The 60,948-nt window shown below is 39.4% G+C and overlaps 1 protein-coding gene across 11 annotated transcripts; it reads right to left on the bottom strand.

Annotated features, from left to right (window-relative positions):
• Positions 1–11,170: 11,170 nt before the first annotated feature.
• Positions 11,171–60,348, bottom strand: AKAP11 (A-kinase anchoring protein 11). Of its 11 annotated transcripts, none has more exons than XM_072760613.1 (13): positions 59,503–59,528; positions 57,385–57,603; positions 46,571–46,680; positions 41,444–41,560; positions 38,428–38,475; positions 36,788–36,922; positions 35,155–35,422; positions 30,103–34,603; positions 26,223–26,378; positions 20,935–21,018; positions 20,108–20,154; positions 17,561–17,721; positions 11,171–15,180 (listed from the first exon to the last, which is right to left on the bottom strand). In XM_072760613.1, the coding sequence occupies exons 3-13, from the start codon at positions 46,628–46,630 to the stop codon at positions 15,055–15,057; spliced, it is 5,703 nt and encodes a 1,900-aa protein (XP_072616714.1). In that variant the 5' UTR covers positions 46,631–46,680; positions 57,385–57,603; positions 59,503–59,528; the 3' UTR covers positions 11,171–15,054. The 11 variants fall into 11 exon arrangements, with proteins under 11 accessions (XP_072616714.1, XP_072616716.1, XP_025865392.2 ...); XM_072760615.1 differs by lacking the exon at positions 59,503–59,528 and adding an exon at positions 59,271–59,360; XM_026009607.2 differs by lacking the exons at positions 57,385–57,603; positions 59,503–59,528 and adding an exon at positions 59,883–60,348.
• Positions 60,349–60,948: the final 600 nt, after the last annotated feature.

The following is a 60,948-nucleotide window of genomic DNA, read 5'->3' on the forward strand; positions in this document are numbered from 1 at the left end:
GCCACATTCTGTATGATGGCAGGAAACTGAATCTTGATCCATTCTAAGGATTCTCAGGACATTTAGATTTGAAGATAGATGTTTTTCTTCCACTTACTTCCTAGATATCCAGCATCTTATTCCAGGTGGCATTTGCGGAAATTTCCAGGAATGGAGGGAAGGTATGGAATTGCTTGTGTGCACATGGAATTGGAGACAACTGTTACTTAGATGTAGTTGGATCTGTTTGCTGCTCAGCTCTCACCGGTTGTCCACATCGGCAGGTTCTGAGGTGTACACATTCCCACCCTGTCTCTAGCCAGTGTGGCCCATGCTGCTGTGCCGTCCCATTTGCTCTTCTTAGGAATGAACTTCTATATCCATGCTCACGACTCTCCATAGCAGCAGGAAACTCAGATTTTCTCAGTCCCATTCTGCCAAAACCCAAAACCACTATACCACCATCCCAAGTGGGCAGGTATTTAAAATATAATACAAAACGTGGGCAAAACTAAAAACAATAATACTAAGTTTGGGTGAAAATGGAAGTACAAGGGGATACTGTTGGCACATTTTTTCCTCTCCAACTCCTCTTCCCACTACACATACCATCTATCATATATATATTTCATGTTAGTTTTCTTACATCTCCCACAATTTGCATCACATAAAACACAGACATCTCCTTATCAAGAAAAAGATGTATGGGGCACCTGGGTGGCTCAGTCGGTTGAGCGTCTGCCTTCAGCTCAGGTCATGATCCCAGGGTCCTGGGATTGGCCCTGCATTGGGGCCCCTGCTCAGCAGGAAGCCTGCTTCTCCCTCTCCCTCTGCCTGCCGCTCCCCCTGCTTGTGCCCTCTCTCTGTGTGTAGCAAATGAATAAATAAAAAATAAAATCTTTAAAAAAAAATGAAAGAGGGTGTTATGCTATATGTTGGCAAATCGAAAATATATATATAAAAAAGAAGTATATATATATATATATATATATATATATATATATATATATACTTGGTAAATATGGAGTCTACCTGGCTCCAAGTTCTTGTCCCAAATAATTATTAAAGTTATTTGCTTTTTGTCTTAAAAAAAAATAAAAAGTATGTTTTCATCACAGGTATGCTCCCATTGCCTTACACGAGGGCTGGTAGAAAAAATATCACTACAAAAAGCACAAATTAGGGGTACCTGTGTGGCTCAGTGGTTGAGCATCTGCCTTCGGCTCAGGTTGTGATCCCGGGGCCCTGGGATCGAATCCCACATCAGGCTCCCCGCAGGGAGCTTGCTTCTCCCCTGCCTATGCCTCTGCCTCTCTCTCTGTGTCTCTCATGAATAAATAAATAAAATATTGTTTTTTTTAAAGAAGAAATTAGAGGTGATAACTTAAAGTATAGCCTCCCTAAGTGGACCTGTACTTTCAACTAGGAGCCTGTGCAGACCTCAAAGACAGTAGACATGCCTCGAACATAAATTGAATTTCAAAAAGGAAAAATTCAGCATCTACCTCTAAGTCTTTCATTCAGTTTCCCTAAATTCCCTAACTCATCTGCACTGGACAAACCCTTTGCCTCATTCTTCTAGGTTCCTGGGTCATCTGCGTCTCCTCTTCTGTTACGGCACCGTCTATGCCTTTGTTCTAACAAATCTGTCCAACTTCCCTGCTTATCACTTGGTTATATTTAATTTCTATGGTTTTTCACAATGAACTCACCTTGGGAAACAGCTTTCCTAGGATTCCCCTTCTCATGCTTAGAAGCAATCACCACCCAGACCATCTATTTCCAGTGGAACTCAGAAGTTATAAAATAATGATTTTTAAAATTGATAACATCTATCAGGCACTTATTACATGAGAGGAGCTATTAAGCACTTTGTATGAAATGATAAGGGGGCAAAGGGAAAAGGCACCGGCCAATTGCATAAAAGGGGCCTGGAGCTTGGAAAGGACATTTGTCCTTTCTATGGCTCTTTCTTCTCATCATGTTCTGAGGGACATGAAACCGTGCATGGAATAGCCTCTACTGCTGTCAGAGCTGATGGGTGGGTAACAGTGAAAGCAGGAGAGGCCCCTGCGTGGCTCAGTTGGTTAAGCATCTACCTCCGGCTCAGATCATGTTCCCAGGGTCCTGGGATCGAGTCCTGCGCTGGGCTCCCTGCTCAGCGGAGAGCCTGCTTCTCCCTCTGCCCCTGCCTATGCTCTTTCTCTCAAACAAATAAATAATCTTAAAAAAAAAAAAAAAAGAGTGAAGACAGAGAATGGGAAGATCAAATAGTCATGCGGAGATATCACATACTTTTGCATGCTTTCTGGAAGACTACCGGAGATCCTTTTTACATACTGTTCTTCTCAAAAGATCTACTTAAAATACTTACATTGTAAAGATTATATCAACTGTCTTAACTTTGGCTCAAAGCAGCATCACACAAGAGGAATGCAAAGAAAATACAACATTATATGTATCCATCAGACCAAAGAGCCTTGTTCAAGATATTTCCAGCCAAGAGCCTGGCAAGATTCATTGACCACCAAACTTGAAAATCCCGAAGGTGAATGTGGAATTAAAAAAAAAAAAAAAAGATTTTGGCAATTATTTATGAAATAAAAGAAATCCCAATTGTATAAAATATATGTATGAGAGGAAAACTGGAAGGAAATTTGCCAAGGTAAATAGTTGTTGGCTCTAGGTGTTGTTACAGGTAATTTTGTCACCTTCTTTTAAATATGGTGACACAGTGTAATGTAATGAGTAGAATGGAGCCCGGCCGACGTGGCGTTACTACTATGCCCACCGGGGAAGACACTTAACTTCTCTGAGCCTGACTTTTTCCACATGAAATATAGGAATAATAATGACAAGGTTGATACCTGGATTCAACGATGTGAAGTGCGTGCCATAAAAAGTAAGTAGAAATTATTTATTATAAGAACAGTACTGCATTTGGGTGGTTGTTCCTTTTTGCTTTCGTTTTTTTTTTTTTTTTTAATTTATGATAGTCACAGAGAGAGAGAGAGAGAGAGGCAGAGACACAGGCGGAGGGAGAAGCAGGCTCCATGCACCGGGAGCCCGACGTGGGATTCGATCCCAGGTCTCCAGGATCGCACCCTGGGCCAAAGGCAGGCGCCAAACCGCTGCGCCACCCAGGGATCCCTGCTTTCGTTTTTCTATTTTATTTTTTTTAATTTTTTTCCAGAGTTCTTAATTCTTTTTTTTATTTTTTTTAACTAATTTTTATTGGTGTTCAATTTACCAACATACAGAAAAACACCCAGTGCTCATCCCGTCAAGTGTCCCCCTCAGTGCCCGTCACCCATTCCCCTCCAACACCCGCCCTCCTCCCCTTCCACCACCCCTAGTTCGTTTCCCCGAGTTAGGAGTCTTTATGTTCTGTCTCCCTTCCTGATATTTCCCAACATTTCTTTTCCCTTCCTTTATATTCCCTTTCACTATTTTTTATATTCCCCAAATGAATGAGAACATACACTGTTTGTCCTTCTCCGATTGACTTATTTCACTCAGCATAATACCCTCCAGTTCCATCCACGTTGAAGCAAATGGTGGGTATTTGTCGTTTCTAATTGCTGAGTAATATTCCATTGTACACATAAACCACATCTTCTTTATCCATCATCTTTCGATGGACACCGAGGCTCCTTCCACAGTTTGGCTATTGTGGCCATTGCTGATAGAAACATCGGGGTGCAGGTGTCCCGACATTTCATTGCATCTGAATCTTTGGGGTAAATCCCCAACAGTGCAATTGCTGGGTCGTAGGGCAGGTCTATTTTTAACTCTTTGAGGAACCTCCACACAGTTTTCCAGAGTGGCTGCACCAGGTCACATTCCCACCAACAGTGTAAGAGGGTTCCTTTTTCTCCGCATCCTCTCCAACATTTGTTGTTTCCTGCCTTGTTAATTTTCCCCATTCTCACTGGGGTGAGGTGGTATCTCATTGTGGTTTTGATTTGTATTTCCCTGATGGCAAGTGATGCAGAGCATTTTCTCATGTGCATGTTGGCCATGTCTATGTCTTCCTCTGTGAGATTTCTCTTCATGTCTTTTGCCCATTTCATGATTGGATTGTTTGTTTCTTTGGTGTTGAGTTTAATAAGTTCTTTATAGATTTTGGAAACTAGCCCTTTATCTGATATGTCATTTGCAAATATCTTCTCCCATTCTGTAGGTTGTCTTTTAGTTTTGTTGACTGTATCCTTTGCTGTGCAAAAGCTTCTTATCTTGATGAAGTCCCAATAGTTCATTTTTTTTATAAATTTATTTTTTATTGGTGTTCAATTTGTCAACATATAGAATAACACCCAGTGCTCATCCCATCAAGTGCCCACCTCAGTGCCCTTTACCGAGTCACCCCCACCCCCCGCACACCTTCCCTTCCACCACCCCTAGTTCATTTCCCGGAGTTAGGAGTCTTTCATGTTCTGTCTCCCTCACTGATATTTTCCACTCCTTTTTTCTCCTTTGCCCTTTATTCCCTTTCACTATTTTTTATATTCCCCAAATGAGTGAGACCATGTAATGTTTGTCCTTCTCCGATTGACTTACTTCACTCAGCATAATACCCTCCAGTTCCATCCACGTCGAAGCAAATGGTGGGCATTTGTCGTTTCTAATGGCTGAGGAATATTCCATCGTATACATAGACCACAGCTTCTGTATCCATTCATCTTTCGATGGACACCGAGGCTCCTTCCACAGTTTGGCTATTGTGGACATTGCTGCTAGAAACATCGGGGTGCAGGTGTCCTGGTGTTTCACTGCATCTGTATCTTTGGGGTAAATCCCCAGCAGGGCAATTGCTGGGTCGTAGGGCAGGTCTATTTTTAACTCTTTGAGGACCCTCCACACAGTTTTCCAGAGTGGCTGCACCAGGTCACATTCCCACCAACAGTGCAAGAGGGTTCCCTTTTCTCCACATCCTCTCCAACATGTGTTGTTTCCTGTCTTGTTAGTTTTCCCCATTCTCACTGGGGTGAGGTGGGATCTCATTGTGGTTTTGATGTGTATTTCCCTGATGGCAAGTGATGCAGAGCATTTTCTCATGTGCTTGTTGGCCATGTCCATGTCTTCCTCTGTGAGATTTCTCTTCATGTCTTTTGCCCATTTCATGATTGGATTGTTTGTTTCTTTGGTGTTGAGTTTAATAAGTTCTTTATAGATCTTGGAAACTAGCCCTTTATCTGATACGTCATTTGCAAATATCTTCTCCCATTCTGTAGGTTGTCTTTGAGTTTTGTTGACCATTTCTTTTGCTGTGCAAAAGCTTCTTATCTTGATGAAGTCCCAATAGTTCATTTTTGCTTTTGTTTCCCTTGCCTTCCTAGATGTATCTTGCAAGAAGTTGCTGTGACCAAGTTCAAAAAGGGTGTTGCCTGTGTTCTCCTCTAGGATTTTGACGGAATCTTGTCTCACATTTAGATCTTTCATCCATTTTGAGTTTATCTTTGTGTCTGGTGAAAGAGAGTGGTCTAGTTTCATTCTTCTGCACGTGGATGTCCAATTTTCCCAGCACCATTTATTGAAGAGACTGTCTTTTTTCCAATGAATAGTCTTTCCTCCTTTATCAAATATTAGTTGACCAGAAAGTTGAGGGTCCACTTCTGGATTCTCTATTCTGTTCCATTGATCTGTGTGTCTGTTTTTGTGCCAGGACCACACTGTCTTGATGACCACAGCTTTGTAGTACAACCTGAAATCTGGCATTGTGATGCCCCCAGCTATGGTTTTCTTTTTTAAAATTCCCCTGGCTATTCGGGGTCTTTTCTGATTCCACACAAATCTTAATTTGTTCCAACACTCTGAAGAAAATCCATGGTATTTTGATAGGGATTGCATTAAACGTGTAAATTGCCCTGGGTAACACTGACATTTTCACAATATTAATTCTGCCAATCCATGAGCATGGAATATTTTTCCATCTTTTTGTGTCTTCCTCAATTTCTTTCAGAAGTGTCCTATAGTTTTTAGGGTATAGATCCTTTACGTCTTTGGTTAGGTTTATTCCTAGGTATCTTATGCTTTTGGGTGAAATTGTAAATGGGATTGACTCCTTAATTTCTCTTCCTTCAGTCTCATTGTTAGTGTATAGAAATCATTTTTCTATTTTAATTATTACTTGAAACACTGCTTCTTCACTGTTTCCATAGCATTCAATAACCTTCTTATGAAAGTGGTATATTTAGCAGTTTTTCTCAGCACACGAAGGTTAACTGTGAATTCTTTTGGTCCATTAGAAATTCCCTTAATTTTGTGTTCATTACTGAAAAATAGTTTAGAAGTATGTGAAATTCTAGATCTGACTTTAACCTGCACTTGAAGATATCATTTTATTAACCTTGGGCTTTTGTCAGAACTGTTGACTGCGGTGAATCAAATTGTTGTTTTGCAAGTAACCCATCTGTTCTCTCTGGGTGTTTTTGAGATGATCAATTCTGCAGTTGTGTTTTTGTTTTTATGTATTTTAATTATTACTATTTCTTTTTTGAGAAACAGCGTGTGCAAGTGGGGTGGGGGATGGGAGAGGGAAATGAAGGGAGAGAAACTTAAGCAGGTTCCCCTTCCAGCATGGAGCCCAAGGCAGGGCTTGCTCTAAGGACCCTGAGATCATGCCCTGAGCAGAAATCAAGAGTCAGATGCTTAATGGACTGAGCCACCCAGGCGTCTGTGCACTTGTTTTCTTAAAGTGTGTGTGTGTGTGTGTGTGTGTGTGTGTGTGTGTGTACGCACACACATGTTAAACAAAATGTATACACAGAATTGCACAAATCTATACAGTCTAACCACCATTCAAGGCAAGAAATAGAGTCTTACTGACACCACATTAGCCTCCTGTCAATCCCTCTGCCCCAGGAGTAACCACTAACTTGACTTTCACAGTAACCATTTCCTGTTTTTTGACACTTTCAAATTAACATCCGATGATGGGTTATAACAGCCAATCCAAGCTTTGAAGCATCCTATTTAGCACAACTGTTGCACAGCAGAAACCGTAAGGTGGTTGTTTCTGGGAGGGCCGCTTGGTGGCTGAAAAGCTCTAAGAAGGACTTGTCACTGTGTGTCCTTATACCTTTCGGGATTTAATATCATTTGTATTTATGACCCCTTCAAAAAAAAAAGACAAATAAAAATACAAAAATAAAAGGGATGTCAAGGGTCAAGCACATGGAGAACAGCAAAATAAATGAATAAATAAATAAATAAATAAATAAATAAATAAATAAATAAAAAAATAAATAAACAAACAAATATACTTCCATGTAAATTAAAATATTTTGAGTTGTTACCTGGGAGCAAAAATTGGATAAAATATCAAAACAGCCTCTTAAAAGCATCAAACAGCTCATAAGGATATTGAGGAATCAATGGGGTCACATCTAGTAAAAGCAAAGAACCCCAGCAAGGAAACTCGGCACCCAACACCACTCTTTTGTCCTAGGAATATTTGCCAAACTTGAAGAAAAAAATGTAAAAAAAAGAAAAAAGAAGAAAATGTGATACACAGAACTCTGGCAGCCTCGTGGGGCTTTAACAAGGCAGGAGTCCATTCCCGCTACCCTATCCAACAAAGCAATTCTCAAATACCACCCCCTTCTCTAAGGAGGAACCCTGATGGGCTGCACTGCTCGTACACAGGCCCTGGCCCAGGTCTGCAGCAGTTTCCAGCCCCCTGATTTATTCAGAAAACCTCAACGCTTGAATTTAAATTCAGGAGCTCCAAGACCACGTGTGCCCCCAGGCACCTGTCAGAAGCAAAGGAAATCCCCCGTGAAGGAAAATACCACCATCCCAGGCCTTTGCTCTAGATCCTATGATAGGTGGCAAGTGGCAGGGCTGTGATTTTATATCAAGTTCTTTGAACCCTAGAGCCTACGTTCTTCTTAAACTTCACTGAACTGCCATGGGAAAAATTAAGCAGTGGGAAAGCAGGTCACCTAATCCAAAGTTAGGAGCTGTTTGGATCCTCCCTCTGCCTATGTCTCTGCTTCTCTCTCTCATGAATAAATAAAATCTTTTTTAAAAAATGGCAAAAGTGGGCAACCCGGGTGGCTCAGCGGTTTAGCACCACCTTCAGCCCAGGTCGTGATCCTGGAGATCCGGGATGGAGTCCCACATGGGGCTCCCTGCATGGAGCCTGCTTCTCCCTCTGCCTGTGTCTCTGCCTCTCTCTTTCTCTGTCTCTCATAAATAAATAAATGACATCTTTAAAAAAAATTTAAAAATAATTTAAAAAATGGCAAAAGCGATGAGCCAGCACTGCAGACCCCTCTCCAAAGACAAGCACACTTTTTTCATGGAAAGGGTCTAGTCCTTTAATTTGGGGAGAGCTTTAATTTTGGGAGAACAAGCTGAAACCTGCTGCTAGTATCTACCCACTTACCTGGTCTTCTAGGTTCGCAAGTTCCAATCTATCTCCACTGACAGCCGTGTGTATGTTTAAAAACGGTTTTGAGGTCACACACACACCACACACCCCCTACTTTCCTTCTCTGGGCCAAGCAGCCTTTTGTCTTTCAGTGACAACTCAAAGGATTCCTTTTCAGTCCTCCCGCATTAGACAAGTCATGGGTGTGGATGGTTCACGCTCTCTGTCCTTGGTGAGATGGCATCTGGGACTAAACCTGATGGTCCAGGCATGGTTTAATAAGCACAGGGTCGGGACGCTTGGGTGGCTCAGCGGTTGAGCGTCTCCCTTCAGCTCAGGGCGTGATCCCAGGGTCCTGAGATCGAGTCCCCGACTGGGCTCCCCGGTGGGAGCCTGCTTCTCCCTCTGCCTACGTCCTTGTCTCTGTTTCTCACGAATAAATACAATCTTTAAAAATAAATAAAATAAAAAGCACAGGGTCAAGTGAGACTATCAACCCACCACGCCACAGACTTAAAACCCAACTTCTACAGTATAAAAAACCCTGCATTACAGCAGTACAACTAGGAACACTTTCTTGAGGAGGCATCTGGGTGAGAGCGGTCTATATTTTTCACTATGTGTCACAACTCCCCAGGCTCTAGCCAAACTGGTCTTTGGTTCTTCAAACAAGCCACAAGCCTTCTCTTCTCAGGGTGTTTGTTTGCTCTACTGAAAAAGCTCCCTGCCTCCCCCAACCCCCCTGACTCCCTCTGCCTGGTTGGTTCCCACCGAGCTGGAACCCAGCTGAAGCCTCAGCAGCACATCCTTAGGGAAGCCCCATTAGGCTCCTCTGTTTCAGGTTCCCACCACCCTTGAAACCGTAGTTAAATAGCTATTTCTCTAATTACTCATTTAATGACTCTTCTTCGCTAAATAATAAACTCCGTAAAGGCAGGGACTAATGTCATAGCTTTTTTTCCCCCCACATTCCACTCCCACAAGGGCCCTGGCTATGGCACACTTCCTCTCCCTGCAACCTCTCAGCACTCTGATAGAAGCCCTGAGGGTCTCTCCTCTCCCACTTCCCTGTACTTACCCAGACCACTACTCCCCTCCTGCCTTTCCAGAGCACTTAGCCCCTTGGGCCTCCGGAGGCCTCCGGTGATCGGGCTTCTTAAACATACTGTCCGTTATCTCCCTAGCTCTGTGTCTAACCAGAGACCCCTCCTGGAGGCCATGGCCTCTTAGGGTTCAATGCAGTAGAAAAGGTCAGCTGGCTTGCCAAATCTAGGCAGTTTAAGTTGGCCCAAAATGTGCCACGACGCACTTGAGGTGACTCAAAGACATAAGACTTGTTGGTTGGAAAAGCCCTTATCAGAACATTTTAGTCTCCCTGGAATCCATCCCCCTTGCCCCACAACTGCCCATATTCTGTTATAAACAGAAAAAGAGAGGAGGTTGATTTCAGATGTAATTCTGGCAGCTTTTTTTTTCCCGACAGCTTTGTTCTGACTCTGCACAAGTTCACATCATCGTAAGCCCCTACAGGATCTCTAAGCTTCAATTCCTTGGTTCACAGAATTTATGTAACTGGGAGAGAACTATGTGTATGTCTAGAAAGTCATAAAAATATGGTATTTGGAGGAAAATATCTGAGCTCAGAATATTCAATTTGTAAAAGTGTGTAAGCAAGAGAACCTTCCCATCTTTGGAAGAAAATGTCAAATCGTGGTTCAGTCACAAGGACAAAAAGGGAAAAAAAATAAAACAGACTCAGAAGTTCCTTGTCCAAGTTTATTGCAATTGTTTGAATATTGTCCTTCAAAATGGTTACCGTGCAATGCCCTGCAATGCTCTTCGACACCCCTGGTCAGTATATTCCAACACGATCTTCACCCAAGGCGGGTATAAAATGGCTATACAGCAGGTGGCCTTCGGTACATTAGGTGTTGACCCTCTAGGTCGACACTGACCTATTAAAACTACACGTCTTTGGGAACACATTCTCAGAAGCCAAGAAGCCACAACTGTTCATTCTTTTCTCCATACAAAATGCCTCGTTAAGATACAGGTACCAGGTCTCTGGGATCCTAATGCGCCAGTGGAACAATTCTATTGAAAAAGGAAATGCAGATCTCATAGAACCTGCTCTTGGTAAACCTGTGCTGTGTCTCCCTTCTTTCTTGTCTACGCACTTAAAAAATGGTGCTCTTAACAACTAGGATTTGTTTTTTGTTCAGGAGCAATAAAGTTAAGCCTCTAATTTCTAGAACCTTCCTCCCCTCTTTGAGCAACCCTGGAGAATGGAAGAATTGCTGGTATATCATTCAGATTTTTTTCTAGGCACGATACTGATCTTACCTGCTTTAGGTGAGAGGTTGCATGACAAGTAGCGATAGGGCCCCTGTCCCTAATTTCTGGGCTTTACCCACTGAGGACAAGTCATGGTCCATTAGCAACAATCAACATCTGACTTTTAAGCCCGATGCTACATGGCATAACAGGGGGTATGTATGCTCCCTATCGCCCGCGGAAGGAGTGCTGGATCCAGGCCAGAATTCCTGAACACGCAACCATAATATTCCACTCGGCACTCAAATGCAAAATAGGTTGGGCAGCCAGCCTTTCGAGTCACTTATGTCAGCATTCAGAGGCGTCTGAATATACAGCCAGAATCCAGGGTCTGATTAAAAATACCCTGCTTCTGTAGTTCTCAGAAACCATTTTAGAAGCATGGAGATTATGTGTCTTCTATCACGGCAGTTCAATTAACGCCTTTGTTGTTTAGTTCAGGACAGAGCAGTTAACCAGATAGTATAGAAGGAAACTGAGGCCAGGCATCTCTTACGTTTATTGGAGAATTCTTAGTTGGGAGAGGAAAGATCACAGACAATTCATAAAAGATAAAAGAACAATTAATTGCAAATTATTACAAAGGTGATTTCTGAAATGTTTATTTTGAGCCACTGCAAAAACAAAATTATAGTGCATCCTGAAGTTCGTATTTTGGTAAATGAACATATTAAAGGACAGAAAAGCTTAAAAAAAAGTTACTGTTATACGAGATCTTAATGTAGTAATTCTGCACAAATAAACAGCTACAATTACCCAAAGCTGCTTTTGCTATATATATATATTAAACAAGAATGTGAATTACTTTAAACACTGCACAAGTAACCAAAGTTAGCAAATCCAGCAATATTAAAACCTGATATTAAATAGTATTCAAACATTACAACAAAAATAAAATAATGAACTTCTAGAACTACAATTCTACCCATGTGAAAGGAATGTACATGGATGGTAAAACAAAAAAATAAATAAATAAAGTGACAAGAGTGACCAACACTGCATCTCCATCTTCAGAGCAGGGATACAGTAAGTGAGTAAACGCGTGTGGGGTCTTTTGCTAAAAATGGGAAAAAATGCATTTCACTTGAAGGGTAATCACATAATTCCCACTGAAGCTCTAACTGTCTTGTGCTGGTGACAGGTGGGCAGGGCTTTATATGGAAAAGTATTTTCCCTATACCCTGAGTGTGGATGCATTAATATATTTTTTTTTAACTGTGGGAAGTTTCCTTTGAGAAATATAAAATTTAAAGCAACATACTGATGGGAAACTGACAGTGAATTATGAAAGCATACTATTAACTAAATAATTAACTAAGAAGATATCTCGAGTCTGATTTCTGATGATCAGTCGGGGTTAAGTTTTGCTTCTGGGAAATGTGCACTGATGTCAAAGCCACGTAGATAAACGGTCTTTCACTTTATACATGGTACATTTAATAAGTAATTAAATTCTCCTACCAGCAACATAAAACCCTTATTTAAGCAAAATGCAAGTATTATGAGTTGAATTAATTCACATCAAATATCTGAAAGGGTAAGTGGAACATTTTTCAAAGTATAAAGATGTTATCGCATGTATTCACTAAGTGAATACTCTCAAAGGTCTTATTACTCCATTAAATTCTATCAACCAACCCAATTGATATTTTAATTTTCCTCCGTGACTTAATCATTCATTTTGTATAAATCAAGAAATATCTTCAAAACCAACATTAATAATATCCAAAATATAAATGTAATTTAAACTTGCCTTGGGAAAAGAAGGCTATGAAAGAATTGCTACATTTCAGTCAAAAACAATGTTCTTAAAAAAAAAAAAAAAACCCTTATCATAGGCCTCATGTCATTCACTTTCTTTCCACAGATCCTTCAAGGGTTCTGAAGTTGATAAACAGAATTCAACTCAATGCATATCACAATTTTAAGAGTTCTGAATAAGACATGGTAATTTCATGAGGGCCGAAATGCACAGAATGGCAAGATTACCATGTTACAATATAAATATGTCAAGTAGATTAGTAATAAAATGAGACGGTGGGGGAGGAGGGCGGGGTGGTCCTCTCAACAAACAGGGCTGTTCTGAAGACCGAGCAACCGAACAGACATAAGATGTCTTTGGAATAATCACAAAGTGCCTTTAACGAAAGTAAGTTTAGAATGTCCTTGATTAAAAGATACTTCTCTCCATATAAGGAGCTTTGCTCACACTTCTTTTCACATCTGCCAATACTTAATATCGTTCTCTACACCCCTGCACTGCTACAAGGGTAGAGAGTTCCATTAGGGTTCTTACCGCACATGCTAACACCTACAGACTGGTCTGTCCTTCCGTGGTGGCTAAGTAAAGGAACCCTGACTCCAGCACAGCTCCAAGCAAATGCAGAGACAACAAGGATAGGAGGAAAATCTACTTCAAAATGATTATTACCATAAGAGATATAAAGATAAACATTTCCAAGCACAGGAAGTTTTACAAAACGAATATATTTTCACTTTAAGTTTAAAAGAAAGGCAGAACTCAATTTGCTGTTAATCAAACCCGTACGTGTATCGAAGTTACTAAACACAACTTGATAGTCATATACGTGTAAAAATGCAATCTAATCTAATAATCAGTTAATCCCTGTTATGATTAACAACCCAGCTCCCAGCGTTCATAAACCCAGCCCAGTGCTGCTGCATCTCAAGTTTGGAGAAGCTAAAGACAGAAACAGTTCCGGCTATACAGATTTCCTGCATTTCTCCACCATAAAAAATACTTGAAGAAACTTTAGGTGAGTTTATTTATAAAGCTTGCTCTATTTCTTTATTTTAAGTTGAGAAAAATCAAAGTTCACACTGTAACCTCAAAATATTTAAGTAGCTTTGGGCATTTTTCTTGAGCGAACTTTACTCTCTCGTTATAAAATACATTTCTCTCATAATTATTAATTCAAATTAATGTAAGTGCCCTTATTCCTTGCCCCTTGGTGGGTGCTATGTCTTCTACACTTTGTGCAGCTTCCAGAACTGTCAGTGCTCTGGGAAAAAAGAAAATGAAATGGAGCAAAACCAAAAGCCCCCAACGAAAAGTGATTTATTCTAGATTACAAAACACTAATGGAAGAACCAAAAATTCACACATGCATATCCTCACATACAAAACCAAGACACAATCTTGGTCCTCTATTCAAGTCAAGTGGCAGTTTCTGAAGACAAAGTAGTAGAAAACATGGAGCCCAGAAAAATCATGTCAGACGACTTTACAAAATAATGCAATTACTATTTTATCGCGGGAGGGGGTTATGGGAGTGAGAAGGTGCTGGGAGTCCCTTCTTTTTCTGGAAAAGGCTTATCCTTGCTAGGCAGAGAGTTTTGTGGATTTTTTTTTTTTCAAAAATCTGACCATGAAAATCATTACTGGGCTTCTCTGGATGCATTTCCATATCAACATTAATTTTTAAAATTTTAACATGTTTTGTTATTTATTTTCATTTATAAGTTAGGGGCCCAAAGTTGCCAAAAAAAAAAAAAAAAAGAAAAGAAAGAAAGAAAGAAAAATTCTTACTGCACAACCTTTACAGACATTTTATTTTAAAGCATTTTTTAAATGTCAACAGAGGGTTTCTAACCAGGAAAACAGTAAAATAAAAAAAAAGGGCACAAACCCACTAGGCAAGGTTAAAGTCTCCCTTATCCACATACACACACACACAAACACATACTCATTTTCATGCCAGATGGATTGGCAACATTAGTAAATAATGTCATTCGATGAAAGGACGGGGAAACTATCATTTATGGTATTTATCGGAACCTAAAATACCAATGTTTCTAAGAAATTAAATAGTGCAAGGGATTCAAAAAGCTACCAAGAGCTGAGCTGTGGAAATAAAATTGACTTTTAAAAATAAGACAGAAATTCTATTGTGGGGGGGGGGGGGCGGGGACCATTAGCCTCAAAGCTCTTTTGTCAGATTAGTTCTCAATAGAACAGCATTTGTTTGTGAAGGAGCAAAACTCTTTGTCCCTGGACTCTGTCCTCAGCCACCTCAGTGTGGTTTGTAGCAGCACTATTCAGATGCAAGAAGACTGCTGTCGATGTCCCTGAAAACCTCATGGTCAGACTTTCCTTCAAATCAACGTTCTGAGGGTCTTAACACACTACGCATGTGCACAGAAGCATAATGAAGATAGTCTTTGACAGAAATTACAAAAGTATGAACTATATACAACGTGGGATGACTGAATGCGCTTAAAAAGCTTGATTTACTTCCCTCCCAGTTCACTGTAAATGTTAATATTCAAAGTTTACCCTATGCATCTTGATCTATTTCTTCCTCTCTCAAAACGATAAAATGTACTGGGGCTGGAAGTTTGTTCTACGCGTCTTCCAAGAGCCAATCAAACAGTGACTTGTGCCTCTCCTCCTGCACTTCATAGTACTGCAGCACAGCCTGCACGACGTCCCCCACCTTCCATCCCTTTTCTTGTAATCGTTTTGAGAGCTGGTAAGAAAGAAAGGCATGTCCAATGTTAGCCAAAGACAATCTCATAACAACAAAGTTTCCATTTTTATTTTTAGTATCAGATAACTATGAGATTCTTGCTGTCTGCAGTAAAATATTATCTCCCAGTTTTATAGCAAGGCCTCCTCTCCTAAATTACCACCCCTCTACACAAACTAAACATGCTTCCTTCCTGCCCTTGACAAATACATCTCCTCCAGGGAATGACACTTTGGGGCTGTTGGGAGACAGAACTCCACCAACCTCACCCACCAGATAGTCTGTGTGGGAGTGGAGTCGCCATCTCTACATGAAATTCTCGACCTAACTAAATACATCTGCCACACCCTTAATTAGGAACATAAAATAATAAAGATGTCAATCTTAGTAGAAGGATGTGGATTTTTCCTTCCACAACATGTAGTGTGGCTTTTTTCTGGAATACACACTCTGGCCTCAGTGGAAACATGGCTTTCTAAGTTAAGAAATGTTAATGTTTCAACAAAAAAACAACCAAAAAAAGTATATAAATATTGTGGTGATCATTTCACAATATAGACAAATATTGAATCATGCTGTACACCTGAAACTAATGTAATGTTATGCTTCAATAATACTTCATTTAAAAAAAAAAAAAGTAAATTTAAATACAGGTTTAAATAAATACATCGTCACCAGTATCAGAATATGTCTTCACTCATTTTGTTCTATTTAGTTCTGTAAAAACTACTTTAATTTTGTAATGTAAATATGCTTAGCCTTGTTAAATACAGCCTTATAGTGATATAGTTCACAGACCATATAATTCATCCATTTAAAGTGTACTTAGTCCATGGTTTTTAGTATAGTCACCGAGTTGGGTGCAACCATCACCACAATGACTGTTAGAACACGTTTGTCGCACCAAAAGGAAGCTCTACCCATTAGTGAACACTCCCCATGTCTCCCAAACAGAACTCTAGGCAAACGCTAATCTACTTCAGTCTCTACAGATGTGCCCATTTAGGCCATTTCGTGTAAATGTAATCATAAAATATATGATATGGTCTCTGGTGACCAGTTTCTTTCACTTAATGTGACTTGAAGTTTCCTCCATGGCGTAGCATGTATGCGCTTCCTTCCTTTTGGACAGATAATATTCCATTGCATAGATATACCACATTTTATTTATCCATTCTAGGATGTTTCCATTTCTGGCCTGGTAGGAATAATGGACATACATTTTCATTCCTCTTGGGTTTTGCTGGGTTATATGATAATGCCGGGTTTAACTTCTCGAGGAATTTTCAGAATGTCCTCCCTAGGTTACTTGGGGATGAGCGCCTAGCACCATCATGCTCACGCTCAGCTCTGCCCACGGTCTTCCTTAGCCCTCACTTTATTTAAGACTAAATGACTTGAAAATATCTGCTTCCCTCCAGTGGGTTCTCACACCTTTCCTATCTACTCCTTCTTGACAATTTATTTCCTGAGGATCGCTTTGTCTTATCTTCTCCTTCTGCCCCAAACCAGAAACCTAACCTAGAAAAATCCAAAAGTCCAAGAAAAAACAAACAATAAAATACCAACAAAAGGTCATTTTTACTGAATATCTCTTTCACACACTTCTTTAAACTATATCTTTGTAAATTCTGAACCAGGAATCAAGAGTAACTGGACTGCTCCCTTTTTGTTATAGATCAATTTGCACTGGTTATTCATTAAACTATTTTATACCCTATAAGAAGATTAAATCAAAATTCTGATAAGGAAGATTCTGGGACAAAAACCTTAAGACTATATAAAATAAAAATCTTGACTAACAACATGCTTGGCACACAGTTAAGTTCTTGATAAAAATACCCAATTAGTGTACTGAATCTGAACATTGCATTATTAAGAACCCCATGGCCCCTTATAAGATGTTTAAACCTTCACTGGCTTTTTGAAGCATGTTAGCTTCTCCCACTAATACAACTGGATTAACAGAGTAGGAGACATACTAATTGCCAGGCATAATTATGAATCAATTTAAAACAAAGAATAACTCAATCTTTTCATATGAATACATGGTTATTAATGGCACCTAACTCTGAGTGCTTAGGATGTGTCAGGCGCTAGAGCAAGCATATTTTTTTTTTTACAGTATTGTGTTTAATCCTCATAAACCTCTGTAAGGTAACCTCTCATTTTCATAGTGCGGATAAGGAAACCTCGAGCGTGCCCAAGGTTACACTACCAGAGAGGCAGGGCTAACATCTGGACCCACTATGCGACTCTAGCACACAAGCACGGACCCACTATGCAATCAAGGGGCGTCTGGCTAGGTCACCCATGGGATACAGAACACCGAAGATGGGTAAGCATGGCCTTACAACCACCCTGCACAGCAGGTGCTTACTTGTATGAACTCCTTCTTTGCAGAGTCATGAAGATAAAGTTCTGTCACTTCAGCCTCAGAAGCCACGAGCCACTGAAGAATAATCCTTAGCTGGGGATCCACTGTGCAAGGCTCCATGTCGATATTGGTAATGAGCAGAATCTTTCTGTCTGGCCCCAAACCTAGTATTTACATTTGAACGACATAAAGTGAAACTCATCAATTCAACTCTCAATACTCTGGTTCCCATGGGTAGAGAAATATTTTCCATTTCTTAAGATTCCAATGAATGCTAGGAAAAAAAAAATCTGTCTTCCCTCATCCTCAGCTTAACATCAACCAAAACATTTATTTCAAAGGGCAAAATAAAGCTACAACAAAGGAATAACGCTGATCATCTATCTACTGAGAGCACAAATACAAAACTCTATTTTGAGGCATTGAATTCAAGTACTATAAATGCCATAGATTTGTGTCAAAATACAATCTACAGGTAAAGAAAAGAGGAAACAAAACTATAAAGCTAAAACAAAACTATAAACCATCAAAATCGAAATCTCAAATAGAAATCTCATATAAAGAAATATATTGAATGGACTTTGAGAAAGCTTCTTGAATTAAGTAACAGAAGCAACACACACTTGTACAGGGCATATTGCATCCTAGGTAGCGTTCTAGTTCTTCCTATATACAAACTCCTGGAACCCTCACACCCATCTTACGAAGTGAGAACTACCATCTCCATCTTACAGGTGAGGAATGTGAGGCAGAGAGAGATCCGGAGTCTTACAATGGGGAAGTGGTTGAGCCAGAACATGAACATAACAGTCTGGCTCCATGCTCTCAACCACTTCATTTTTTAGGTAAAGGATGGGGGGAAATGTCACATGCAGCCACTTACATCCCAAAAGGCAGACCAGGGAATTTTCTGGCACACCTCTTTGTAAATAAGCTATTACTCACAAGTTTCTCTTTTTTATGAAAATTATGTTCTCAACATAAAGAAGGATGAATCGCTGTTGGCTATAAAACTAATGACCCCATAGACCCCTATCATCACTCCTGCTTAAAGAGGGCTGAGCTAAAAGCAGAGCTCACACAAGTAAGTGCCTTCCCACACTGAGGTGAACAGTGGGCATGCTGGCAGACGTCACGTCAGTTTGTGCCAGTCATGGAAATTTGTTGGTGACCGTCCCTGATTCTTTTTTAAAGTTTGCAGGGCATTCTAGACTACTAATAATCATTTTTAGGATTTGTGTTGGTCCTTAATGTTTTCACTTAGACAACAGATCTGTGTCATTCTCTTAAGATAAAAAAAAGTACTGCCTTTTTCCTCCTCTCCCCTCAATGACTCTCAATCAAAAATGGGTCTAGTACACCATGATATCATGATACCAGACATGACACAACTTTCCTAGACAAAGTCAACATATTTTTAAGTCAACAAAATAAAGCAAATATTACCTAGCCTATCTGTATCTCTAAAAATATTGACCTATCCGTATGTCATATCCAATGACAAAAACTTACTTCTAGAAGCCCTTTCTGAAGAATGTCTACTTAAAAACAGAATGTCTAACTTAGCAGAAGCACTGGGACTAAAAAATAATCACCTCAAGTCTGAGGATTTTAGCTCAAAAATGGGTACATGACTTCCCTAAATAAGAAAGGCGTAACTGGAGATAAAATTAACTGGACACTCAGGTGTTAATAAAGTACATTTCAAGAATTCATTTAGGCATTTTTCTCAGTTTGCCCTACTTCTAAGGAAATGATGAAAAAAAGCACTAGCTCAAAAACAAATATCTCAAACACTATAAATATTTTTAGGTGCTGCTCTATAGAAGACATTATTGGTATTTTCATAATTTAAAAAAATAAGCCATCGAAATAAACCAGCTAAATGAAAATTCAGCTTCAATATGGAAAGTTTCTACATTCACTCAGATACTCTAATATTGGAATTAAGGATTACAAATCATGGTCCAGAACTCTGTTACCAATGGCATCTGGTATTTAGATATTTGGAACTGTGTTCATCAAAGGAAGAACTGAATATTTTCTTCAAATATGTCTATTTGTGAATTCAGGAATAGGACTGAGAGAGGGAAGAATGTATTTTAAAATATCTCTTAATTTTTACCTTCTGATTTATGTAAGATCAACATTAAACACTAATTTAAGAAGTTACTAGTTTGGAAGGATAAAACTAGAGCATATGCCATAATTTTAATAAATTATATATTATAATGTAAGGGTTTTATGTTTTAAAAGATAATTACACAGAGAGAGATTATCATAAATTTCCCTCTCAAATAACTGAATAATTCTTTTTAAGTAATTCAGTTTTCACACCAATGGGTACACTTCATTAGTTTAGCAATCAAATGGTACAAATGGTTCAACAAAGGACCTGTCGCCAGATACATTAGTTCAGGACTGTTGTGATTTGCAAATACCCTAATTTGTAATAACCTGGAGGCCCATGGATGAAAACGCAAAGTGAAGACTCTTCTAGGAAACCTTATACAAAAAAACATGCAAACACTTTGAAAAACAGTCAATTACCTTCTCCATCATCCTCAGGATCTTCATCTTTATCATCTGGCTCATCACTTTTCAAATAAAAGAGCAGAAGCAGTTAAAAGAAAAAAAAAGCTTTAATTAATAATGGTACTAAAATCAATTCTTAAAACATGGAAAAGAATGTTACAATATGATATATGACATTTAAAAAGGTAAGAAATGACAATTTAAAAGGAAGCTTTGCTTCTCACACCATTTCACGTTAAAATCTGAATTGTAAACAAAGCCTAGACAGGTAGGTCATCAGTAACCAAGAAGGCCTACCTTACCGAGATACAGAACACCAAGTAATTTCATGATCAAATTTGATTTCAAATAATTTAAAGCTAAAATAGTCTACTAATTTGGTGTTGGATAACACAGCATTTGAATTATCATAGAATGCCATGAATATTTATTAATGCCTCTGCTGATGTCATGTACATATTTTTAACGGTAAATTTTTTTCCTATGCTTTCCTTAAATATGAAGTAAAATTACATACAAAAACAAATAAAACAACAGCAAAAACCAGAAATCCTGTAGGAAGCAAGCTCTTTTTAATGAAATAGTAATTGGTAGGATGAAAAATAGCAGGCGGAGCACTACATGCATAGATGTAACACATTTTGCAATTAGAGGTCAGTTGTATCTTAGCATAATTGAATTTTGTCATTAGATGTAAATTATCAAGCAGGATCACGTCCAAACACAGGAGGAAAAAGCAGGTTGATACATACTGGCATTGTAACCCACGATCTTTTCAGAGTATGACATCATGCATTAGTGTGAAAGACTCATCAGTTTTTAAGTTTCTGGACCGGACCAACCTGTCTGATGTTGGAAAGGATAAATTGTCCTCATACAAATCTCCTTCTAAACCAAGACTGCTCCAGCTACTGCTGTTACCATTACTGCCAGAAGAAGAAAAGAACAGAGCTGAACCAGAAAATGAATAGTAAAGACGACCTTGGTTTTCCTTGGAACAGCTTCTGTCAGCGGTAAGTGGGAGGTTCGGGTGGGAGCTGCCCCCGGGGAGGGGGGCATCTGTGGAGGCAGAAACCATCACGGCTCCCAGATGGATTCGGGCGTTTGGGAGTTTTCTTATTTGGCCTCCACACATCAGGAAAAATAGTCTAAATTTCTATTTATTTCACGTATGGACACAACAGAATGACTTTTAGGACAGTGGATGAATGCCTCAAGAAGTTTCATGATTAAATTCATGTTTAGGCAAATCTTAGGCTATAATTTGTAAGAAGCCAAAACTCTTCAGTTTGGGTAAAATTAAAAAAAAAAAAATCACAGGTTACTGTTAACATTCTCTCAGCTCTTTAGACAGATGGATTTAGGGGGTGGTACTGAAATAACAGGCACCAAAACATAATCCCAAATAGACCTTTTCTAACTACTTGGAAAAAAGATGTTTTCTGATTTCAAAATACCCTTATTATGTCAATTACCTTCATTTCATACATTATGTATAATTCAGTAGGTGGCAAATAACATCCATTTTCATCAGAATTTTGAGTAATCAAGGCTTAATCGAGCAATACACCTGTCTGGTGGGCCAGTCACTAATGCCACACAGACACCTTAAACTATCTAATCAAAAGAGGAAAGCAAACGATATCCTAACATTGCAGCAAAGCAATAAGAAACAATAAGCGACTGTGTTCAGAAACAATACTAAATTTAATTTTTCAGATTAAAACCTAAACATGCAACTTAAAATTCTAATCATTAAAATAATTAGTAAGCACATTAGTTCGCAGTGATAAGCAGCTTATGCTTCCCCACATTAGGCTAGGCAATTACAAAAATTAATATGTACACAAAACCAAAATTTTGGTTTTAAAAAGTGAATTAACACAAAATCATCTTCTGTGCATCAGTAAATGTTGACACAGTTACCAAAAAAGGGATGATTATTTAAAAATTCTAAAGAGTTTACAAGCAATTTCAATAATTTGCGTATCTGTATTTACTCTGACACCATCAAACGGTCACAAACCATACTGTATTAGAAAACTGAAGTTAAAACTGAGTAGTTTCTTTTCAACCTATGCTCAGACAAATATAACTCCATCATAAAACCCTGAAAGCAGCCAGAGTTTTGCCTATGTGGTCTGTCGTCAGACAAACCAAAGACGGAAAAACATGGAAATATAGAATGGAGAGGCAGCTGTGAGCCAAAGAGAAAGGGAAAACTGAAGATCTCAAACATTGCATTACCTCTAATATAGGAATGATTTTCTAAACAAAGGAAAATATTACAAAATTAAAATCCTTACCCATACTCTGACAACAATAATGATTCCTCCTTTTAATTAATCATCAAAATCCATCCCCTAAAGTTTAGGTGAACATGAAAAGAACGCCAAAAAAAATGTGAAGACTAAAAACTCAAACTCCCTCTATTTAACCTCATTCCCCCACCCCTCCTACCCCTCAAAGTGGGTCCGATTTAAAGTCAGTTATCTATGAAATGCCACCTTACTAGGGGGACTGTATAATTCTTCATCTAAGCAGGACACTTTGGGAAATGAAAGAAGTCACCATTAATAACTACACCAAAGCAACAGAAGCAAACCTGGCCTGTCCCGAGCAACCTAGGAGATACAATCATCTTCCATTAATCTGACATAAAACAACTGAATATCTTCACTTGACAGTGATATTTCATTTTTAAACACTGCCCTGCATCCATCATTTTCTTTTAAATCTTTTCCTATTTCCTATCTATTCCTATCTGTGTATTTTCCTTTCACATCTTTTCGTATTTCCTATGTCTAGAAGGGGTGTACCTCAAGCCAGTGGGGGCCAAAGGTTAAGATTCTTTTAATTTAAATTCAATTTGCCAACCTACAGTATAACACCCAGTGCTCATCCCATCAAGTGCCTGCCCTCCTCAGTGCCACTCAGTCACCCCAACCTCCCACCCTCCTCCCCTTCTGCAACCCTTTGTCTGTTTCCCAGAGTTAGGAGTCTCTCATGGTTTGTCTCCCTCTCTAATTGTTCCCCACTCAGTTTCCCTCCTTTTCCTTAATGGTCCCTTTCACTATTTCTTATGTTCTGCATATGAGTGAAACCAATTGGAGGCTCAGATTCTTTATTGTGGTTTTCAGCCACATGAAAACTACTGTCGATTTGGACATATCTCATAAATACTATCTCAAGAATTCCGCAAGCCCAGTCCCATCTCTTACCTAATCCACTACATAGCTTCTAAGAAATTCACAGCCCGTTTGCAGTACTTAAGAGACCCACATACACAAACCAAAGCCTCTTTCAGATCAAATAACTACACATTCCTCATAAGCACCTATGAAACTCTGAAATTATTATTTCTTTAACTGTTGCCCTCTACTAACCTTCCTACTTGGAGTAAAAAAGCACACGGAGTGTCTAAAACACTGAAGTCTTTTATCTCCTATCTGATCTCTGTACCAGAAAATTACAGTTCCTACAGATGTCATCAAAGACAAAACATGTGCAGCCATATCTTAAGTGTGGCCTCTGAAGCACCCGCAGTAAAATCATCTGAGATTCTTGGGACCTCCAATGACCTACTGAATCTTAATCTCTGGAAGGTGAGGCACTAGAAATTGTATGTTCAGCAATCACACTACCAACCCAGGATGAGCCCTACTTTTTCTTTGTGCTTGAACCTCGACAGCCACATAGCATAACTGTTCTTATTAAGACTGTAAACTACAGGTGTTTTTCAGACAAAATGCTATAAAGCCATGTTATTCCCCAGCCTGAATCCAGTTAATTTTCTGAACCAAATGCATTTACCATGTTAAACATAATTCTTTGAGTCTCAGCCTGATTCGGTCTTTTTGAAACTTGGTTCTGGTTAATGAGATGATCTTTTCATCTTTATTTTAAGTCATTCACAAGTAATGAGCACAGTATTCCCTTATCTGCAGAAAATGTGTTCCAAGGCTTGCAGTGGCTATCCATGAAACCATGGATAGTACTGAACCCTACACATACTATGTTTGCTTTACATACATACTGACATATGATGAAGTTTGTTTATTTATTTATTTATTTTAAAGATTTTATTTATTTAATCATGATAGATCCATAGGGAGAGAGGTAGAGAGGCACAGGCACAGGTAGAAGCAGGCTCTATGCAGGGAGTCCGATGCGGGACTCGATCCTGGGTCTCCAGGATCTGGCCCTGGGCTGAAGGCGGCGCTAAACCGCTGAGCCACCGGGCTGCCCTAAGATGACATTTAATTCATAAATTAGGCACAGTAAGAGGTTAACAACAAAAACTAAAAAGAGTAATTTTAACAGTATACTACAATAAAAATTACATGAATGTGGTCTGTCTCTCTCAAAACACCTTACTGCGTGTACTCACCAGCCTTGTGATGATGTGAGATGATAATCATCTGAGATGAGATGAGATGATGTGTGGTGAATGACACAGGACAATGACAATAGTGTTAGGCAATAAGTGGCCTTCTGACAACATATCAGGAGAATCATCTGCTTCTGGACCTCGACTGACCATGGGTAACTGAACCCACAGGAAAGCAAAACCACTGATGGCAATGGGCAGGATTCCTTATTTTCTATCATTAATAAAACGCTAAGAAGGACAGAACCAAGGACAGAGCCATCTAACCAGACAACATTCTGCACAAAGCTGTTCAGCTGGCTACAGAGGCCCTTGATGCCATGGGCCACTAACCCTAGTTCACCACTGCAACGCTAGGATTTCCTACGCAGCAATGTCGACCCTCACTGAAATCCTAGAAGCCTATGTTTCTCCAAGATGAGAGGAGAATTTCAGTCTTAACATTCTATTCCAGGTAGAGTTATGCAAAGGGCCAAATAATGTTTGGGATATGACCCCTACTTCCCACTACCAGTTTTAAAGGCTGCCTTCTTAGACCCAGATTTTTTTTTTAATATTTCATCTATTTATTCATGAGAGACACAGGGAGAGAGGCAGAGACATAGGCTGAGGGAAAAGCAGGCTCACTGTGGGGAACTGGATGCGGAACTCGATCCCAGGACCCCAGGATCATGCCCTGAGCTAAAGACAGGCGCTCAACCACTGAGCCACCCAGGCGTCCCTGACCCAGATTTTAAGATGTATTGGTGGTTTACATAGCATTTTAAGAAACTATGACAAAACAGATGTTTTATACAAATATTAATACTTACTGGTTAATCCAAGTATCAAACAAAATGCTCTGAGATGATGTGTTTTAGCAGGTGAGAAGCCATTTCCTTCCCTTCCTCCCCTCCTCCCACAGTCTTCTCACTTCCTCCTCTTTTTATGTCAATTCCAAGGGTTTTTGTTCAACTGAAGCCTCACAGGGTCCTTCTCACAGGCTGAAACTAGGACCTTTTCCTCTCCCTAGACTCAGCCCTGGATGGCATTTATTAATTCCAATTATCAATTAATGCAGATAAAAAAATTTATGGCATTTTATAGTTTAGTCAGGAATGCCTTTAGAGAGTCAAGAATGTAAGAAACAAATGTATCATAATTAATAAAATATGCTAAAGACTGTTACTACAGTCTTTAACTAAGACAAGTTATATACCAGGGAAATGCCTTCCGCTGTGCAATACCATATTTTTACAAGAAGTTTATGTATTTTCAAGTATAAATGCTCCCGGCCATTTTGTTCCTGGATAGCAGGGTAAATGAGGAATCCTCCCAAGAAAGATATTACTTTTACTAACAACAAGAAAATTACAGGGTCATTTAGATAACTTTTACAGATAACTGTCTTTTGTTTCAGCTTCTAAAGAAAAACATTTTTTGAAATGAGAAATACATTTTTTCCTCAAAAATCACGAAAGTCCAGGAAAATCCTAAGGGTATAAAATCAAACGAATGCAATATTTTTCACATCAGCTATTGTCACACCCAAAGAAAATTAGCTTAGCTAATCATGGTATCTAATAAATGTCAAAAACTATTAGAACTAAAAAAAAAAAAAAAACTATTAGAACTACATTATAGACCATAAAACACATTCTGAAAATAATGGCAAATTTCTAATTTTTAAACACCCCGTGTGAATATAATTCTGAGGTCTGAGGACCTAAACTATGCAATCACATGCACAAATTTAGTTACCTTTCACTTAGGTGATGAAAACTGCTACTTTCATCCTGGTGTTCATCTTCAAAACTTAAATTAGACCAGCTACCCGTGCTGTCATCACCAATACTGAGATTCATCTGCTGGCTGCCGAAAGACTCGGTTGACTGTAAGTCTTCTATTTCTTTTGGACTGAAAAACAGGAAGGAAGGAAGGAATGGGGGAGAAGGGAAAAAAATTTTCAATCCGAAATATTCAGATTCTGAGTTCTAAAGCTATCAATTTGATGATAAAGATGACAAAAACAAGAATCGATCTTTACAGCCACACCAGTGGCCCATTCAACCCTTTGTGTCTGCTAATAAAGAGACTCTGCAGGAAAGCAAAATACTTTCAAAATTAAATGAGCTATATCTATTATGGATCCATCCCAAATGCTCTGTTGATCTGAATTCTCTTTCAAGCAATTCATACTTTCAACTGGCACCACTGCAGAGGAGCGCACGTTCCTACATTGATCACCTACATTTTAAGACAGTACTTTGTACCGAGAGGAAGCTCTTTCTGGCTTGAAGAACAACAACAACAACAAAAATGTAGTTTGAGGAATTCTAGTACTGTCAATCGAGCCTCGAGTCAAACTAGCCAAATCTCTTTAAGATTCTGAGCACGGATCATAACAGTTCTCATTATTTTTTCCAATGAAAAGACATTTATATTTTTATCCCATCTCACGAGAAAGGCCACTGTTCAATTACTGCAATTGCCCCCTCTATATTTTATTCTCAACACAGCAGTTTAAAATGATATTTTTAAAGATGAAGAGGAAAAATGTTAGTCTTCTGATCAAAACCTTCTAACAGCTCCTCACCAATCAGAATGAGAGTCCAAATCCTTATAATACACTCGCTGGTATGACAGCCTCTCCTGGTCTCCATCTCTTCCCATCTATTAGTCTCCCAGCCCACTGACTTCAGGCACGTCTGCTTCTGTGCTGCTTCCCCAACATGCACAATCCTACCCCTTTGCCTGGAACCCTCTGCCCCAATTCCAGTGCGACTTATTCTCCCTTCACCTTTGGCTCTTTGCTCAAATGTTTATCAGTGTTGCTTCCCCCTCTGCCTATTCAAAACTGCAACCCGTGCCCACCTGCCACGCCACCCACCACCACCACCCTCGCCCCCATTCCCTTCCTTGGTTCAGTTTTCCTCCAAAGCACTTACCATTGTGTGATACACTTCGCTGTTTTACTTGTCTTATTCCACTGTAATGTAAGTTCTAGAGAACACATATTTTTTACTGGTTTTGCTTATTTTTGTATCCCCAGTGCCCAGAATAAATCCTGAACTGCCCCACTCTCCTCTGGGGCTATCCTTATTTTATATTTAAGATATAGCAACTGGAATTACATTGGACAGGCACGTTATAGTTTTGAGCCGTAACAGACCTCTACTTTCTTTTTTTAATTTTTTACATTTTTTTGGAATGTGCTGCAATCTAATGTTTTTTTTGGTTGAAATGACCCACTAAATGATGTCCAGAGAAGAGTTTTAATGACTACTGGGTTATTCTGGCTCAGAAATAATGGCTCACAATATAGTTTAGATGTTTGCTCTGCTAAAAATGCACTACCATGTAATTCCCCATTCGACACTCACATACCACCCACATACCACCCTTCTGTACATTTACAGCTTTGTGAAATATTTATGGTTATTTTCATGAATCAAACATTTACAAGAAAAGGGACACCAAATGACACCTTTAAAAATAATCCACTTGAATGAATCCCTCTAAAGTTTGAAAGGCAAACCATTTTAACTTCAGAAATAGAAAATGGGAAACAGTACATTGTACACACTAGAGTCAGCTTTTAATAATCAGCACTTATAGAACCCTATACAATTATTAAGAAGACAAAAGAGGAAAGAAATACAAAGTAATATTCTACTGGCCTTGATAAAAAGTTCGACTAGGGCAGCACTAGCTTCTAGGAATTAACTCGAGGGCTTACTTACTCACCCAAGGGAGCCAGAAGGGAAAGTAAAAATATTGAGCTATCGATAGCAATATTTTCCTCTCATCTAGGGTGGAGTCTCTTTTCCTACTAGAGCCTGGGGAGAGGCACAGGGAGAAACAGTTAAGATAGCCTGAGGTCAATCTTGTTTGAGGAGGGTTACTTCAGTTGTAGAAAAGCCTAGTCTACTACCTTATTCATTCACGTATTTATTAACCACTTACTATACGTCACCATATTAAAAACTGACAGGTAGTCATGAACAAAGGAAACGTGGGTCGAGGACAAAGGCTTGCAATTTTTACTGTAAAGGACCAAACAGGAAACACCCAACCATTGTTGGCCATCTCACTACTCCAACTATTCAACTCTGGCGTTAAAGCACAGAAGCAGCCACAGACAATACATAAATTAATGAGCCCAGCTGTGTTCCAGTATAACTTTATTTATGAACATTAAAATTTGAATTTCATCTAATTTTCACGTCACAAAATAGTATTATTTTATCAACCACGGAGGAAATGTAAAAACCATTCTTAGCTCACAGACAATTAAAAAAAAAAAAAGAAAAGAAAACAAGCAGTGGCCAGATTTGGCCTGAGAGTCAGTTTGCTAACCCCTGCTCTAGGAGAAAGGAAGCTGCCTGATTACAGAAAATAGAGACCTCCCTTCGTTCACCAGAAACATCACAACAAGATGCCACAGAACAACTGGATTCCAGGGTCCTGGCCAAACTGCATCTCCCTATTTTTTTTCCTTTTTTCTTTTTTTTGGGGGGGATGGGTATTTGTTTTTATTTAAGTTCAATTTGGCAACACATAGTGTAACACTCAGTGCTCATCCCATTAAGTGCCCTCCTAAGTGCCAGTCACCCGGTTACCCCAACCCTCCGCCCACCCCCACTTCCATAACCCTTTGTTTTTTCCCCCAGAGTTAGGAGTCTCTCATGATTTGTCTCCCTCTCTAATTTTTCCCACTTGGTTCCCCTTCTGTCCCTTATAACCTCTTTCACTATTTCTTATATTCCCTATATGTGCATCTCCCTATTTTAAGATGGCTAAGAAGAGAGGCAGTCCTTGCCATGGCTCTGACAAAAGCTACTAAAAATATATAAAAATTAAAAAAAAAAAATCTGAAGACTCATGTGATGCCATTAAATTCCACCTCAACTCTAGGAACTTTCTCTGTCCAGTGGGCCTAACAAAATCCTACAAACCAAGAACATAAGTTGGTCCTGATGCTTTCCAGGGAGGAAAAAAAGGCTAAAGGTGAAAAGTTTAATCACTATGGTGTTGGAATCACTGAGCACAAGGCACAGCTACTGAAGAACACAACATGCGAGGTCATCAGAAAGAGAACTGTCCCCTTAGACAGGCACCTACCCGGAGAAGTGAGAACAGTAACAGAAGTCTTCAGAGACTTCCAATTACTGCTTTTTAAAGCTTTCTTCCTTATAGCAGTTTCGTTAAATTATCCTCTTTATATGAAAACTTACCTTTGTGAGAGAAAGAAAACACTGCTTTAAAAAAAAAAAGAAATCTCGGAGACATTATCTATCACAGTGATACTCTGCATTTGTGGTCTACAACTCTCTGGCTTTTCTTCAATCCAGCTTTACCTACTTCACAGCTCTGTGAATGGGGGGTGGGGGGGTAAGGGGCAAGGTGACTATCCCTAAGCCTCCTCTTCTAGTTCAGGAAGTGATTAATACTTTCCCCCAAAGGGCGGTCAGGGGGATAATGAGACAACAGAGATGGAGAGTGACATACAGGATATGAAACACCACGCAAATGTAGTAGGGAAGATTTGTTAACTTAGGGTTCTGAACAGGACCTAAGACACATATGACTGAGTAACTTTTCATTTTATCATAAGACCCAAAGGAAATCTGAAACTCACCTGCTAACTGCGCGTCCAACATTCGTCATTGCCGATGTCATTATTTCTGTGGTCAGGCTCTCAACAAAGCTAATGCCATCTTGTCCGATTCCACTATCAGCCGCCAAGCTGGTATTGCTCAGCTCTCTCTCTGCATTTTCAATAGCTTCAGCAACTATCTTCTCAGCAAGCACTGTCTTCTTATCGAGACCAACATGAATTTGTGGGACATCAAGGTGAAAAATCCTAGACTCCTGACAGATGTTGCTAAGTTTCGAAACAGAAACCGGCTTACCGCTAGCAAGTGAATCCGGTCTAGAAATGTGCTGAGATGAATTCCCAGTACAATCGTGCAATTCTTTACGGTCACAGTATCTGCAAGCTTGACTTATGAGAGGTGACAACTTTTCCGCATAAGTGACCCTATCAGCTGCTTTCGTGGACTCAGACTCATGGAAAACTGCGGATCCTAAACTGAGCTCTAAAGTGTCATCCGCTACTTTTTTAGCATACTGCTCTATAGCTTGAACAACATTCTCTCCATGACCATATCCATTTAAGTTGCCTGTACTGTGATAAAATCTGTGATTTTGTGAGGGAGGCTGAAGAGACTGAAGAAATTCTGGCTCAATGTGAGACTTGGTATCTTCATCACATCCAGACTTTTCATAAAGGCAAGAATCTGTTAAGGATTTTGGCAAGCCAACCGCAGACGTTGTCAGCTCTTTTTTGACATCTCTTGTTATGCTGTGAGCTAAAGAGGTTGAATAATTATACAGTTCAGAGCACTCATTTTTATATGTATCCCGCGTCCATTCACAGGTTTGATTTTTACAAAGGTAACCTCCATTTCTTTTGCTTTGTCGTTCTTTATCTACTTCTTGGTGGTGTTCTTTATTTAGGAATATTAATAGTTCGTTCTTGGTTTTCACCTGTGAGCTTTGCAGGGGAAACATTTTTGAGCTGCACTTCATTTTGGTTGTCTTGGCAGCTTCTTGTAATCCTGATTTAACAGATCGATAAGCAAGTCTATTGGCATACTGGTCCATTATTAACTCACTATTGCCGCCTTCCTGTTTTAGCACTTGGATAATATGACCCGCATACTCGTCTGTGACGCTTTCACAGCTGGGATACTTATACGTCAGACCAGACATAAAAGGATTTGGTGGTAATGAAAGAATGAATGGATCTCCTTCTCGTGGGTATGCTACAGCCTCCATTTCCAACTTCTCTTCTGATCTATCATCTCGGCCACCATCAACGTAACAACTATTCTTCCTTTGCCTGAAAGGGATACAACTTCTAACTTTTGCTATTTTCTCAGCTTCTGTAATGACTTCTGCCGCCATATCACCTGCAAAATTGCGTAATGTTTGTAAATTTTCCTCTGAGCAATTTAAAACAGCAGGTGACACACTTCTTTGACTTTGTACATTTAAGCAAGGGCTTTTAACCCTGGGTTCTTGAATGACTTTATTATCTAAATGGGAAGCGGCCATTTCCGTTGCGAGAGAAATTATGTGGGTAGCTAATGATTCTGCAAATTGAACTTTTTTCCCTGGGTGCTCAGACTTTACATCCACTTCTGGGTGCTCTTCGTCTTCGCTACTTTCAACCTCTTCTGAAAGAGATCGCATGAGTTTCAACATGAACTCTTCTTTTTCTATAGTATTTTGTTCATTTTCAGACAAACTACCAACAGACGAGTTGTGAGGTGTAGAGGGTGGTGTAGCAGGTGCAAATTCTTTTGCTAATTCCCCCTTGAGCTTTTTGGTTAACTTCTTAATATCCCATTCAGAACTAGCCTGGGATGGCACTAGAGGAGTGGATGGAGGAGTGCCAGGTATTACATTTCCGTCTCTAATTTTCTGTTTATCTTCCACATGCAAACCATCTACACATGTAAGCACTGTGGAGGACAAAGTATGTGAATGAGGAAAAGGGTGTTCTTGCCCAAAAGCCAAGGGCTCAAGTGCTGTATTATTCAAATTATGTTTTTTCACAGATTTGTCCTTATTAGCAACTTCCTTCAAATCAGGTTTCTGACCTACAATTGTTGGACAAGGTGGTAGTGTCTCTAAAGAAAATCCGTGAGCTGATGAACCTTTACATTCTGGAACACAATTCTTTCCTACTGAAAGCAAACAGTGGGTTAAGTGATCTTGAGGATCAAGAAATCTGGGGCATTGTGACTCTTCTCTGGGAATAGGCAAGCCTTCCTTGTGTTCAGCACTTTTATCTACATTTGGAAGCACTGATTTGCTTTTATCTATGGAATGTTTAAGAATAGATTTAGATAACTGATCAGCAAACATGTCCTTATTGCTAGCTTCGCTCAGTTGCAGTGTTGCTTGGTCAGAGTGAAAAGCAAAGGGTTTTCCCTTTACTGCTGTAGTTACACAATCTGTGTGTTCATCAACTGTGTTCGTGCCTTTGAATGATGTCATTGACTCCAGCGTTTCATTTACAATCGTATGCACCATTGCTGTAGAAAAGTTGCTAATAATCACAGGATCACTTGGTAATTTTGAAGAGCTTTGCATTTCAATATCATCATTAGTTGGTTTAAAATCTTTCTGGCTACCTGGATTGTGGTCTGAGGGTAAACAAATATTTCTGAGACATGCTACTTCCTCTTCTTTGTTTTTTGTGGTAACATGTGTCTGGAGAGAATCACCATTCAAATTATTACCATCAGATGACTGAAGAGACTTTGCCTGATATGTATTAGATGAAATATGATATGGGAGAAGGGCATTTCCCGCCAAGGGCACTGGTATAGAAGTAACAACTCCAGAAGTACAAAACAAGGCCTGCTGTACTGTGTATTCCTTTTTATATTCCTGCATGGGTCTTGTTGCCATAACTGTCTGATTGTTAAAAGCAGGGGAAAACGTGGAGGTCTGTGTCAATGGCACTAAATTTTCTGTGCTCGCACACTTTAGGTTATCTGTAGAAACACTAACTGCTGCCTTGGTTGTGAATGTCACATCAACTTGTGAAAGCTCAATAAACGCTTCCTGTATTACAGACTCAGATAAGTCTTTTGCATATGACTTTACTACTCTGTCTTCACAGTCCAACGACCAACACTGTGGAGACGTGGGTGTTGGGGGATATGAAAACTGACACACTTCCATGATGCCTTCAAAAACAAGCTCTTCGGCAAGATCTGCAGCAAACCTAGCAACTGTGTTTGTGAATATCTGCTTCTTTACATACTGTAAATCCTGTAAAGCATTTGATAAAGCTTCGCTCACCAAAAAATTAGCCAGACTGCTAATGGCACGTTCTCTCAGTGAAAATGCACACTGCCTTCTCAGTTCATTAAATGCTATCTGAAAAATGGACGATGTCAATTTGATGGCTAAGTGGCACAACGCATTGGTACATGAAGAGACTCCTTTCTGTAAGTCTTTAAATGCACTGCCGAAACTTTTTTCCACAAGATCTGATGCAAATTTCTGAATACTATCTTTAATCATCAAGGATGTATTTTTAGATTTATTTTTTTGATCAAGGCTTCCATTCTTAAGAGCTATGGTTTTATTTTCTCCCTTTTTAATACTATGAATGTTTGAGGTTGCATGACTGTGCTGGGTATGAAGAACTGAGCCCAATACCTCACATGAAATGCTACTTGCATAATCCTCATAGGTGTAATAAACAGAATCATGATTTTCATGAATCTTATCTCCACCAGTATCTGTCTGGCAAAAACATTCAGCAGGAGTACAGCCTCCAAGAGGACTAAAGGCAGAAGATCGAATAGGGCTAAACAAACCACTGTCTTCCCCTGACGCCTTCACTGGGCGAGGTGAATCCGGGGCATCACACAGGTTACTATAAGGGGATTCTGGTTTACGAGGAGTTGGCTTTCTAACATTAGCTGGGAGAGCTGGACGATCAAACTTGAATTTTTGAGGATTCATAGTAGTGGTTACAGAGCAAGATTTTTCATGTTTGTGTCCTTTCTTTTGCGATGGCTTCCCTAGGACAGGATCTTTTGGAAATGGACAAGAAGCCTCTAAAGTTTGTTCTAGTTCATCAAACTGATCAAAACTATCAAAAAATTCACTTACTTCTGAGTCTGAATCCTCTATATCATCTTTCATCACAGGAATTTTAGGTAACTCAAGTTTTGCTTTTAAACTTTTCTGATAACCCTCTTCATCCAAGAAAATAACAGGACTTGGACTTGAGCATTCAGATTCAGAAGAGTAAGCAGGGGAAGAAGAAAATAATGTTTTCTGTGCATCACTACCTTTATCTGAAGCATTAGATGACCTATAGAAACTCTTTTGGATCCAAGGCTCAGAAATTAACGTGGTGACTGAAGTTTTCACAGAAGGTAGTTCTTTATGTCCCAGCACATTTATTAAGGAAGCTGAAGGGTTAGCCAATGACTTCTGCCTCCCAGAACTAACCAGAATCCTTAAATCATGGGTTTCTAAATGGTGACCAGAAGAAGTCTGTGAAGCAGCATCACACTGGCTCTTTATTGCAGTAATATTTATTCCTATAGGAAAATAAAATGAACAGAATCTTTTAAAAATTAGCTTATATCAATGGAAATAAATAGACTTCAAGCATGAAATATATATTCGTAGCTTAACTGTCTTCTACACTATGTGTTTACCAGATTCATCCCAAATCACACTTGAGAGCAAATACACCTTTTACTAAAATAATTTCATTTTACCTCGCATCTAGAAATACTTGGTCTACGAAATGCTTAGCTCCTTGTCACACGTGTTAGAAACACTAATATGATCCCTCTACCAGCTAACTCTTCTCAAATTTTAACCCAGGCATGGTCCAAACACTTAATGTAATGAAGTAAAACAGTGCTTGAACAGTACTACCCATAACAGATAGCAAATGGAAACAGCACAACTAAATGCACTTAGGAATCACAAGAAAATTTTTTGCAGAATCAAAAAGAAAGTTAGAATGTTTAAATTGTATCAAATATCAAGATGAATTTCAATTAATAAGTCAGCCCAAAAACTAGTAAAACTGAATGTTAAACTTTTATTTTTTCATGAAAAAGTCTAGTAAAGAACAAACCATCATTATATGGCTTTGAGGCCTCTTCTTCCTCTAAGTGCTCAAAAGCAGTGACAAAGTCATCCTCTATGGAAGACACAGACTGGTTGGTGTCATCATCATCGTCTTCCTTAGCAGTCTCAAGTTGGTGCTTCTGATGCAAATATGTGTCCAGGGTGTATCTTATACCAGTAGCGTATTTACTTAGGAGACTAAAGATAAAATCAATTCTGAGTCTTGGTAATGTAGGTGACACTCTCATGACGCAGAGCATTCCAGAATGCTGACTCTTGGGGAAGATGAAAGATGATAAAAATAATTTTATTTTCAAAATGTATTATACACACAAAGCATATTATCTGGAAGCGAAGCCTAGAAAAAACACAATCTCAGGGAAAAACAGAAATGTGTGTATCCTGAAAGGCTCCCCAATTTTGTATTGTTAACTCTTCCTTCTTTCTCTACAACATTTGTCACTTCTCAATCTTTCTTTCTCCCAATCTTTTTCTCATCGGTACTCAAATTCGACCCATTCTAGATCCTTAAATAACATTACAGAACTTTCTATCCATATCTTTGGCAATTACACTTTCCTATATTAGCATACATCGCCAAGAGTTTCCTTGTTCATTAACCTAGCTCACCAACCACGCTGTAAACTGGTAGAGGGCAGGAAGCAGGTTCTATTCTATTTTTACCCCATTTTCCAGTAGCTTCTAGCATGATACCACCTGCCCTCCTATTGTAAAAGAATCTTCCCCTCCTTTTACCTAAATTTCCCTAGTATTATAATACAATTTTATAATAATGTTTAAAGCTGGTTAAAAATATGAATCATCAGATTTTTTCCCTATACACATTATCTTAAAAAAATGCAAATATTGACAAATGACTTAGTCAAGAGCTGGAAATTAAATATAATAGCTAATCACCTCTTGTAATCCTAGTAAATAAATATAAATGAAGAACATAATTAAAGAAATGAGGCAACCAGTTCTACTTTTATCTGTACACCTCGTAATGAACATAGTAGTCTTTTATACTTGGAATAAGTAATCCAAACTTTAAACCTACTAACTCACTTTTTAGGAGGTAAAACATGCAAAGCATTTTTCTTTGATGCATTATCAACAAGGTAATACTTAAAGAACTAAATGCTATTATAAAACTAACTACCTGTCTGAAATGGTAACATTTTTATTTAAAAATAAAAAACATATCTTCAGATATCTTTATACTAAATTCTTTTAACAGAAAATGAGTTAAAGTAATTTCTCCAAAACACTGAACACAATATATAAATTTGGAATTGGCCGTAAAGGGGGGGAAAGTTCCTGTAGTATTTATAAAAAGACAGAAATCCAAGAAATCGAGAAATAAATTTTCAGAAAAAAAATGAATATGTACTTACATATCATTTGGGGAACTTCGCACATGAAAAATCTAATTTAAAGCTATGGCCAAAATTATCCTATCTTTCAGTGATTTCAAAGCCTCCTGAGTTATGTTTCTGACTAATCATATTTCCTTGAGATACCAGTAAAAAAAAAAAAAAGAAACTTCATCCAAGCATTTAAAAGTTTAATACTCTTCATCAAATGTCTTTATAAAATTTGCCCTGAAAAACACATTAGAAAGGATATATAAAAATTACCTGATTTAGAGGACCACCGTTTGTATCTGATGATTTACTTATATCCTTCATACAAATGATTTCATTTTCATTTAGACTGCAGAAGTGCAATGAATTCAGAAGATCTGGAAGTTCCACAGAAACTGCAGCTAAATCCTAATTTAAAACAGTAATACAAAAAAAAAAAACCAGTAATACAATAAATAACACTTTTGTTAAGATTCCTATAATGTGGGCCTTATCCAAAAACCGTAAGGTCTACTGTTTAATACATTTTCCAGTTCAAAAGAGTTAACATATGTAGTTTATCTTACACAATTTTTTAAACTCAAAAATAAAATGTACTAAAATATTTCTTTAAAAAATTAAAAAATATATATAAAAAATAAAAAAAATATTTTAATACCTATTTCTATAGCCTTTTAAATATTGACATCAAGTGCAAAAGCATTTTTACAGAGTACCTCATGCATCCATGACAATTAGGTTTTTAATAATTTTTAGCTACAAATGTCAACCTGCAATCTTCAGGTTAACCATGGAGTATTTCCTACATATAAGGATTCTTACCAATGGCCGGTGTTTCTTAGAGCTTAAGTTTTATGTTTGTTAAATACCAATCTATTTTTCTGGTATTGTAAAATACCAATCTATCTTTCTAGACTCTGAATAAAAATTTTATGAAGATATTAAGGAAAAGAAAAGAGATTTCCTTTTTTTTATCATTTGCCCTTTTTATGTAAATACTTTACCCAGGGAAAGAGTTATGAATGTCTTTGACCCCTCGTAGAATACATTCCTTTATAAACATGACTTTATCAGTAACTCTTAAAGAGGAAGTAGAGAAAAGAGAGAAATACTTTGAACACTTCTCTTTTCAGCCTTACATTCTCAGGAGTATGTCTTCTGTTGTGCTTTCTGTCTAAATAGTTTCCTTCAGGCAAGGGCATAAGGGAGACACACAGCAGACTATTCATTGATAGGCATTATTCATAAAAAAGTGAACAGTATTACTTGGTCCACTGGGAGACACTTTACCACAAAAGGAAACCCATGGCAATCACAAATATTAAGCAGCAGCACAAGGTGTAAAAACAAAACAAAACAAAGTATGCCTATCACATCTACACAAGCTTCAACCAATACATAGCTGTGAAGCTTTCCTTTGCTGATTATAATCTCAACTACCAGCCTCTCTGTAAACACCTGCATAGATCAGGCTAAAATTTTTGCACTGGTTAATCATTACTTTTTACAAATTTCACCTTTTAAATTTTATTCTAGCTCAATTAAAAACATAATAATCTGATAAAGTCAGATTAGAAAGACTATTCAAATTAAAATACAAGTCTCACTTTCTACGTTATGCTGCACAGAATGGAGGAAAAGTTAGCCTGCGGTTTGCAACTTTCTCAGATAAATTACTTTTGTGGTCTCCTAACTTTACTTTCTGTAACAAGAATATTCTGAAAATGCTAAAAGTGAAAATGCCCAAAGCACACTCAAAAGGTGATCTCAAAATGTCTTTTAGCTTTAAATAGGAATAACAACAGATGAATTTAAGTAAATTTTGGGCTCTTAAATAAGGCAAATTTCATGGCCTCAAAATTTGTCCCAAATAATCTCTCATGGTCTTTTCCAGTTCAATAAATTGACTATACCTGTATATGAGCAGCATCTGTTTCTTCATTAAAACCTAGAAATGTAACCTGAATAAAAAAGGAATAAAGCTCCATTAACTTGAGTTTTTAAGTCTTACTGCAATTAGATTGACAGAGCTGAGATATAAAAAAACACACAAAAAACATTAAAATGCTCAGTTATATACAAATGTTGAAGCATACCTGAAACCGCTATGTTCCATGTCAATTATATCTCACTTAAAAATAAATACATTTTTAAAATCCTGTCTTTGACAAAATGATAAGTTTTTTCAAAGATAATCACAAAGCTTTTTCACCAAAGATATGGTTCCATAATGTAGTTCTTCAACCTTCCCCACATCCACTGCATTAGCAAGTTCCATCAATTCTACTCCACAAATGTATCTCCCATACATGTTCCTCTCTCCACTTCCCCTGCCACCACTTCTCATCTGCACTACTACAGTCCTGTCCCACCTGGTCTTGATAATAATGTCACTCCCTTGGCAAACCTTTCCATGCTTCCCACTGCCAAGTCCTAACTGAGGCCCCCAGGCTCTGGGTTAGCTAGTGCTTTCAACCTTCCCACACTTTCATTCATATACATGGGCCCCCTTTCTGGGTCTAGAGCATACCCAGCATGTTCTTGCCTAAGAGCTATGCAATAACACCCCCTCAACGTGGATCTCTATTGGTTGGATGTTTCCATACCTTGCTCCTCCTTACTCTTCAAGATCCAACTTAAATGTTAACCCCTAAGAAAGGCCTTCCCTGGGGAGGTCCCCAAAACTCCTTATTGACTCCCTGTGATACTACCACTTATTCCTTCAAAACACTTACATAGTGATTTCTCTGCAGAAGTTTATATAAATTAAATTTCTAAAGAATATCTAATGGCAGGGCATCTGAGTGGCTCAGTTGGTGGGGCGTCTGCCTTTGACTCAGGTCATGATCCTGGAGTCCCAGGAATGAGCCCTGCATCAGGCTCCCTGTTCAGTAGACAGTCTGCTTCTCCCTCTCCCCTGGCTCATGCTCTCTTTCTCTCTCAAATAAATAAATAAAGTCTTTAAAAAGATATATCTAACGGCATGAGAAAAGGTCACATTACTAAGTAAAAAGGACAAGTTACAGAAAAAATGATACAAGGTATGCACCCAATTCCAAACTTATTTATTTTTAAAAACATACATGTGAAAAACAGTACTGGAAGGGAATACACCAAACTGTAAGTAGTGATTAATTCTAGATGGAATTATAAGTGATCTTATTTTTTTTTCTTTGTTCACCATGGTTTTTTCCCCCTAATTCATAAAATTAATGATAGGCATTTTCTTTTATATGCTTGTAGTATTTCTTAATTTTCTATAAGCATCATGTACTACTTTTATAATCCCAAAAAAGTATTTTTAAAAAATGTACATTCCCTTTATGCCTTTGATATCACAGAAAAGAAAAGAAAAATTCCATTTGAAGTCAGCATGGTAAACTGTCAACTAAGCAAGTACTGTGACTAAAAATATAAATACTCTAATGACAGCAATATGGACAATCAATTCTCAAGAATTAAGGGAAAGCAGCATAGTTACGACATAAAGCGACACTCAGTCTCTTTCTGATGACTCACAAACAAGTCAGAATATTGTATTACCCCAGGATCGTTATCCTGATTAATTATGGTTATCACTTCCCAAAAGTGCTACAGCCAATTTCCAGGTTTCTAGGTAAACTGTGAGGCTCTAGGAGCCAGGCTCCCCATCTGCAAAACTTAAGCCGTACAACTCCACTTCCACAGTCGTGAGGGTTAATCAGAAAACATGGAGGAAAGTGCCTTGCACATCACAGACATGCAATAACAAAGACACACAAAAATGAACTTCCTTCCTTTCTTGGAAAAAATACTTTGAGATACGCACACCCTCAAGTGAGACAGAATTCCTTCTATTCTTTCAAGTTTCCTTTTACTGAATACAAAAGAGAAAATAAGCTGACATGGGTTTTGAAGATGCCAGCAGTCTTATACTTCCCATTGATTGAGGAATGCCTCACCAAGGAATGTGGGCTCAGAAAGGCTCTACGTAAGCAGCTGGAGAGACACAGGCTGGAAAACTGTGTGAGGGCAGAAGGACACAGGAGACTTGCCACACTTGGCAACAACTGAGGAGATTAAGAGAAGCTCAGCTTGACTAAAGTAAAGCAGAAGGGATAACAGAGAAGATAAAGTCAAGAGCCCTGGAAATTAGCTGACACAGAAGGAAAAGGCTCAAGTCAGAGAACACAAGAGGCCTAAAAGGTATGCTCACCACCATCCTACGGAACTACTTCAAATATAGTTTCTCAAGGATGTTAAAGAAAATCCTTCCCCGAAATAAGAACAATCAAGACTTTTATATTAGATCCTTGGTTTCAAAACAAATTTTCTTTTTTAACTAATATACTTACCACTTCTGAACTTGAACAACCTAATACCTTACTTCTCTTATTTCAAGACATGAATGTGTTGCTAGACTGTTTATACTGCAGGAAAAAATTTACTTCTTTTCATAGTAGTAAGTCCAAACAAAGACTGGAAACATTGATGTAGCAAAAGCAGGTGAGCAAATAGTATATCCTGAGTAATAAATACATGAATTTCAAAACGAATTTATCACTACTGTTTCATTTTGTATCAAAGTACTGAACTTAAATAATCAGGAAGCTAACAATAACCAAAAAATAAATATGAGAATAGTATATATTTCATGTCCCAGAGCAGAAAATTTTAGCATTAAAGTATGAATTACTGCATATAGCAGGAATCAACTAATACTGTGCTGTATGTCCAGTGAGTGTTTAACAATGCCAATGCACGGAATTAAATATGCTCATTATAACACACTATGACAATTATGTCAGCTGATATATAAAACAGATACTTCTCACACATGAATTAATACGTAGAGATTTTAGGCAACTCAAAAATAGATGATGCAGCTTTACAAGGAAGCGTGAAAATACATTGTGTTTAAGAAAAGATACATAAAGTATTAGGTCAAACCTCAGTCAAATTGGCATGTTCATCCTGCTTTAAACAATCCTCTGCTGATATAGTGCATAGTTCCTTCTCACTCTGTAATAAAGACTTGACAGACTGGAACACATCTTCACTGAAGCTCTGAAAATAAAAGATATTCTTAACTTATTTAATTCTGAGACAGGGTAAAAGATCCTGCAGATATTCTATTTTTAAATGTAGGGTCACTAACTCTCCAATTAATATTCATTTGGCACCTGTGGATACATACGGACCTCACTGAACTGAGAGGAAGAACCAACAAAAGGCTTAATCAAGTAGAGTCCCACGTGCTCAAAACACATACCGTTGCCCAGCCATTCGATCTCCTGGAAGCTCATAAGGCCCCCATTCTGGGTTCACTCACTTGCACCCCACACTAAAACCCAACAGAGCGCATACCTGATTCCCAAGTCACTGGCAGAACAGAAGTGACAATTACATAAGGAGTAAGGTAATGTGGATGCTATAATAAGGCATGCAAACAAAAGTGATTACTCTCATAATGAAGCTGGAGATGGAAAAAAAGATAATAACTTGAGCTAAGGCTTTCAGGGGTCCTAAAGCATCCATGATAAAATGAGGGAGGGGGAGAGGTCACAAATACAAAGGAACAGAGGGAGGAAAAAATTACATAAAGAAAACAATAGGTATTATAGTCAGAGAGAGAAGGAACATTAATTTCATTCTACCTTATTCTCCTTCCGCTGATTTACTGATCTGCTCTTCTATTAAAAATGTCCTTACTCCCTAATCTTTCCCTGTAGAAATCCTACCCAGCCCAAGACCTGTGAAGATTTTCCCACCCCTTCATCAAAATAAATGTATTATCTGCACACTGAGAGCATTTAATCCATATCACAACATATTATCATGAGTGTTTTCATATTTAATGGTAGGAAATAAACCAAATTATTGAGGTCAGAGACTCTGTTTTACTCAATTTGTTTCCTCAGATTTCAGTACCTCACATACTATATGAACTCAATAAATATTTGCTAATTTTAATAAATAAGAAATTAGTGGAAATCTCTGGTTTAAAAGACAAGATCCATATGAAACCAAAGCAGTAAAGAAAAAAAATCTAATATCAAATATGAATATGAATGACCAATATTAACTCAGGATTCTTTAAACATATGTACTGCATTTTTCTACTAAAACATCACAGAAGCAATGACCCTCAGTAGTAATGAGCACACCCAGGACAAAGATATTGGTTTTTAAATATCACTTGCCAATAAAAAGAACTAGAGCTCTTGGGAAAATGGCTGGTTCCAGGCTAGAGGCAGAGAAAGTATGACATGCAGGGGGGGACATCTTAATTGTGACAGGAACCAAGTAGGTGCTCAGGGACTAAACAAGCTGTTTCAAAAGAACACAGAAGCAACAGGTGAATGGGATTAAGAGTACATTTACTGTGATGAGCACTGAGTAATGTAAAGAATTGTTGAATCACTATACTGTATGGCTGAAACTAATATAACACTGTTAACTATACTGGAATTAAAATTAAAAAAAAAAAAAGGAAAGGAAAAGGAAAAGGAAAAAAGGGAAGCAAAGCCAACCTGAAGGATTTCCACTAGTCAAATTTAGGAATCTTACAACTGGATTTTTTTTTTTTTTTAAATCTCTGAATCCATTACAAGGGACAGATAAAACAATAGGGGATGGGGGAAAAACACATAATTTACCTAAGAATGCTAGATGACAAATATGGACAGAATGACAAAATTTTTAAATGCTATTTGTAAATCCCAATGTAATTACTGATCTAGGGAAAGATTATCAATGTATCCTATCACAGGGTTAAAAGCTACTCACACTCTCAGCATCACCCTACAGATTACTTGTTAATTGTACCAGTTATAAAGGATACATATCTTTATATTGGAAATATCTGGTGATACTGGGGGGAAACCAAAGAGACACAACACCCAAATAAAGTGCAAATCTTGACTGGAACCTAGATGAAGAGCAAAGTAAAAAGTAAGATATTTGAGACAATTAGGGAAATTTGTATATGGACCGCATGCTAGATGAGGTCATTGAATTAATTTTTTCAGGGGTAGTAATGATGCTGATATTCTTAAGAAATGTCTGCAGCCTACTCTCACATGGTTTCAAAAGGGAAGTGTGGAGAGGGATGCGTGCACATGTGTGCACATGCACATGTGTGTTCTATATACACAGAATGGGTACTACAAAATGTTAATAGAGGGTGAACTTAAGTGAAGGGTATGTACAGTGTTCATTGTACTGGTTTCCTTCCTCAACTTTTCTGTGGGCTTAAAAATATTCTGAATTTTAAATGATTCTGTTTTCATTAGTGACTGGAAGTTTTTAAGCTAGGATACAAACAACTCAAAAAAAAAAAAAAAAAGAAAAGAAAAAAACATGAAATCTGAACCTAAACTACTGATGTAAACTCATGACACTGAAGGAGATATGGACACCAATCCTAGTACCCAGAGTACTTGGTTTCTAAAAACTAGAAAGGGTTCTTTGGAGAAATAGCCAATTCCAAGTCTGAGGAAAGGAAAGTAGAAGGTGAAACTGGGTTAATCTGTTATCCCAGGAAATAGGGAAACAACCAAAGAATTAAGAGCCTAACACAACAGGACATAGGCCCCAGCTTAGAGGGGACCATGTCTGAGACCCCTTGAGCAAATTAAATGAATATATGAATAAATGACCATAAATAAATAAAAGATTGTAAAATACAGAATTTTTAAAATCCATGAATCCAGAGCAATACAAATTGAATGAATGAATGGAAATAAGCTCATTTGCCTATTCCACCAAATCACTAACCTGAAAACTGGTAATTCAAGGGCATTTACCCTATCTTTATAGGAGATACTATAGTTCATTTAAGATTAATGGGGGAAAGCTTTTCTTTAAGAATTCTAGGTAATAAATATAAAAGAAATGATAACATTAGGAAAATCATCATTTTGCAGGTTCTAAGAAATAAAAGATTCAGGAAACAGTCATTAGGAATACCAAAAATATTAGATAAAAAGTTGTTGGGGAAAAAACAAGGTATTTGCACACCTCCAAGTATCATCTCATAGATAACTAGAAAATGGAAAATACACTTTTAAAATGGAGTGCAGGCAACATTACTACTTTCATCAACTGATCAATTTTTACATCACTGATCACAGGGAAACCTGAAATTCTGTCCTCACATCACCTACAACTATTCTTGCCAAAAATGTTTAACCCGAATCTAATCAAGCTCTGACATCTAACTTCTAGAGTCTATGAAACACAGAAGAGAGAGGAATAAGTTAAATACCATAGATCTAGTATGCAGGACATCATACAAGATACTAGCCTGATCTGCTCAGGTCATCAGTCTTGAGGGACACCTGGGTGGCTCAGTGGTTGAGCATTTGCCTTTGGTTTGGGTTGTGATCCCTGGGTCCTGGGATCAAGTCCCACATCAAGCTCTCCACAGGGAGCCTGCTTCTCCCTCTCTTGTGTCTCTGCCTCTCTCTCACTCGTTCTCTCTCTCTCTCTCTCTCTCTCATAAATAAATAAATAAAATCTTTTTTTTTAAAAAAAAGTCATTCATTAATTTTAATAAATAAATAAAAAAGGAGAAACTCTCAGACCAAAAATAACAAAAATAAGCCATAGGCATCAAGTGCAACTCAAGGCCTAGGAGCCTAGACTAAATCCAAAATGGGAGTGTGGCTGGGGGTAGGGAAGACTGCAAAAAGACATTTTAAGAGTAACAAAGGAAGTCTGAGTATGTCTGGGTATCAGACATTAGGGAATTGTACTTAATTTTCTTGAATATGATATGATTTCATTATTGTTATGTGGGAGGATATGATTATCCCTGGAAGAAGCATGCTCAACTATTCAAGGAGTGAAGAGATATTAAGACTGTAACTTTCAAGTACTTCTGCCAGAAAGTAAACATGTGTGCGTGCACACATGCACACACAGAGCAAATAAAATACAGTTGATCTTTGGACACCACAGATTAGAACTGCATGGGTACACTTCCATGTGGATCTTTTTTCAATAAACAGTTCACTTCTGTAAACGTATTTCTCTTCCTTATGATTTTATTAACATTACCTTTTCTCTAGAATTTATTGTTAAGAATACAGAATATAAGACATACACAAAATATGTGTCAGTTGGCTGTTTAAGTTATGGATAAGACTTCTGATCAACTGTAGGCTCTCAGTGGTAAAGTTCTGGGGGAGCCAAAACTTGTACATGGATCTTTGACTGCAGAGGGGGTTGGCACCCATAACCCCTATGTTGTTCAAGGGTCGATTGTATTAACAACTGTCAAGTATAGGTGGTCGGCATGCAAGTTTAGGTGTACTAAGGTTTTAGCTCTTCTGTATACTTGAAATTTTTCACAATAAAATGTTAGGAAAAAAGAGGTCAAGAAATGGAAGGGTAACCAAATTGTCTTAAGAGGAAGAGAGAGCGTTCTTCCTCAGACTAGAAAAAAAAAAATCAGGGAATCGTATTTAATTTGCTCACTACTGTTATCCAATACCTAATACAGGACCTAGCATACAATAAATACTCCAGTTTAGGGCACCGGGGTGGTTCAGTGGTTGAGTGTCTGCCTTCTGTTTAGGTCGTGATCCAGGCGTCCCGTGTTCAAGTCCCACATCGGGCTCCCCATGGGGAGCCTGCTTCTCCCTCTGCCTGTGTGTCTACCTCATTCTCTGTGTCTCTCATGAATAAATAAAAATTTTAAAATAAGTAAATATTCAAATTTATAGTTACTGAATTGAGTAAATGGTAATATTTTGGGGCAAAGGTACTTAAGAAAATTTATACCTGATGCTTATATTGCTAAAAGATGGAAGACCTTGAGAACACAGAAGGCAGAAAACTATCTGTTGAGAAGAAATGGGGAGGCATTGTGATCTTTGGGAAATAAGGCTGATTGACTTCCTATCTCTATATTCATATATGCCAATCTTTGTAAGATTTCAATATTACTAATTACAACACTGAGATTTACTTAAAACAAGAATACCATATAGCTGCTTAACAAGATTTTTAAAAATGGTCAACATTTTTATTTAAAACTATCATTTAAAGGAATCTATACAGTGAACTTACTTTTCTGACAGATGCTCGAGTCTTCATGTGACTGTTTCTCAAAGTCTGGAAGGTCGCCATAACTATATTGCTGTTGTATGTAATCAATGAAGAATTAATCCATATAACACCTAAAGAAAACATATTAAAGGAAAACAACTAATTTACTGATTTTAGTGATTCAGGCAAGCATTCTGTCCTAAAATACCTTCTTTAAATTCAGTCACTTAAAAAAAATAAAAACATAAATATCTGATATATAAAAAATTATGATAAAGCAGTTTGCCCTTATCTATTCAATCTCACTGCCTTTGTGTTTTGGTTTTTAGCAAATAAGAAAATATTTGAAAGTCTTAATAAGGAAAGTTTGGAATTTGGAAAACCTTTTAAAAATCTGAAATAGCGAAATATCACAAAAGAATCCCGGCCTTCTTGCCTCCCAAAAGTCAGTCTAACCCTACAGCCACTGTGGATATGTAAATGCTCTACTCCGTATTTCTTGGGCAGAAATATTTGATAATATACAAATGAGAATATGAAATAAAATCAAACAAAATATATATCAAATAAAATCCCATAAAAAAACTCCTTATTTAGGAATCTTAACAGCATGCCAATGAGTTCAAAAAACATCCAAGTTAAATGATTAAGAGTACCTACCACATGCACATGTACACACGTGTGCATGCATGCCTGCACACACATCTTGGAAGAAACTCTAAAACTAAGGACTTAAACTTTTTTCAATGTTTTAAGAAAGTACCTTTGAGAGCTTAAATCAACTTGGGCATTAAGTACTCAATATTCACATCTAATCACAGTACCTTGGTCCATCTAAAATCTACTTGTGCTCGATGCTATGGATACAGGGGAGAACAAAGTAATATAGCTCTCCTGGGTTCAGAGACTTGGAAGGGAAGTATTTTATTATAGTAAAGAATGAGAGAAGGAACTGAATTCTAAATCATAAATAATTTAAAAATTTGAATGAATAAAATTTAAGAAATGATTAGTTTCAAACTGGCTTTACCAAGAATTAACCCTATTGAGGTTTTAAGACATCTGATTAATATAAATTTACACTATAAGAGATATACATGCAAAACCAAATACCAACCTAGTTTCCATCAGAATGGCAAAGAAATTAAATGCTGGTGGAGTTCTAATTTTATATGCTTTCACTGTGAGAGAAAACCAAAGTGTGTATGCATGTGCGCACACACCTGCACCTCCCTCTAGAGATTTCTAGATTCTAATTTTTAAGAAAGAATTATGATGATATTATCTTCTTAACTAGAATTAATCCTAATGGTTTCCTTAACAATAGAATTTGATTAATGACTAGAATTGAAGCAGGATTGTGAGAAAGGCAAGGGAGGTCCCAAAAGCACAAGATAAAGAACAATATACCAGGACTCAGAGTACCATTTATGTCCCTATTCTACCTCTCATTAGCTTTTTTTCCTCTTTGTAAATTGCAATATCTCTGGATGTGCTTCCTTAATGTATATATTAATTTATTTTCTGGAGAAGTTTACCATAAGAATCAAATGGAAAATAATTTAAAGATGTACTTTGGAAACTATAAATCATAAGTAAAAGAAAAACTAAAATATTTACTTATGGACCAAAATGATCAAGAGGGCCTAATTCTCAAAACAAGGTATAAGTATAAAAGTCTATATGGTCAAAGCAAGACAATAATCCTTTTATTTTGCCCAGTTGCCCAGGCCAACTCACTCTCCTTTTTCCCCCCACAGAGCTCCCTTCAACTGCCAGAAACCAACCCTCAGTAGCAAAGGGATTTGCCTTAAACGCCACATAAAGCATATAAAATAGGAAGGCCTACGCACAGGTTCTAGAAAAACAAAATTCTCGAACTTGGCACCTGAGTCAAGTAGCACCTTTCCAGTGGGCAACTGTGTAATACACATCAAAACTCTGAAAATATTCCTATGCTATATATAAAACAATAATTCCTCTTCTGGGAAGTTATCATCAAAGAAAGCAATGATCCTGAAGCATCGAGGGTCCAAATGAGGGCTTACAATGCCCCCAAGCGCTTTGCTAAGAGATTCAGGTGAACATCTCATTTAATCCTTAGGACTGATAGAACAGTACTCCAGGTTTACCATGAGACAAACAGGCCAGGGGAAGTTAAGCGATTCATGCAGGCCCACACAGTAAGCAGCAGAGCTGAGGTTCAAATCTCAACCTTCAAACTCCAGACTCTGAACACTCCTCTAGACTGTGTAAAGGACTGAAAAGCTGTCCCTCGTTCATCACACTTTATGTTAGAGACAAAGAAGAAGTCCTTGAGATGCCAGAAACAGGAGAGTGACTGAATAACGCAGGTGTGTTCCCACATGATGCAACTGCACTAGAAACAATACCGAAGGACAGAGGAGCAGCACACAAAGCACCTTCACTCTCTAACTCCTGAAACTGGGGGGTAAGAGGCAGGCAACAGCAATCACCTTTGCAGCTACTAACCAAAGTCAACATAAGGAATGATTATACACTAAAGAAAAGTTTATACACTAAAGAAAAAAAGCTCACCAATTATCTAGATGAGCCGCTCACCGGAAGAAGATGCTGTGACAAGCCATACCTGAGGCACAAGAAACAGTGACAAGGAGGCTGGGGGAGGCCAGGGTGCTCTGAGACAACATCCTGCCTGGATTTGACACCTCTAGTTACCCCACTGCTCTACCTACAACACTCCTGAATAGCAGACCTAGATAGAACACTCTCTTCACAATTGAGCACTAAAGCAAATGGAATCTAACCTTCAAAGAGACCTATGAAGGAACACAAGATAAAAAAAAAAAAAAGAATAAAAAGAAATATATTAAAGAAAGAAAAAAAATCTAGACAAATATAACCATGCCACCCAAAACCCGTATTATCTATTTTCAGAATGGAACCTCAGAATTTATATAAATAAAAAGAAAACTACATTTAGTTCTGTATCTTCACTCATTTTCTGAACCCTATTCTTTAAAAAAAAAAAAAAAAAGATTTTACTTATTTATGAGAGGCACAGAGAGAGGCAGAGACACAGGCAGAGGGAGAAGCAGGCTCCCCACAAGGAGCCTGATGTGGGATTCGTTATTCAGATGTGTCCCATTCCTGGACACATTCGTTCTTCAGATGTGTCCCACATTCCGGGATCCAGAATCGATTCCGGATCCCAGGATCACGGCCCGAGCCAAAGGCAGCCACTCAACTGCTGAGCCACCCAGGCATCCCTCTGAACCTTATTCTATCACTTTGCATTTAACTTAACACATAAGTAAAATATTATCTCACAAAGGGAAAAATCTATCAGAGAATAATCTTTGCGACAGTCCATTCAAGTGAATCCAACACGAGATGGTATGACTCATACTTCTGGTAAAGCATATCTTTGGAAATGAAGCAAAGATAAATGGGAGAGAAAGAACAAGAGAGCAGGGTTTCTTCACCATCTTATGTAATTAGAATGTAGTTTTAGACATTTCATAAGAGGGACAAAACCACAGTATTTTCCCCTGAACACCTCTGGGTTTTGATAATAAACTTTCCACTGAATGTTTTTTTTTTATTTGTGCCCTATTATGGTAAATAAACAAGAGTACTAAGCAGGGAATAACTAAGTGTGTTTTTCTGCAGTCAAAGAAATTAAAGTGAATCAAGATCATTCTCTTGAAAGCACATCAGAGACAGAAAGTACAGACAGATGAAGCAAGCAACTGAAAAGCAAGCTGCTAGAGCTCAGTAAAGATACAGGATAGAAAAGCAATACCATGAAATAGGGGCACTTGAGTGGCTTGGTCAGTTAAGCACCTGCCTTTGGCTCGGGTCATGATCTCAGGGTCCTGGGATCCAGCCCCGCACTGTGCTCCCACTCAGCGGGCAATCTGCTTGTCCCTCTCCCTCTGCCCCCCCCCCCACCCTCCCACTGGTCCACGCACATGCTATCTCTCAAATAAGTAAATAAAATCTTTAAAAATGAATAATAAATTCAAAAATAAAAACAATACCATAAAATAAATGAAATCCCCTTAGAAGCAACCAAAAAGTGGAATGGATATTGCTATAAACACTGGAACGCCAACGGAGTCTTAAGAAACATCACAGAATAAAAACAGATGAAAGCATTAGAGAAACAATTATAGGGAGTAGAGAAAACAGACATATGGAACACTCTGAATAAATTACACTTATCTTGGATCCTGTGATTTCCTTTCTTAAAATTTATCCTACATACACACTTGCACAAAATTCATGAAGATATATGGAAAAGAATGTTCACTAAAACAAAAAAAAAAAACTAAAAATAATCTAGAAGTCTATCAATTCAAATAAATCATACTACATTTGTAGGACTGATTATTACCAGCTGCTGGAAAGTTAGATCAATACACACTGATGTGACATGACCATAAGATATTAAGGTAAAGAGCAAGTTGCAGAACAGTGTAAACAGTAGGTGCTATTTGTCATTAAAAAATAATTAACATACACATGCAACTCTGTGTGTATATATGCACATGTCTAGGATGTAATGGATATAGACTAAACTCATGACAGTCATCATTCATGACAACTGGGACTTTTTTAATGTTATGAAATGTCATATAACTATAATATGGGAAGATGATACGTTAAGTAAAAGACAAGTTTGCACATGTTCACAGTATCTCATTTTTTGTGTAAAATCTGTATGACTGCACAGATATATATGCAATGTGAAAAAGAACATCTACTAAATGGGTATAAACTTTTTCACCTGGGTGGATACAATTATGTGTTTTCTTTTTCTGGATGTGCATAAGTTCTTTCATAATCAGAAAACAGGTATTTCCAAGTCTTTCCTCCTCTCCTCCAGCCTAAGAAATTTTAAAGTTGACATCTATTTCCTGACCTTTTTACAGCGTGAGTTACCTAGCTAAGGAGTCTCTCAAACACCTTCTTTGTCTCTGTCCTATCTTGACTCTCTTCCTATAGCACCGGTTCTCAAACTTCAGTGCACATGTGGATCAGCTTATTTCTAACACCCGCCCTCACCCCTGAAGATCAAGACTCAGATCTACATGGGACCCTGAAATCTGTATCTTTAACAAGTACCCTCTGTAACTTCTGAGAAACAGTTCTCCATCTCTCTGGCCACTACACTAGTCTCCTTCCCTAAATTTTTTCGCCACTTGTTACTCAAATGCTAACATTTCTAATCTCCATCCTTGTCCTTTATGGTACTCATTCTATCTAGTTTTCCAAGGATATTTAACCACTACCTTTGGTTTTAACTATGCAAATAACTCCCTAATGTCTTATCTCCAGTTCAGCTCCCGCACCTGAGTTTCAGTTCCTTGGTTCAATTTTCTATTAGATACTTCTGACTAAATATCCCAGTTACTCCAATACAGGTATGTCAAAATTTGAATAAAACTTTCTCTCTAAACAATCTTTTTCTGTATTCCATTAGCAAGAGCCAGTAAACCAAAAGAGCCAGCAGGCCAAACTAGAAACTTCCCTCAATCCCTACACAGTACTACATCTAATCAATCACCAAATCCTGACCTGGCTCCCTTCTAAACTTCCCGCCAGTCTACTCTCACCAGCTGAACTACTACTCCCTCTTTAGGCATCGGTTCAAGGACCTTCCTGCTTGAGGAAGATCTGGCTTATCTCATCTGCCCCCCTTTGCCCAAAAAGTAGCCACCTCCTTCATGTTCCCGAAGTGATTTGTCCTTTATTCCTCTGGTGCCAATATTTGCATGCTTCCTTCCTTTTGTGAATTCCTCGAGGATAAAAATGTTTTACTATATCTGTATTCTAACATCTGCTGGGTTAATAAATAAAAAGTCTTTAAAAAGGAAAGTATACCTTTAAATGTTTGTATGGGTACTTCTACACTTAATGAAAATATTAAAGTACCCAATAATTTCTAATTTTATAATATTTGGTAATACATTTATAATAAATGCTCCAAAAACGTGTTGGCCAAGTTCCGAATGGCCAAGTGTTAAAAATTAATGTTCTGTTAAATATAAATACAACAAAGCAGGGCAGAACGTATGAAACCTGAGTTTTAAGACATTAGACAACAGGTAACCCAGGCCTATGACCGCTGAAAGAAGGGAAACACAAGTTGCCTGCTATCTCTAGGTCACAGCATGGAGAGAAGAAAGCTAAGCAGTCTCGCAGTCTCACCAAGTTGCAGAGACAGAGATGAGAGTCTGGGAAGGCCAAGGTGGCTAGAATTTGCAGGGTAGTGTACTGGAGAGACAGCTCACAAAGAATGAAAGCATCAGAGTTGCAGATGGGTTCTTTTAGGGTCCTTGGTCAACTACTGATCTGTGCCGAGTATCAGAGGTAGGGGAAAGAACTACCTACTAAAGAGCAGCAGGCCAAACAATATCTACAGTCAGGCAGAGTAGATATGTCAGGCAATGGATGGCCTCCTGAGAAGAAAATTATCTCAGTTGGGGAACTAAGTCAGCGCCAGACCAGAGGCTGACCTGTAGTCACCCTAATAAAGCTTAAAAGCAAGCCTCAAAACAATCCAACAGATTCCAAATAACCTGTGAACCCCAACTGAATCCAACAACTCTTAAAAAAAAAAATCAAGCAAGCAACAGCATAAAACTCAATGGCTAGCACACAGTCAAAAATTACCAGTGGAAGAGAAAAATGTGACCTATAACTGGGAAGAAAAAAGTCATTAAGTACAGATCCAGAAATGACAAAGATGATATGATGAACATAAAAGATGTTAAAATTATATTACAAATATGTTCCATATATTCAAAAAAGGAGAGGAAAACATGGTCACAAGGAGAGAAACAGAAAATATAAGAGATCCAAACCAAACTTCTAGAGATAAAAACAAGTCTAAAATAAAAAGCATGCTGGGTACAATCAACAGCTGATTAGAGAACCGCAAGAGAACGTGAATTTAAAGACACAGCAATAGAAGCTTCAAAATGAAGCACAGAAAGCAGAAATCCACACACACAAAGCAGCATAAGTGATTTACTGTAAAAGGTCACCTGAATCACCAAGAACGTGGGGGACAGGATCAGTATAGGAAGACAAAATGGCTCAAAATTTCCAAAAGTTGATGAAAACCATAAACTGAGAGATGCAAGGGAAATCAACAAACCCTAAGAAAAATAAACAAAAAGAAAACCACACCAAGGCACATCATAATCCAGCTTCTGAAAACTGGTGATAGAAAAATCTGAAAAGCAATGAGAGAAAAGTATGTATTACATTCAGGGGAACAAAGAAAGACGGCAGACTTTTTGTCAGAAACTATGCTGAGCCATAAATATGACAACTGAGCAACATCTAAAAAAAAATGTGAACTGATGGGGTGCCTGGGTGGCTCAGTCAGTTGAAGGTTTAGCTCTTGATTTCAGCTCAGGTCATGATCTCAGGATCCTAAGATTGAGTCCCACATTGGGCTCTGTGCTCAGCAGGGAATGTGCTTTAGAATCTCTCTCTCCATCTTCCACTGCCCCTCCCTATGCTCACATACATGTTCTGTCTCAAATAAACAAATACATCTTTTAAAAAAATTGTCAACTGACATATCCATACCCAATGTAAGTATCTTCCAAAAATTAAAGCAGAATAAGTTTATTTGAAGGGAAAAAACATTGTGAGAATTCATCACCAGCCAACCATTACTAGAATAACAGGCAAAAGAAAAACAGTACCAGATGGAAGTTTGCATCTAAACAGGAATTCAGAATGCCTGAAAGGGTAAATATGAGGGCAATATAAAAGATATTTTATAGAGATACTTTCTCCTTGTTTAATCTTTTTAAAAAATAACTATTTAAGCTAAAAGTAATAACAATGTGTAATGGGGTATACAACAGACACAAGTAAAATGCATGACAAAATAAAATACACAATGTGGTGGGCTAGAGTTAAAAAAATACTGCTTGTACAGTATACAAAAAGTGATACTGATAAGTTTTAGTTATCTTGAAAACCTTGGAGCAACCATTAAAAACAAAGGTGAGGCTATCTCCCCTTTTTGCAAAATCAGGAAGCTAAGGCTCATCTTCCCAACTGCTAAAAGAATGCAATTATATAACATATGCAAAAACAGTATATGATACAGCAGGAATTGATATAGTAGGAATTCAAACATTTGCTTCTTCCTTAAGAACAGACTTGCTGTTGGACTTATAAAATCTAAAAATACCACAGCTGTCAGTTACTACTTTGTTTTCTCTTTCAAAACAATAATCAATCATAAAAAAGACCCAATGTGTGTATGACCTAAATGACTATCTATCTGTTAAGATCCTGGCTTCTCTAGTTTCCTGTATATCAATATAAACATACCATTAAAAAAAGAAAAAAAAAAAAACTTAAAATCTTCAGGCTGTGCTTCCAAAGTGAATACGGGGCTTAGAAGTTTCTTAATCTTCTACATAACCCTCATCTACCTAAGACAGATATAACCGATACATAACCCTAAGATTATTTTAACAAAAAATAAGTTCAAAATTTTAGCCCAAGAAACATTTCTATCAGTGACATCTATGTTGCCATGACTCAAAGAATATATTGCTGAAAATACATTTAGGTAGCTCTTTCACATAGTAATAAGGCTGTACTCTAACCTGCCAACAGCAGGAATGAGTAAATAGATTTCCTTGCCAATGGCCCAGTGCTTTGTACATATGAGGCATCCCAACAGCCTGGGCAAAACCTATTAACTGACAGGATATATTTAGGGCATAAAGAAAAAAAGAGAGCATGAAAGATAATTTTAAGGTTTCAAGCTTGGGGAGCTGGAAGGAAAGTGGAGCCTTTGCCAGTTATAGGGTAACTGGAAGATAATGTTTTATGTCAATATAATATCTAAAAGGCATCTAAAATATATACATTTAGTTGGATAGCCTGACTACAGACATCATTCTAGGCATCATCTATATATACAGAACTTGAGAGCTGATCCTACAGACTAGGAAAGAACCGAAGATCAAGAAATAATCTATGGGGACAACCATGATTAAGGGTTTCCAGGCAGGTAAACAAAGAACCACAAATAAGGGGCAGTTGCAAAAGCAGGTGAAGTAGAGATTTAGAAGAATTTAGCGTCACTGGAGTCAAGAAATAGTTTTAAGTCTGGAGTGGTCAGCGTTCAACTCCTAAACTCCTGAAGGAAGAAACTATATTCTTTCACCTACGAAGGCCGCATTACAGTAGGCGGTCAGGAGCAAGGATAGGACATCCTTATCCTGTGCCAGTCAGGCACTGCTTGACTGCTGTTAAACAGAATTCACATTTCTCACAACACAAAGTGTTGTTTTCATACCCAGCTCACATAAAGAGACTGAGGCACAAAACACTAATATAATTTGCCGTAACTTACAAACCTACAAGACTCGGTCCTGAAGGAGACCATTACTGAGAACAAGTTCAGTGCAGACCTAGGGGGGAAACTCCAACTGCAGGATGTTAAAGTACACCAGAGGTATCCATCGTCTCCTCCCTGTCCATCCCCTCTTTATTAGAAACCTACAGTACACCCAGTTTAAAAAAGTACAAACTGAGATACACCTAAGTCTCCACACACACACACCCCCACTCCTTTTCCTATTCCCATCTTCCCTGTCCTCAGCCAAACGGACCAGGAGTAGATAGTTGGCCCACAGGACTATCTTCCAGAAATTCAGAATTAAAATATACAGACACCTGTTGAGGACCATGCTGCAAAAGCAGAGCGACCTGGCACCACGGCAAACCCAAGTTTCATGCAAACCGAAGCCAGAGGGAAGCAGAAACCAAGAGCTTTAAAGAGAGCCAACTTAAAAGAAGTTAGAACACATATAACAGAGTCCAGAGTGGCAGAGACAAGACCACGTGTTCCCAGAGAAAAACTCAAAAGTAACTAATTGCCTGGAGATTTTCTAGTTCCCAGGATGCTGAGTTGGACTTCATGCAAGGGACCTCAGAGGCAGTCCTCCAACTGTTATGACAAATGCCTTTTTAAACTAAGTTCATTCAAATGGGTTTTTGACTCTCGCAGCCAAATAATCAAGCCATTAAAAGGGGTCAAAGGAAAAACACTGAATAAGCAGCTACTATATGCTTCAAAATATCTATGAGGTATCTTGACTCTCACCACCGGGGATGAGGAAATGGAGGCTCGTCTATATTAATAGATCTGCATGACTCCAAAGCCCAAACTCTATATTTTGCTTCATTTCCATTCAAGTTGCATCCAATCTATTCCAGACCACCAGGCCATTTATCTTATTTTTTTTTTCACGAAAAAAATCTCAGATTAATCCAAAAATGTTAATGTTTCTCCTTTTAACCTGTTGAGTCTCTCTACACTTCCAACCCTTTCTCTAGTATTCAACAATAAAATGAACTTTTATATGCAAAGACGAGTAGAATAAAGACCTTCGGATCTTCTGGTCTGTTTCAAAACTGATAATAGTATTTTTCTTTCCTTTGCCTACTTTACCAGTTGATACATCCTCAAGTCAAGCTCAAACTAAGTGTGGATCTCTTCCTGGCCTGTCCCACCCTCCTTCCAAGTGGGTGACTTTATTATTAAAATGCAGACCACCTGACAGAAAGAGAACAAATTCAGCTTGCCAAAAAAAATTATCCTACCCTAAACGACTTCATTATTTTGGGAGATTTTATTTTTTAAGTAATTTCTACACCCAATGTGGGACTCAAACTTACAATCCCAAAATCAAGAGTCACATGCTCTAAAGACTGAGCCAGCCAGGTGCCCCCCTTCAGTTACTTTTCAAAGGCAAGACAAATCAACAAATATCCACATGCTAAAAGCTTGAAACCCTTACCAAAAGGTTATAAAGACTAGCACAGAGTTCGATTTTTCTGTCCTTGAAAATCAGTCCGCCACGATGGAATGGGAGGGAGCTTTTTAAAATCCAGACCTGTCTCTTTTGCCCATTCTCAAAAAAGACATTTCTTAAGTTTTTCATATTTTCCTTAAGTATTTAGGAGACTCCACTGCCTATTTATAAGCGGAAATTTCCCTATTTCCAGACAGTACGTTCCTGGAATTAAAAATAAAAAAAAAATAATAATAATAAATGTACTATCTTTCTTCTAGCCTCTACAGATAAAGGAGGATTTCTTTGGCTTCTAGATTTATCCCAGGAATTTAGAAGCTGAAGAAGCTCCCTTACTGTGGTGCAGGGTCTTTAGCAAGTTCCCTATCACTAGCCTGGGAGTCTATCTCTAGGACCTTAGTTAGCAACAGTGCAATTACATAGGTACATTTATTAATCACTGGTCACCAGTTTAGCCTGGGAACCCATTTTTTCTGACCGCCTTACGTTCTTTGATCTCTCAAAAAGTGCCCTGTTACTCACAGCCACAGCTAACAGCGAAATCCATCCTCAACCCTGGGGTCGCTTTGCCAGAAGGAACATAAGAAAGTAAGAAAATCCGTGGTACTACTTGCAAAAAAAAAAAAAAAGGTGACAAGACGTTTAACAAGATTCATTACTAATGCACTATTTTAACTCGACACTGATGGTGCTAGGGAACCCTGCTACCCACCAACTGCTGCTCCCAAGTCCTAAACGAGACCTTAAAACCCTCTTTGCATTCCTGAGTACCTTAGAATTCTTGAGTCCTCCCTATCTTCTGAGTATTTTGCAGGAATCTGATACTCAGATACTGAGTGTCAGAATCAGCATCAACCAGTGTCACTGTAACATCACCTCCAACAAGCGGTGGGAAGCAGCCTACATGTTTTGCAAGGGGCTGGGTAACCGCGAAGCTGAAGAGAGACCCAGAATGCTTAACCCTGGTTTGCACTGAAGACCATCAGGTGATGCGTGTCAGCTCTACTTCTCAGCCTGAAATTTCCTTAACACCCTCAATTCCAAGACCGGCTCCGGCTGAATCAGGTTTGAGAACAGAGAGAGGGCGAGCGCGCTCTGCGCACACCCCTGCTAGTGGTTTAGAGCCTCCCCCCGCCGTTGCCATCTTACCGAGGCTTTGCACACTTTGGGGTCACCCCCGCCTACGTGTGTGCAAGGCAGAGGAGGCAGGCGCCTGGAATAACACAAAGTACGCCCAATCCACTCGCGACGCGGAATGGCGAGGGCATCTAAACCGTTAACGACGAGCAGCCTCGGAGCCCATCCGACAGCACGATGCAAACCATCCACGCTCCGGGGAGCTGCCTGGCGCCTTCCGTTTCTGTCCCGCGACCTGGGCTGCGCCAGGTTCCAGGGCTCTGGGGTCCTGACACTGAAGGATGCTGCTCGGGGACAAAGTGCAACGTCCTCCACCTCCTCCTCCTCCTCCTCCTCCACCTCCTCCTCCAGCAGACGCTCCCGTGCGCGCCCCACGGACCCTAAGCTCCCGCACCGGAGCCCCGGCTCCGAGGACCACCCTGGGGATGCACAACCGAGCTCGTCATTCAGCGGGGGGAGGGGAGGCTGCACCCGGGCCGCCCCAGTCCGGACCCCGGGGGACCCGTCTCGAGCCCAAGGACACCCCCTCCCCCCCCACCCAGCGCCGCGGGCTTCCTCTCGCCGCCCAGCTCCTCCCGCCCTCCTCCCACCGCCGTGCGGCGGCGCAGCTCCGGGCAGCCCCGAAATCCTAGCGGGAGCTGCGGGCCGGGCCGCCCCTTGCGCCGCGCCCCCCCCCACCCCGCCCCCGGGGCCAAGCGCGGCTCACGCTGCGGGAGGCTCCGCACCCGCCTCACCTGGGGCCGCAGCCTCCGCAGCTCCCACGCATGTCACCGGCCCGCAACCACCAGCCTAGCGCGAGCCGCCGAGCGGCCGGGCGCCCCCCTCCCGCCCGGCCCCCGGCCCTCCCCCCTCCCCGCCCCGCGGCCCGCCCCGCCCCCGCCCCCGCCCTCGCCCTGCCCACCCCCGGCTTCCGCCGCCGCAGTTCCAAGTCCGCACCACCACCTAGTCCCCACGCCTCCCACTCACTCTCGCGAGAGGCCGCGGCGCCTCTCGCGAGAGAACAACTCGGTGGCCGAGCCCGCGCAAAAGTGGGTGGGCTTTTTTAAAAAAAAAAAAACCTTCCCACGTGCTCTGGGGCCGCTCGCCGGCGGGGGCGGGGCGTGCGTCACGTGACGCCCAGGCGGCCTCCCTATTGGCCAGACTCCGCCCGGCCGTGGGAGCTTTAAACTCCAGGCTGACCTACGAACCTGCGGCGAACGTCATGCGCGCTTCCTGATCCGTTACCTTGGAAACGGCTTAACCCTTTCCTCCGGCAAGATGCTCAGGCGCTGGCCGGCCGCGCAGGTTTGGTCTCGGGCCCTTCCTGCGTTCCTTCCCGCCCCCCCCCCACCCCGCCTTGGGCTCACCGCCGTGGGGTCAGCGGGGCTGGGCCCGCCGGGCCGTCTTCGGGGAGCGGGGGCTCTTCCCAGAGCGCTGCCCCGGCACCTCTGGCGGCCTAAGCGGGGCTCATCCTCTCGGCGTGGCTCCGCCCCTTCTCCCCGGCATCTCGGGGGGCGGGGGGGGGGGAGGACCACTCAGCGCTGCAGGCCGCCGGCCCTCCCCGAACCTCAGCGAGGAGCATCGCGGGCTCTCCGGGCCCTAGTGCTCACCCTTCCCGACGTCCGCGGTGTCGGACTCGGGAAGTGGAGCGCGGGGCCCCGCGGGGCCCCCGAGCCGCGCACGATCACCTAACTGTGTTATTTGCGTTTAGGGCCGGGAAGGCCTAGTCCGGGCGAGTTGCACAGCCTCCTCGGCGGACCTCTCATCCAGGCGGGAAGTCCCCGGAGGATGTGGAAGACGTTTGGAACTTGGCATCCTCGTGATGAGGAGTCCTAACCCCTGTTTGGGGGATGGGGGGTCAAAGGGTGCAACCCTCGTGCATCCCATTTCTGCAGTGGGCGGGCTGCTGCAAATGTCAGGCACGGCTCCAGGCCGTGGATTGAGCCGCGATGGGGGCAGAGGAGTCTGGGTGCTTACGGGGGAGGAAGGGGAGAAGGACAACAAATGTTGGGGGGCGTCAAGCTCAATGCAAGGAAAATCACAACAGTCGATGCTGCGATGGTGATGGTGGTGATTGGGCGGCTGCTTGAGGGGCGGGCCTTTGGAGGACACGCGGAAGCCGTGGTTTGCATCAACCCTCAGGCTGACGTCGGAGGGAAGAGCGAATTCAAAGGCCTTGCATTGGGTTTGATGGGGGGAAGGGGGGGGGGGAAATAGGAGAAAGTAAGAAGAAATAAGCTTGGAGAAGTAAGCAAACATGGGCCGCATCCTGTAAGGCTTTGTAAGCTGAGGAAGGAATTGTTGGGGATTTAAATGCAACAGAAAGCGATGGAGAATTCTTTTTTTTTTTAAGATTTTTATGTATTTATTCATGAGACACAGGCAGAGGGAGAAGCAGGCTCCAAGCAGGGAGCCCGACGTGGGACTCGATCC

This window comes from Vulpes vulpes, chromosome 6 (genome assembly GCF_048418805.1).
Source record: "Vulpes vulpes isolate BD-2025 chromosome 6, VulVul3, whole genome shotgun sequence".
Classification (NCBI taxonomy): domain Eukaryota; kingdom Metazoa; phylum Chordata; class Mammalia; order Carnivora; family Canidae; genus Vulpes; species Vulpes vulpes.

What these genes read in the sequence shown, in the direction of transcription:
- AKAP11 (XM_026009607.2), bottom strand. Translation starts at nt 46,630, where the DNA reads ATGGCGACCTTCCAGACTTTGAGAAACAGTCACATGAAGACTCGAGCA. An exon ending in TTTCATCACCTAAGTGAAAG is followed by an intron (nt 21,019 to 26,222) that starts GTAACTAAATTT and finishes TTCTTCTGGCAG; the next exon opens with TAATGGTAACAGCAGTAGCT. An exon ending in TCCTGAGGATGATGGAGAAG is followed by an intron (nt 17,722 to 20,107) that starts GTAATTGACTGT and finishes TGTAAATACTAG; the next exon opens with GTTTGGGGCCAGACAGAAAG.